Source organism: Rutidosis leptorrhynchoides, chromosome 1 (genome assembly GCF_046630445.1).
Source record: "Rutidosis leptorrhynchoides isolate AG116_Rl617_1_P2 chromosome 1, CSIRO_AGI_Rlap_v1, whole genome shotgun sequence".
Taxonomy (NCBI): domain Eukaryota; kingdom Viridiplantae; phylum Streptophyta; class Magnoliopsida; order Asterales; family Asteraceae; genus Rutidosis; species Rutidosis leptorrhynchoides.
The window spans coordinates 29,379,328-29,451,416 of NC_092333.1; the positions used below are offsets into that span (position 1 = coordinate 29,379,328).

General features: G+C 34.3%; 3 protein-coding genes across 3 annotated transcripts; 2 read left to right on the forward strand and 1 right to left on the reverse strand.

Annotated features, from left to right (window-relative positions):
* Positions 1-7,194: 7,194 nt before the first annotated feature.
* Positions 7,195-8,304, forward strand: LOC139853407 (uncharacterized). The gene has a single exon (XM_071842824.1). The coding sequence runs from the start codon at positions 7,195-7,197 to the stop codon at positions 8,302-8,304; it is 1,110 nt and encodes a 369-aa protein (XP_071698925.1).
* A 714-nt stretch (positions 8,305-9,018) lies between these two features.
* On the forward strand, positions 9,019-54,798 carry LOC139853540 (uncharacterized). The gene is made up of 4 exons (XM_071842946.1): positions 9,019-9,615; positions 11,708-12,349; positions 54,526-54,692; positions 54,771-54,798. The coding sequence occupies exons 1-4, from the start codon at positions 9,019-9,021 to the stop codon at positions 54,796-54,798; spliced, it is 1,434 nt and encodes a 477-aa protein (XP_071699047.1).
* A 539-nt stretch (positions 54,799-55,337) lies between these two features.
* LOC139858249 (laccase-1) lies at positions 55,338-60,361 on the reverse strand. Its single transcript, XM_071847118.1, has 5 exons — positions 60,246-60,361; positions 59,993-60,144; positions 59,641-59,882; positions 57,987-58,115; positions 55,338-56,591 (listed from the first exon to the last, which is right to left on the reverse strand). Exons 1-5 carry the CDS (start codon positions 60,351-60,353, stop codon positions 55,480-55,482), a joined length of 1,743 nt encoding a protein of 580 aa, XP_071703219.1. The 5' UTR covers positions 60,354-60,361; the 3' UTR covers positions 55,338-55,479.
* Positions 60,362-72,089: the final 11,728 nt, after the last annotated feature.

A 72,089-nucleotide genomic window follows, 5' to 3' on the forward strand; every position in this document is an offset into this window, starting at 1 on the left:
TAAGTATGTAATGTATATGTTTCTCAGCCCACGATTTAAAAGAATAAAAGTTGTTGAAAAGGTGGGACTATGATCTCACCTCGAGTGCACGAGTATAAAGGTACTTCAACAAGTAAACGTGTGCATGAAAGTTGCTTAGCCTTGACCTAAACAAGTAAGTTGTATCAATTAACCGGTTACGACACAAGGTCGGGTGAAATGTGTTCAATTAGTCCTATGGCTCGTTACGACTCGAAAAGTATAGCATGTGAATCACGTTGCCAAGTTTCATGCAAGAATCAAGTATAAAAGCATGTTAGAACGATTGTATAAAAGTTTGGTTAAGTTTGACTAAAAGTCAAACTTGGTCAAAGTCAACGAAAAAGTCAACGCGTTCGGGTCGGACCCCGAACTATTTTTCTGAGGTTTTTAATCATATATAAGCATGTTAGAACAAGTTACATGTGAATCGGAGGTCCATAGCATAGCAAACATTTTTCATAAAATGGAAAAGTTGGACAGAAGCTGGACGCGGCTTATGTCGCGCCGCGACCAGGGTTGCCGCGCCGCGGCCTTGGTCGTGGTCTGGTGTCAGTCAGTTACAAATGTTCAAGACTTGGTAAAACTTCAAACAAACGCAAAACGCAAACCGCAAACAATTAGAAGACGTATCTTATACCGTTGGAAAGCTCTTTTGACAAGGAGCACAACTAAACACAAATCATCACACAAAAACATCATTTACAACAATCGAATTCTCGTCATGTGATCAATAAACTTTCATAATCAAAGTTTCAAGTTCTAAAAACGCATTTCATGATTCGGGCAACCAATTTACATGTACAATATGCCGTTTCGAAGGTAATCAAACACACATTGCAACCAAACACTTATCAACAACAATTCATGGCATTTGATGCACCAAAAGTTCATATAAAGCTTGTCAAACCCTAATCCAAGTTCATAAAATCACTAATCATGTTCTTGAAGTTTTCTTAATCAACCTATACATCAAAATGAAGCTAATGATGCTAGTAACACATTTAATACATGAGCTATAACAATTAAACAGCTTTTAATCATCCAAAATCAAAGATTAAGCAAACCCACTTCAAAAACTCAAACTAGTTACTCAAAACAACAAATCGAGCAAACAAAACATATATTCATGTTACACACGAGCCATAGACACTAACTAACACAATTTCAAGTCAAAAACACGAATTTGAGAAATCTAGAGTTTTAGAAATGTTACCCAAAATCGATGAGGTTAGTATCAAATCGTAGAGGATGATGAGAGGATTAAGAATATGTAGTCGGATTTGTTGTGAGCTTCCTAGATCCAAATTAGATGATGAATTAGTGATTTGGTGTTTTGAGAGTAAAAATGGAAGAAAGGAAGAAATGGTTGGTGAAATGAATGGATAAGTGGTGGTGGTGGTGACTAGTTGCCAAATTTTGGCCAAGTGCCAAAATTAGTCCCTCAAGTTTCAAAGCGGGTGCGGGAATTTACCAAACGAATATTTTTAAAACGCTCGAGTAAACGGGTGACGTTGAAATTAAGTAGCAGGAATATTATGAACGTTTATCAACGGGACCACGGATTTAAATAACGAAGATATTATTTAAAAAAAAAAGACGGTGTTAAATTAAATTTAACGGAAAAACGCGGGATGTTACATTAACAAGGAAAAATTTCTCAAATCAACGTGAACCTCACAACAGAGACTTATAATAATATCACAATACTTATGGAATTGATAAATGCTAATAAAATATCCGTTAATTAATTCATTTGATATTATCTTTTAGTTCCGTCGATAGATATATTAAACATATATCGAAACAAATACGTTTAATGTAAAGTATTATATATTTAATAATCTGTTAACGTTTTCAATTAATGTAACTATATATTATATATACATATCTACATACACATAAATGTTCGTGAATCGTCGAGCACAGTAAAAAGGGTAATTGGTTACATGAATATAGTTCCAAAGTTTTTGAGACTCAACATTACAGACTTTGCTTATCATGTCAAAATCATACAAAGATTAAGTTTAAATTTGATTAGAAATTTCCGAGTCGTCACAAATGGAACTTTTCAAATTCGTAGAGTGTGAGGAAGATTGTAAAAATGCAGATGATAAAAATCTTTTTAAACCAACTAACCACCCTAAAGCTGAATAGCCCACATTTACATATAGATCTCTATACTTTGAGAATAAGGCAGAATTGCCCCTTTTTTAATGAGTAATTATACATCCCACATATGTATTTATCTAAATTGAACCCGATACTAGGCACCTTATTCAAAGGTAGACAAATACGTTATTCATATGTGACTCAATTCCGTTATATTAGGCTGCAACATAATGCACCTTATTCAATCTTTAATAGCAATACTTATATGATCCAAAGCCATCATAAATCACAGAATCAAAGTACATACCTACACAAATCACTACACAAACCAGATCATGTTAGAAATGTTACTTGAAAAGCTTGACCAATTTACCTTTGTCTTTTAATAAGTAGTCGTTATGTCGATTTGTTTATAGTGATTTTGAAGCATATATTTATCTGGTGATCATTAATTAATTGATGAAGATGACTCCACATTAAGGATGACAATGGTCACCCGATTTATGGGATATCCATCCGATTCACCCGATTCATGATGGATAAATGGATATGGATACGGATATGGATAAACGTAAATGGATATGTATAAAAAGTTTCATCCATGAATATATCAATTATCACCCAAAATACATATATAAATACATACATATAGTTATTTGCAAAGACATTTATTATTAGAAATGCATTGCACATACATTTTGCTTTCAACCATATAATGAATTAACTATCATATATTAAAATAAACACGTATATCTCGTAAAATAAACATACAAATTACAAATATTTTTTTTCGAAAGGCAAGAAAATTTATTAATTAAAAGAATACTAGCAAGAAGCTAGCAAATACACGACATTAAAAAAAATGCACCCTACGCTACCACCACAAACCAAGCCTACACGACATTACAAACCAAAATAGCACAAAAATCCAACCTAAGCTCAAAAAGAAAACCAACAAAACCAAACAACATGAGAGACACGAAAGAAAGACTAGACTCCAAATCCACAACTTGAATCCCAGTTATCCATCTCCAGAATAGCCAAAATTTAAATCCACCCTGCTACATGTCCGAATATGAGGATGAATAATCATCGTCATCGTTCAAGTTCGTCATTAGATTAACGAGTGTAACTCGTTCGCACCACTTAAGTAAATCTCGATTTTTATTACGTTTCAAATGTTTTTTTCCTCGAATATAATTAAAAAAGTGGTGCCTATTTAACGCTCTAGTATACTTCATCTTCTTCTTGGAACGAAAACGAGTCAATAAGGCCGAACTAGCTTCTAATTTGTCATAATATGTTTAATAGTATTAAAGTTAACAAATTATCTTATATTCTCGATAAAGTTTACACTTTCTTGTTTATATATTTTAATTAAGTCACACTATATATATTTTAGTTATATTACGTTTTGTTTTCACATAACAGAAATATTGTAACATTTTTTGAACATCCAATGGTATATATTAACCCGCTTAATTCACTGGATATGGATGAATGAACTGAAATTAAATGAATATTGATATGTATATGGATATGAATGAGCAATACTAAATGAATATAGATATGGATACGCCGTTACCCGATCCATATTCGATCAATTGTTATTTGGTCTCCACACAGAGGCGGAGACAAGGGGGGACTGAGGGGTGCTCAGCCTCCCCCAAGGTCCAGATAAAGCCCAAATTTCAATTGTAATTTATGCCCAGAAAAATATAAGCCTCCCTTAACAACCAAGTTTCATTTGTATTATTATGTTCAAATAATTGTAATTTAATTGGTCAAATTGCCCGAGACTCGTATAATTTTCAACTAGCCAATTATCACTTCAAAAATTAGTTTGTTTTACATTATTATTAATTAAAAATCATAAATATAATATTTGTTATCGAGTAAGCCACCCACATCTTCAAATCCTGGCTTCGCCTCTGTCTCCACATATTGTAAAGTACACATAATTTACAAGGGTAAAATTAGCTATAGTTAATATTAAATCTCTAATCTTATGATGTTATAAAAAAACAATTATCCTTTATAAAAATAAATCAAAAGAAAAAAGAAAAAATTAGAAGACATCTAGATGATGTCATAAACACCAATTAAAATAAATTAATAAAAAAGGAGTAATTATTTATCTTCTACTTTTTAGTAAATTATTTTTTTCTTTTCATAATAACAACTAAATAATTATTCCGTATTATTTTATAACGAACGTGATTATCTTCTGCATCATATCTTATTCCTTTCTTTTCATCAATCATAACAACTAAATAATTTGTGTGACTATAATGCCAAGTCAGAGTGTAGCTGATATTGTGTGATATATTTGTGTGAGAATAACAAATCTCTTATAACATACTTAAAATAAAATTTCTTAAACACAACAAATATCATTCATTAGTCAACTTTTTAAACACAAAATAACAATTGTAGATTTTTTACGGTAATAATTACGTTACATATGTATACAAAATAGACGTCTCAATAAATGTTGTAATGTAGACTTTTATGACAAGAAAAATAGCAATTGTGGTGAAAATTGAAAGAATGTCGTGGGAGAATAAATGTAGTTCATTTATTCTGATCAAGTTAAGTATATCAATATGTTTGTAAAAACAATGACAAGTTTCTTAGTCGGAATCTGTGGTTCCACGGGTCAATAAAGTAATTAACTTTAACATTTACGTTCACTTAATACCTAAAACATATCATTAAACTATTTCATTAAAACAAACGCGTAGTTTCACGGGTCATTTCACTAGTTATTTACTAATATTCTATTTATTTGTAAAAGTAAGCACCCATTTATATAGATAACTTAATTTAATGAAGATAAAAAGTAAGCATACACTCAGTTGTAGATATAAGATATTGACGATAGTTGTGAATGGATGGACTGAGTTCACGGTATGTAAGTAGGGATGTTCAAATTCAGTTTGGAATTGTTTAATTTATAGCTCGACCAATTAAATCAAAAAAGTTAGAATCAATTTAGATCCTTTTTCAATCGATTTTACAAACTTAAAATTGGTTTTTGGTTATACATTAGTTAGAAGAAACTGGACCGATTGTTGACTTTGAGTGTCGATTTCAGAAGAAACCAGCCACTTTCTGCTCCTCCATCTATTGCTTCGATATTGTGTTCGAAAGATTTGAATTTTTAGAAAAATGAGAGAATACATTTGGAATTCATTTTTACAGGTAGCTTAGATCAGGGTATGATTACTTGAAAAATACACTTAGATATCAGTTTCTTAATTTTCAAGCAAACGCAACAAGACTTCAACAAGAGAGAAGAGAACGAGAGTTGCGTACCAAAAAGATTTTGTTAAAAAAGTATGAACTGTTAAAGTCCAATTTTACTTCAATCAAGGATGGAGTAAAAAAACACTCGCCTATAAAAAAAACCTCTCCCCGTTCACACCAGATCTTAGATCTATAGTCATTACCACCGCCGGCGGGAACAAACGCCGGTTGGTCTTTTTCTATCTTGCAATAGATCTGCTGCAGTATGGTTAACGGCACCAAGAAGAGCAATTGGAGTTGGAACGATAGGGGTACCTACCGTCCTATAAGCCACCCATACAGGAACGATGTTGAAAGCATATCCACTTCGTTTTTTGTGTCAAATCTTCCGAACGATTTCGATCGCAATAGATTGTGGAAGGCTTGCGAGTCGTTCGGCAAGATTTCTGACGCGTTCGTGGCGAATAAGAGAACAAAACATGGTTTGAGGTTTGGTTTTGTTAGGTTTATGGGGATCAAAGATGAAGAATTGATGACCAAATCCCTAAGGACGATCTGGATCGGGAACTACCATTTATTCGCTTCAGTGGCTCGGTTTCAACGTCCTCCACGAGAAACGGGTAGACAATCATACTCTGATAAAGGAAATCGTAAAGACTCACCCGGTAATCAGGTACCGAGGAGTGTTAATGTTTCGGTGAATAAAGTTAACTTTGAGACTGTCAATTCAGATAAGACATTTGCATCGGCAGTTCACAGGGATGCAAATACTGGTATGTCGCCTACGAAGCAAATTGTTTTGCTTGACAAAGACCTGATTCAAGTTCCAGAGAAGAAGGAGGCAATGTTATTGAAGGTAAATTTAATTGACACCATGATTAACTTTAAAAGGATTTGTGAAGAAGAAAGATTTTTGGACGTGTGTATTAGACACGTTGGTGGATTTTGGATTTGGATACAATTTGATTCTGAAAATACTTGCAATACTTTCAAGTTAAATGTGTTCCTGCAATCGTTATATTTGGTGTGTAGACCGATATCAGCTACGTTTGTTCCAAACGAGAGATTCATATGGGTGGACCTTTACGGGTTACCTACAGCTGGGTGGGGATCTAAGGCATTTGTTAAAGTGGTGTCAATGGTGGGAAAGTTTCAATTTTTTGAAAAAGAAAAGAAGACCCCAATGGCTGTGGGTAGAATGTGCATTGCTACGAGACAAATGTCCAGGATTGAGGAAGATATAAAGGTTATTATACATGGAAGCGAGTATATAGTGCACGTTCATGAGGTGGGTATTTGGAATGTTGATTTGGATAACATGGATGAGGAGGAAAAGGAAGTCTCGAGCATCGATGAAGAATTGGATGATATGTCAGAGAAAGAGGCAAATGAGGAAGTTCCTAAGGAAAATGTGGAGGTGGTGGATGAAAAGGAAAATATTCAGGAGGAAGAAAAGGAAAATATTGAGGAAAATGTTAATGATGTGTGGGAACAGGAGGTCGAACAAGAAGATTCTAATGGTAATGATGCGAATAATATGCAAGAGAATAATAAGGAACACAGCCATTCTAAGCTGGAAGGATCGGTTGGTCAGAAGGAAAAGATTGGCAGTACAAGTAAGTCGGTCAAGTCTAATAAAAATGGCTCTTATGAATCGCATGTTAGTGACTCTCACAAACATATTAGAGGTATCTCTATTCTAAATGAATTGGATAATTTAATTGCTGTGGGAGAAAAATTGGGTTGTGATGTTACAGGGTATAGTAATTGTTTTGAGAAGCTCATTGATAGAATTGGTGTGAACATAGTGGATCAATGATTGTGCTATCTCTTAACATAAGAGGTTGTAAGAAAAGGCGTAAACAACTTTGGGTTAAGGAATTGTGTGTTAAAAATAAGGTGCAATTTGTCGGGATTCAAGAATCTAAGATGTCAAGGTTGGAGTTATTCCGATTAAATACAATGTGGGGCAATCCTAATTTTGACTATGCTGTTTCGTTAGCTAGAGGAAGATCCGGTGGGTTGATTTCGATATGGGACCCGTCAATTTTTCGTAAACTACAAATTTGGTGTGATGATTGGTTCATTATTGTAAAAGGAAAATGGACTAATATAGAGGATGATATGTACCTTGTTAATATTTACAGTCCGTTATCTTTGGGCGATAAGCAGGTGTTGTGGAATCGGTTATCTAATTTTATGAATGACAATGTGGGTGCTTACATTTTTATGGGTGACTTTAACGAGGTTCGATGCGAAGACGATCGTTTTGGATGTATTTTTAATGAAGGTGCTGCTGCTGCTTTTAATGAGTTCATTAGAGAAGCAAATGTACATGATATGGCTATGAGTGGTAGACGATATACATGGATGAACAAAAGTGGTTCTAAAATGAGTCGTATTGATCGGATGTTTGTGTCTCAAAATATGTTGGAATTTTTTCCGGATGTGAAGATGATTGCGTTAAACCGAGCCTGGTCTGATCATGTTCCTCTACTATTGTATGTGGATCAAAGTGACTTCGGTCCCATTCCTTTCAAAGTTTTTTCTTCGTGGATGAATCGGGAAGGTTTTAATTCTTTTGTTGATTCGACTTGGAAGTCTGAAGAAATTAGAGACGTTGATTTTGTGAATAAGTTAAGGTATCTTAAATCCAAACTTAAGGTATGGATTAAAGTAAGAAGGGCCGTTGAATCTTCAAGGCATGTGGGGTTAAAAGCTAGGTTGAATGTTATTGAGGTGTTGATGGACAACAATTGTGCCTCTCTTGAGGAGTTAGACGAGAGGACAAACATTATAAATGAAATTAATGAGATTGGGAGAATGGAGGAGTCGGATATTCGCCAAAAAGCAAGGATTAAATGGGACGTAGAAGGGGATGAAAATTCAAAATTCTTCCATGCTATTTTGAAAAATAAGAGATGATACCAGTCGGTGAATGGTATTTCGGTGAATGGTACATGGATCACATGTCCTATTCGAATTAAAAGGGAGTTTTAGAAGTTTTATAAGTTAAAATTCCAAGAACATGATACTGATCAGGAGATTCCAACTTTAGTTGCAAATAGAAGATTGAGTATGGAAGATAATTCTAAGATTGAAGATGTGGTTTCTAATGAAGAGATTAAAAGTGCGGTGTGGTCGTGCGGTAGTGATAAGGCTCCGGGTCCGGACGGGTACACTTTTCAGTTTCTCAAAATGCATTGGGTCTTGTTGCACGAGGATGTTTGTAGAGCTGTTCAAAAAGCTTTTTCTGATCGAGTTTTGCCTAACGGGGTAGGGTCGACGTTTATTACTTTAATTCCTAAGATTGATAACCCTATAGGAATTAAAGATTATAGGCCCATTTCTTTAGTTGGCTTGCAATATAAAATCATTGCTAAGATTTTGGCGACTCGTCTAGCTAGTGTGGTGGACAAGGTGATAAGTCCGGAGCAATCTGCGTTCATTGCGGGTAGACAGATTCTGGATGGCCCATTGATGCTTAATGAGATCATGACATGGTATAAGAAACGTAAGAAGAAGTTATTGATTTTTAAAGTTGATTTCGAGAAAGTGTATGACACCGTGAGTTGGAAATTCCTTGATTATATGCTCGAGGTTCTGGGTTTTGGTTGCGTTTGGCGTGAATGAATTATGATGTGTCTTAAGTCCTCGAGATCTTCGGTTCTTGTTAACGGAAGCCCGTCTTATGAGTTTCCTATAAAGCGGGGTCTAAGACAAGGAGACCCATTGAGCCCATTTTTGTTCATTATTGTTATGGAGGGGCTAAACATTCTTCTAAAGAACGCGATTGAAGCAAATTTGATTCGGGGAACGGTGCTGGGTAATGGGGAGGTGAATATATCCCATTTGTTTTATGCGGACGACGTTATCATTACTACCGATTGGAACATTTCAGACATGGAAAATATCCTACGTGTGTTTCATATTTTCTTTGCAGCTTCAGGTTTAAAGTTGAACGTTGCGAAATTTGAGGTTCATGGTGTAAGTACTTCGGTCGAAGAGGTGGATTTCATGGCTAGATGTGCAGGTTGTCGTCCGGGTAATTCTCTCTTTTCTTATCTAGGTTTACTTGTAGGTCGTAATATGAATTCGATTAAGAACTGGGACATTTTGATTGAGCGTTTTAAAAAAAGATTGTCGTCTTGGAAAGTTAATCTTCTTTCTATTGGAGGGAGATTAACTTTGGTGAAATCGGTTTTTGGAAGTCTTGGCATATTGATGCGAAGCGAGGTGTATATAAAATAGTTATTATTTTACTAGGAAAACACTATTAAATACGATACAATTTTACACAAGATATTTATTTATTTATAGAATGGATATACTTAAACCTTGCTACAACACTTATAGGCAGTGTACCTAATCGTACAGTAGTGTAGTTTTTAGTAAGTCCGGTTCGTTCCACAGGGAAATCTTTAAACAAAGCTCAACGCTATATTAGTTTACTTTTATAAAAATACAAATATATATATAAGTAATATTATTATTATAAAGGGGGTTTTTACCGTTTAATGACCGGTTTGTCGATTTTAAAACTTTAGTCGCAGTTAAAACCTAATGTAAAATATAAAATAAATACAAGACTTAAATTAAAGCGTAAAGTAAATAACGATAATGAAATTGCGAATAATAAAAGTACGATAAAATAAACTTGCGATAATTAAAAAGTACGATAATTAAAAGTGCGATTAAATAACAATAAATAAAAATGCGATAATTAGAAGTGCAATTAAATATAAAATAAAGGAAATTAAATATGAAATAAAAGAATTATGCTTATTTAAACTTCCGTAATCATGATGTTTGACGTGTTGATTTTAGTTTTATGCCCATGGGTTAATTGTCCTTTGTCCTGGATTATTCAATATGTCCGTCTGGTTTTTGTCCATAACAGTCCATCAGTCATAAATATAAATTGCAAGTGTCCTTGTCAAATTATTATTATACCCGAAGATAAATATTCCAACTAATTGGGGATTCGAATTGTAACAAGGTTTTAATACTTTGTTTAATGAATACACCAGGTTATCGACTGCGTGTAAACCAAGGTTTTACTACTTTGTTAACAATTACACCAATTACCCTTGAATGTAATTTCACCCCTGTTTTAATTATTCTAGTGGCTATTAATCCATTCCCGTGTCCGGTTAAATGAACGATTATTCGTACATATAAATACCCCGCCCATCGTGTCCGATCGAGTGTATATGATAATTTATAGGGACGCCCAATTGTAAATCTTTATATTAACATTAACAAACTTTCATTTAGTTAAACAAATATAAAGCCCATTAATAGCCCATAGTCTAGTTTCCACAAGTGTCGTTCTTTTATCCAAACCCCAATTATGGTACAAAGCCCAATTACCCAATTTTAGTAATTAGCCCAACATCATGATTACTTCGTTTTAAATAAGCATAATAATAACTTAGCTACGAGACATTAATGTAAAAAGGTTGAACATAACTTACAATGATTAAAAATAGCGTAGCGTTACACGGACAGAATTTCGACTTACACCCTTACAACATTCGCTAACATACCCTTATTATTAGAATTAAAATTAAAATTAAAATATAAATTATATATATATATATATATATCGTATATATTGAGAGAGATAGAGAAATAAGATATGAAATTTGATCAGAATTCGGTTTGCTTTATAGCCAGACTTGATTTTTGGGGCTCCGCGACTCGCGGCAAAATGCCCTTCAAACTCCGCGAGTCGCGGAGATATATTTACAGCTCACACCCTTGGAGTTTCTTGCTGCCGACGGTTTTTAATATATATATATAATATATATATAATTAATATAATTAATTATATATTATATTATATTTATATACATAGTTAACTTGTAATTTTTAGTCCGTTGCGTCGAGCGTTAAGAGTCGACTCTAGTCCCGGTTCCGGATTTTCGAACGTCCTCGCGTACAATTTAATATCTTGTACTTTGCGTTTTGAATCTTGTACTTCTGTAATTTCGAGACGTTTCTTATCAATAATTGGAACCTTTTTGATTGTCTTTTGTTCTTTTGAGCTTTTTGGTCGTTTGCGTCTTCAATTCGTCGAATCTGTCTTTTGTCTTCACCTTTTATTATTTAAACGAATATCACTTGTAAATAGAACAATTGCAACTAAAAGCTTGTCTTTCTTGAGGAATAATGCTATGAAATATATGTTCGTTTTTAGCATTATCACATATACTATTTATCAATATCTATATTTAAATGTCCGGAAAGTGTTTTAAGCAAGTTAGAAGCTATTCGGGCTTCTTCTTTTTTGGGAAGTGATGGTGTCACGAGGAAAATGGTGTAGATTAAATGGTCTAATGTGATGTCGTCTATGGTTAAAGGAGGTTTAAACGTGGGGAGTATAAAAGCTTTAAATATTGCCTTAATTCAAAAGTGGAGGTGGAGGCTTCATGTTTGTCCAAACTCTTTGTGGAGTTCGGTTGTTTCTGCCATTCATGGCACTGATGGAGGGGTTTTTGGTTCTAATGTTAATGGTTCTAGCACTTGGTCAAATGTTGTAAAGTTGATAAAAGAGATGGACAAGAAAGACATTATTCCTTTGAACTCCTTGAGAAGGAGAGTCGGGAATGGTATCTCGATTAAATTTTGGAAGGATCATTGGATTGGTGAAGGGCCTTTGTTCTCGAGATATAATAGACTCGCTCACTTAGATTCTAATATTGATTGTACGTTAGCGGATAAGCTGGTAAATGGTTCTTGGGTTTGGAGTTGGTTGCGTGAGTTGGGAAGTCGAAACGAGACTCTGTTTAGTTCCATGCTAGCAGAGTTAGCTTCGGTGCAGTTGTCAAATATTGAAGACTCGTGGTCTTGGTCGCTTGCATCGGATGGGTGTTTTTCTATTCATGATACGAGAGCTAAAGTTTATAACTTAATTTTACCTTCTTTGTCGCCTTCTACGAGGTGGTATAAAATTATTCCTCGTAAGGTTAACATCTTATTATGGCGTGTCGGGGTGGATCGATTGCCTACTAGATTAAACTTATCGAGTCGAGGTTTGGAGATTAATGATATTATGTGTCCAGTGTGTTCTCATCGCGTAAAATCTCAGGACCACGTCTTCTTCGATTGTCATAACCCGACCTTAACCATAAGGACGAATACAATAACATATGATTTCATCGCGAGGTATTGACCTCTATATGCGACATTTTTCAAAAACTGCATTCGTTTTTACAATACAAACCATAGCTTTTATTACAAATACAAGGTTTAAACAACTTAATAATGATTATCGTTTAGCGATAATCTTAGACTTACAAACTTTACATGTGATAATAACAATACGACCTCCAACATATTTTACATTACAAATCCTCCGATATGCAGTTTTATTTTTGACACAAATATGCATACTCAAGATCTTGCTTAAATTCAACATGTTGCAGCTGAAGCTTTTAGTTATCACCTGAGAATAAACATGCTTAAAACGTCAACATAAAGTTGGTGAGATATAGGTTTAATGCCGGCAGCGTTATAAATATAGACCACAAGATTTCATATATAAACGTTTTAATAAAAATATTCTAAGTTGTTGAGCACTTGATAACCATACTTAACATTTAATCAACGTCGCATATTCCCTTTATTATGAAATCTTACTACACCGTACCAAGTGTAGTTACCGAAATGAAGTACTGTGCAACCGTTGAATACTGGTCGTCCAGTCTGGTTGGGGTTGTCAGGCCCGATAGATCTATCAACAGGATTCGCGTTTACAATACCTCATGTAAATAATAGTTACCAAGTTACAGGGAAGTATGTCAGTGGTACAACTCAACGTAGAATATATATTTTTAATCACTTGTGTCCATAACGTAAATCATAAAATGCATGTATTCTCATCCCGAAATATTTAGAGTTTAAAAGTGGGACTATATACTCACGTTTTGCCTTGAAGGTAATAAACACGACTTGGTCTCCGATTGATATCACAAACCTAACCATATATATAATATATCAACATATTTTCTTTTCAAGTAATCGTTACATATATATATATATATACTTTTAATACTTTTAATATTTTCTTAGTCCGTAGTTAGCAGTCCGATGTTAGTGGTCCACAATTAGTTGCTTAAATAAAATAAATAAAGACCCCATCGTATTCGTATTGATTAGAATTAATCTCGACCCATGGTACCATGTTGTCAAGTGACGTGTTGCGTACATAAAGTACCGTGTTGTCAAATGACGTGTTGCGTACAATCATGAGGTCTTATGATTAATCTTCTCGTGTTGTTTACGGGTGGTCCTGAAATATATAAAATCAAATCATAACTAAATATATATGAAATATCATATTAATTAGAAATATATGATTAATTTAATTTTTCTCCAAATATTTTCGTAGCTAAACTAGCTTCGGATACCCGATCTTGTTTTAGTCGTAGTTTCTTCATTACAACTCCGTTTTTGTTGGTTCAACTTGCCACTTCCTTGGATCGAGTCAAATTTTAAGAATATGAACTGAAAATACCTTAGGTTGTATTCGAAATCACAGGTTATAGGTCAAACTTTGGTGAAACTTATGAAGGTGATCATTTTCCATCATAAAAACAACATTTAATGATCATTTTTCTAAAAATACTTACACTTTAAGTTAAACCATGAAATTTTTATGTGTTAACATATTCATAAGAAATATCATTTTTCTAGAACATGAACTTCCAATTCAAAGCTTAAGATGGTTTTTAATTATCCAACCCAAAACAGCCCCCGGTCGCACTCCGACGACGTAGATTCAGTTTTTAAGGTGTTCTTTGTAAAACCAAGTTATATCTTGTTAAGTTAGCATATCATTATGATATATTACAGGTCTTGAAGTGTTTTAAAAGTCAAGTTAGAAGGATCGATTTAGTTTGCGAACAAGTTTGAAATCATTCAAACTATGTTCTTGTTGTTAAAATTTTATACCACAAAATAAGATAGCTATATGAATATGAATTGAATAAGATTATGAATAAGGTTATGATATTGCTCTAAACATACATATTATTCGACGCAATATCAGTTATATTTCATCAGCTTTTATCATTTACAAAGACATTCAATGTATAATATTCAAGAAAAACGACAAAAGCGGACAAGAGCTTGCTGTTTGAAGAAACGACGATAAAACGAGGGGTTTTAACCAAATTTATATCAAGAAACGTTTATTCGAATAAAAGTACAAGATGATCGAAGAAAAAGAGTTCAAATAGAAAGTCCCAAGTCAATATATATCGATACGAGGTCAACAAAGAACAAACGAGAAAATAAAAATATGAAAACTGCCATTTACTCTTACGCGAATCGTGTGAGTCTACACGAAACACGTAATGTTAGGCCGAATTAATCATGAAACTGAAATGGGGCGGCTGCTTTTGGTGTTAAAAATCAATTCTTTTTCTCAAGTGCTGCAGAAAGTAAAGGGCATTAACAAAATAAAGGTCACCTACTACTTCAAGATCAATGATAAATACGGAGTACAATCAGACACATTTTTAGTACAAGACAGAATATATTACATACAACAATTACTATACACAAGTTAATATCATTCTGTAAAATTAGTTTCAAGTTCAAATATTTAGGGTAGTTTCAAATATTAAGGGTGTATTGTTCGTGATTAAGGGTATTATTGTACGCGTGAAAAGGGTGTTATTATTGTAATTTTCTACCGTTTGAAGTTAATGAAAGTGAAGAATTTTTAGTAAGTTTACTCTATTAAAATTATCATTGTTATTATGTTTGCATATTTATATTTTTATGTTTACCTTAGTGTAATGAATAGCTAAATTTCCATAGTGTTTGCTTAGATGTAGAGCCCCTAGTGAAATGGATTGTTATCATTTGTAAAAGTTAAAATGTAACTTTAGTATTTTTAATATTGAGCCTAGTTAAAAGAACCATTATTATGTAATTAGGTATTTAACCCTTGCCACTTAATTTATTAAATTTAAATAACGAAAGTTGTTTTTATTTACATAAATTAAGCTTCAACATTAAAAATGATCTAGACGAATTTATGGATAAGTTATTAACACCAATTTAGAAATAAACTTCGGTGGTTTGGGTAATATCAATAATTATATGATAGTGAAATTGTAAAAAGGGAAACCGTTACGATTTGGGTATTGGCGAAAGTCAAAACTAGGCTAGGTCTCAATTTAAATACTTAGGGAATAGTAGCTATCTAAATAGAATCCGATGAAAATTAGATTTATTTTAGTTAGTCGTAACCTTGTATTTATTCGAAAGAAAAATATAAAGTTTATTACTAAAACATTTTAAATAGGGCGTAAACTTAAAACAATCCATGGACCTAGGGGTGACACATTTAAGTAAACACTCCCATTTATCCCATTTATATTTATTATAAAAGTATTATTATTATTATTTACGAATTATTATTATAAAATATAAAAGATTACATAAAAATACTTAAAATTCGTACCAGACTGTTTGTCACATCGTATAAGTCATACGCGAAACGTGTATGATTACACGAAACGCGTACGCCTGTTTATCAAACTGTACGATCAGATCTACACAATTCGTGTAAGGTTTAAGATATACGCGATACGCGTATAAATACGCGAAACGCGTAGACAGTAATCCGGCTACAGTACCAGCTAGGTTAAAAATTAGGGTTTTAGTTATTTAATTATTTATATTTAGGTTATTACTATATAATTAGTATTAGTTATTTTAAAATAACTTAAATACATGTTTTAATCCTAATAATTAGTATTAATTATTATAAGTTTATAATTTATAATTAGTTTATAATTACATAATTAATTTAATTCCTTTTAACTTGTAGTAATTTTATTAAACATGTCATTTAGTTAATTTAAATAAGTTTATATTATAATTGCTCAAAACAAAATTCTAAACATATAGTTTTATTAAAAGTTACTATTTTACTAATTACCCTTTAGTAATAAAATATTCGCATCCTAATTAGTATAATCTCATTTAGTTCCTTTTTAAGTTAATTATTGTAATCTTGTAATTTTATTTATGAAATTAGTTAGGTTATTTTCTATTACTGTTATATTATAAATTCCTAATCCCAAACCCCCTTTAATTAAGTTTGACATCAAAGACTATTAAAAACCATTAAACACTCCATCTCCCTGTGGAACGAATCGGATTTACCGACAAACTAAACTACACGGATAGGACTAGTTGCCTATATATGTGTGAAATCAACCTAAATTCAATAAAATACCACATATACAATAAATCAGTTCGTGTAACAAAACAACTCAGATCCGTTCAAAATAAAGGTTACGTTTCACCCTCATCAACTTTTTGGCGCCGCTGCCGGGGAGTTGGCAGTTAAATAAATAGATAATTTTTCTGGTTCGTAGTAATAGTTGGATTTGTACGTGGACCGGGTTGTTGGATCACCAATTTTATTGGTCTTAGAAGGATCCTGCCCCTCTGCTGCATCTTTTGGCTATTCGAAACGTGGGCAAAATCAGAAGGATAATCTGTTTGTTTAAAGGTTTTTATCATTGTTTTTATGTTATTCGATCCTTTCAAGGAAATTCATTTCCAAGAAAGTTCAAAGTTTTTGAATAAATCCTTTAGTTCTTTGTACAATTTCCCAAATTGTATGATCCGTTCAATCCTAAACTCGTTAAACTTAATCCGGAACCTCAAAGAATTAATAAAGGACAAAAACAACAAAAAGAAATAGGAAGTACTAGTAATTTTAAAACACCGAAAAAACACTAAAAAAAAGAGAGAGAAACAAATAGGTAACCCTAGATAAACCTTCAGTGTTGTGATTTCATAATAGAAATTAATGTATGAACTTACGTTCCTCCAACGCTGGATTAACTCCTTCACATCCTGAACCCGAAAGAAAATTCCACGAACGCTTAAGAGCCCAAGAAGTAGAATCTCTTGCTAAGAATTTAGAGTCACTTTCCTTAGAATCCGACTCTGAACCAATTATTCAACCAATCATAGAGCCGATTATTAAAGAAGAAGAAGAAATGGCTGATACAAATTTAACGATGGAAGCATTAATGAAGGCAACAAGGAAAGGTCAAGGCCACGCAATCATCCAACCCACGATGACTGATGGCTTTGAAATAAAAGGTCAATTTTTACACATGGTAACTAATACATGCCAATTCGGTGGAGCTCCAAATGAGGATGCTAACGAGCATCTTCGTAAGTTTGTAAGCATTTGCAAACTATTCAAAATTAAGGATGTCACCGATGATGTCGCATGTTTAAAAATCTTTCCATGGTCATTAAAGGATGAAGCTAGAGATTTGCTAGACTCATTACCAGAAGGTTATATTGAAGACTAGAATGATATGATGGACAAATTTTTGTCAGAATTCTTTCCTGCTTCAAAAGCAGCAAAATTGCAAAGTGATATAAATCACTTTAAACAAAAGCCTAATGAAACTCTTTATGAAGCTTGGACCCGATTCAATAAAATGCTTCGAATATGTCCTCAACACGGGTTGAGTACATTTCAAAAAGTTTGTGTATTTTATAAAGGAGTAAATATAGCTACTAGAAAAGATATAGATGTTGCAGCCGGAGGTTCGGTCATGAAGAAAACACCTGAAGACGCCCACACAATCATTGCTGATTTAGCTTCCCATTCCCATAATTGGCATCAAGAAATAGAATTCTCTAGATCATCAAATGTTTCTAGTATTGAAAGCAATGATGAAATTGCTTCTTTAAAAGTTCAAATAGCAAATCAAGCAAGGCAAATCGAGAAAGTAACCAAGGAAATGCATGCTATCAGAGTAGGATGTGAACTATGCCAAGGTCCCCATCTTACTAGAGATTGTGATCAAAGTACAATGGAAGAGCAAGCAAATTTCTTAGGTTACTTACGAAAAGGTGAAATGAACTTCAGTGATTTTCCAGCTATAGAAGCAAACAACCGAAAATATCCTCCTATAAACAGCTATCAAGTAGGAGGACCTTCAGGATCAAATAATAATAACTATCAAAATAATAATAACTATCAAGGAGGAAATCCAGGTTACCAAAATAACCGGAATTTCCCAAATCAAAATCAAAGAAATCCGCCACCAGGTTATAATAACCGAAATCAACCTCAACGAAATTATCAAAATAATTTCCAACACAATCAACCACAACCACTAGCACTTATGCAACCACAACCATTAGCAATTAGGCAACCTCAACCTGAGAGGAAATCTGGTTTAGAAGATCTCTTAAGAGATTTTATGGTTAAGCACGAGCAAAATGCAGAGCTCCAAACTCAGCAAATCCGAAATCAACAAGCCACAATACAAAACTTAGAAAGGGATGTTGGAAGGATATCACAGTTACTATCAGAGAGACCACCAGGTATTCTCCCCTCAAATACTCAAGTGAATCCCAACAACCCCCAAACAAGGAACGAGCATGTAAATGCTATAACTACTAGAAGTGGTTTAACTACTAAACCGGAGACTCTTAAGTCCCCAGAAGTTCCTTTATGTCCTTCTGTTTTACAAATACCGGTTGATGAAAATGAGCAAGTTGACAAAGAACAAGAGAAAGATGATCCACCTGAGGTCATACCAAAGAAAAGTGAAGAACCAACAGTAAAGGTGCATAAGGAACCTATTCCATACCCAAAAGCATTAAAGAAAGACAGACTCGCGAGGCGATATGAGAAATTTGCGGACATGATTAAGAAAATTAGCATTAACATGCCACTCGCGGAGGTTCTTAGGGATATGCCCAATTATGGGAAGTTTTTAAAGGATCTCATATCCTCGAAGGGTAAATACCACGATGTTTCTGCCACATTCCTTCATGAGGAATGTTCGGCCATCTTTAAGAAACAAAATGTACCTCCAAAATTAGGAGACCCTGGTAGTTTTATCATACCATGTATAATGGGTGATTCGGTGGTGTACGATGCACTAGCCGACCTAGGTGCAAGTGTTAACCTAATGCCTTACTCATTATATTTAAAACTTGACTTAGGAGACTTAAAACCAACCCGGATGGGTATTCGATTAGCAAACCAATCATTTGATACTCCCATAGGTATAGCCGAGGATATACTTGTAAAAGTTGGCTCACTTATCTTTCCCGTCGACTTTGTTATTCTAGAAATGCAAGAGGACACAAAAGTTCCTATCATTTTAGGACGTCCTTTCCTAAACACTGCAGATGCTATCATTAATGTCCAAAAAGAACAATTGAGTCTAGGTGTGGGAAACGAGAGAATAATTTGTCACATTGACAAAGCCATGAAAAGACCCACTTCTACCGATGACTCTTGTTTTCAAATTGATGTTATAGATCTTTATGTCGAGAATGAATTGAAGGAGCTACTTGAAATTGATATCCCGGGGTTAGCCCCGGTAAGTGAGAATGAATACTTCAATATTGATAAAGATTTTGATGAGTTGATGAAGGTGGTCACGGATGACGAGACCATAATAGAAGAAATTCCCAAGGAAGAGGAATCGTTTGAGGAAATCAAAAATGAAGATAGATTTCGTATAAAAAATTCTTTAGAAGAACCACCCGTACTAGAGCTTAAAGAGCTACCCAAACACTTGGAGTATGCTTATCTCGAAGGTACATCTCAATTACCAGTAATTATTGCTTCACATCTTTCAGATAATGAGAAGGATAAGCTAATTTCTGTATTAAAAACCCATAAAAAGGCTATAGCCTGGAAAACAACCGACATTCCGGGAATAAACCCGTCTTATTGTACACATAAAATTCTCCTTGAGAATGACTACAAACCCGTAGTACAAAGACAACGCAGGCTAAATCCCAACATGAAAGAGGTTGTTAAAAAGGAGGTCGTCAAGCTTCTTGACGCCGGGTTAATCTACCCCATCTCCGATAGTCCATGGGTTAGTCCAGTACAAGTAGTACCTAAAAAGGGGGGTACAACCGTTATATTAAATGAAAAGGACGAACTCGTCCCAACTAGAACAGTTATCGGCTGGAGAGTCTGTATTGATTACAGGCGTCTAAATGATGCCACTAGAAAGGATCATTTCCCGTTACCTTTTATTGATCAAATGCTTAAACGATTAGCGGGAAAAGAATATTATTGCTTTCTAGACGGTTTCTCCGGTTACTTCCAAATTCCAATTGATCCCAATGACCAAGAAAAGACCACATTCACTTGTCCTTTCGGTACCTTTGCCTATCGCCGCATGCCGTTTGGTTTATGCAATGCACCCGGAACCTTTCAAAGGTGCATGATGGCAATCTTTGATGATATGGTAGAGGATTTGATGGAAGTCTTCATGGATGACTTTTTCGTATTTGGAGACTCCTTTGAATCGTGTCTTTTCAACCTTGAACGTATGCTTATCCGATGTGAGAAAGCAAACTTGGTCCTAAATTGGGAAAAATGCTACTTCATGGTGAAAGAGGGCATTGTACTTGGTCACAAAATATCTCGTGCGGGAATAGAGGTAGATAAAGCTAAAATTGAAGTTATCTCTAAGCTACCTAAACCATCAAATGTTAAAGCCATTAGAAGCTTTCTTGGTCACGCAGGATTCTATAGGCGATTTATCAAAGATTTTTCTAAAATCGCCCGCCCATTGACCAAGCTTCTTGAAAAGGATGCTCCATTTGACTTTGACACTAATTGAGAGAATGCATTCTCGATTCTTAAGTCAAAACTCACACAAGCTCCCATTATGGTATCTCAAGATTGGAGTATGCCATTTGAGCTAATGTGTGACGCAAGCGATTATGCCTTAGGTGCTGTTTTAGGACAACGTCAAGATAATCATTTTCTACCGATTTATTATGCAAGCAAAACTCTAACAGGAGCCCAAATTAATTATACCACCACGGAAAAAGAACTCCTAGCGGTTGTTTATGCATTCGATAAATTTCGGTCATATTTGGTGTTGTCCAAGACCATTGTTTACACGGACCATTCGGCACTTAGATACCTATTCTCGAAACTAGATGTAAAACATCGTCTCATACGTTGGGTTCTTTTACTTCAAGAATTTGACATTGAGATACGTGACAAGAAAGGAGCTGAGAATCTAGCTGCCGATCATTTATCCCGACTTGAAAACTCCGAATTAGATAAACTTGATGATACAATCATCAAAGATACATTTCCTGACGAATCTCTAATGAGGGTTGAAAAAGAATCTGAAATCCCATGGTTTGCCCATTTTGCAAACTATCTTGCTTCAGACATTCTACAAAAAGGACTTACTTATCAGCAAAAGAAGAAATTCTTTGCAGATTTGAAGTCATATTTCTGGGAATACCCAGACCTATTTCGTGTTGGTGCGGATCAAATAATTCGCCGTTGTGTGTACGGACAAGAAGCTCAACAAATTCTTGAGCATTGCCATCAAGGGCCAACCGGCGGTCATTTCGGACCAAACCACACTGCAAGAAAAATCCTTGATTCGGGCTTTTATTGGCCCACGATCTTTAAAGATGCCCATAATTTCGTTCGGACTTGTAATGCATGCCAACGAACGGGCAACATCACGAAAAAGGATGAGATGACTCAAACCGGCATCCAAGTTTGTGAAATCTTTGATATTTGGGGAATAGATTTCATGGGACCATTTCCAAGTTCACGTAAGTGCAAGTACATACTAGTAGCCGTTGATTATGTATCCAAGTGGGCTGAACCAAAAGCTTTGCCTACAAATGATGCTAGGGTGGTGGTAAACTTCTTGAAAAATCTCTTCTCACGCTTTGGAATCCCAAAAGCACTCATATCCGACCGAGGAACACATTTTACCAACAACCTTCTTGAAAAGGTGTTGAAGAAGTATGGCGTAACTCATCGTTTCTCTACTCTGTACCACCCGCAAACAAGTGGTCAAGTGGAGAACACGAATCGTGCCTTAAAACGCATACTTGAGAAGACGGTTAATAACAACCCTAAAATCTGGCAACGCAAGTTAGATGACGCGTTGTGGGCTTTTAGGACTGCGTATAAAACACCAATAGGTACCACACCATTTAGACTTGTATACAGTAAAGCGTGTCATCTACCTGTTGAAGTTGAACACAAGGCATACTGGGCTATGAGAGAATGTAATACTGACCTTGTACAAGCCGGAGAAAATAGGTTATTACAACTTAACGAACTAGATGAATTAAGATTACAAGCCTACAAAAATTCTAAAACATATAAAGAAAAAACTAAAGTATGGCACGATGCACGATTAAAAAAGAAAGAATTTGAACAAGGGGATAAAGTATTGGTATTCCAATCACGTTTCAAGTTTTCACCTGGTAAACTTAGATCCCGATGGACTGGGCCATATATAATAAAACAGGTTTTTCCATCTGGATATGCAGAGTTGTATGGTAATGTGATGACCCGAAAATTTTTGACTTATTTAAACCAATTCTCTATACGATTTATTATTTTAACACGCTAAACAAAGTCTGTTAGATTGAGTCTCAAAATTTTAGAACTGTTTCATATATACAATTACCTTTGATTACTCTCGATGATTCATGAACAATTATATGTATGTATATATATATGTACAAGTAAAAAACGACTTTCCTACAGTAAAACCCTATTTGCTACAGTAAAACACTATTTGCTACAGTAAAACACTATTTGCTACAGTAAACACTATTTACTACAGTGAAACCGTATTTTGCTACAGTGCTACAGTGAAAACGACTTTGCTACAGTAAACACTATTTGCTACAGTAAACACTATTGCTACAGTACACTATGAGCCTAGGTCTGCTGGTTCTGAGAGATCACAAGCTGGTACTGATTCTACTGATATTGATCAGCAACCTTCTGTTGCTGCTCACTCATCTGAACCAGCTGATGATCAAGATGCTGTGTGTTCTACAACCAGCTCACCTGTTCATAACACCAAATGGACAATGGAGCATCCGATTGAGCAGATTATTTGCTACAGTAAAAACACTATTTGCTACAGTAATACTATTTGATGTCGACGGACTAGCAAACAAAAACAGAAAAGGCGGCCATGCGATCGCATGGCAAAAACACTGAAAAATCATGCGATCGCATGAGCTACAGTAAACGGAAAAGTAATATAAATACGCCTGTTTTGCTCGACGAATTATCACATATTTTTTCTTCAGTAATAAAAATTTATATTTAAATTATAATTATAATTTTAAATTTAAGTTTAATAATAATAAAGTATATTCGAGGGTGTTTTAATTCGGGTTTTAAACCACTTTAAGCTAAGGAAATATTGGGTATTGTTCGGGGTATTGTTCTTGAATCCAAGGCCAACCATACAGTCGTCTACCATCATTACGTCTACGCAATTTGCCTACAATATTGAGTCTCAATATTGAACTGTGAGTTTATAGTCTCCCTTTTTAAATACTTTAAATATTTTTGGGCTAAGAATATATGCAATTTATTTTAAACGCGATAAGACACAAGTACATACTAAATTCTACACTGAGTTAAAACGAAAATCCCTTAGCTTTGGTAACTAGTAGCTGCCAGTACATAGGATATGGACTGGTGGGCGCGAATAATTGTATATGGATCCATAGGGCTTGACATCCCCGTCCGAGCTAGAGCACTAGCCTTTTAACGGACGTATGTTATTTGAGTTTAAGACACGTTGGTTTGCGTGTATTAAAACGAATGGGGTAATTATCACTATAGCATTAAGTTTAATTACCAGGGTGCTCTGTTACGTAGAATCTATTGATAAACTTTTGATGAAATCTTGTGGTCTATCTTTATATATGTTTATGACTCGAGCAATTAAACCTATAACTCACCAATATTCGTGTTGACTTTTTAGGATGTTTTATTCTCAGGTCCTTAGAATGCTTCCGCTGTGATGTGCTTGTTGCCTGCATGGAGTCTCTCATGCTTTGTACAAAGTTTATTGCATTCAAAATAAAACTGCGTTGTGTAATAAATAATTGGACTGTGATGTCAACCTGTAAATTAAAGACTTATGTATTTCGGGGTTTTGCTTATACCTAAGCACTCGCCCACATGTTTATAACTTTCTATGTTTAGAAAGTCACTTATTTTAATGAATGCAATATTTTATCAAAACGTATCATATAGAGGTCAAAACCTCACTGTGGAATCAATGATTAACGTGCCGCGTCAATAGCGATTTTGACGGGTCGTTACAGTTGGTATCCGAGCTTGAGGTCATAGGGAACCAGAAATTACATTATTGTGTTTAACTGGTAATTGTTAGGATGCATTAGTGAGTCTGGACTATGACCATATCTGTTTTTCCTGATTTTTGCTTATTATTTGGTCAAAAACATTATATGTGATATATTTATATGCTAACGTAATTGTTGTTTCAATTATGTGATAGATGACTTCTTCTAATCCTATCATTTTGTACGACTCGGAATTGGACACTGAATCTATTCTATCCACAACTGAAAAGGGCGTTCCAATACCTATTAAAGAAGAAATTGTGTTAGCCGGGGAATCTCAACTCCCGGTAAACCCAGAGGAGGTTCCATCTCCACCCAGCTTTAGTTTTCCGGAGCCACAGTATCGTTGGCATGGACCCATGATCCCTGGAGTAAAAGAGGATCGTCCATTTCTAAACAAATATGGACATTGGTCCAGATATACCGCCGACGGGCGGGTTGTGCCGATTACGCCTGGCAGATTTCAGTTCATGACCACCGGTACATATTCTTGCAGTTCGTCATCATATTCTCCTACACATGACTCAGACAGTTCGTCATCAGACGAGATCAGTAAGGAGGAGGATTTCGTTAATGAAATAAAAGAGATCACTAAGGAGAAATTCCAACTTGCTATAGATAATAAAAACAACCACAATAATAAAATATCCTTAATTATTAAAAAAGAACAGGACCATTCGATCCGTAACCACCCTTATTGTATTAAACCCACTGAGGCAACGGGTACCTCAAAACCCCAACTAAAAATAAAATACACTGCCAGAATGTCTGTCGGACCATGTGCACACAAACAATTGGCAGAAAGAACCAAATGGGAAGAAGTTTCTGATAGTTCTGAATGAACGACCTCGCAACCATAAATCTTCCATGCGCTATTTTATTGCTTATGTGTGCTACTCTATCTTGTTATGTAAAATAAGCATATGTAAAATATCAGTATTGTATGGTATTGTATTATTTTGGTTTATTAATAATAAATGCATGGAATGATTATTTGTATTATTACTACTTCTTATTATTATTATTATTACATAATAATGTAGTAACTCGCTATAATTTTTTATAGTGGAATATTATTAGGATTTTAGTAGTTAATTCCTTGTACTAGCTATTATGTATGAACTTAACGGGTAGGTAATACCCTAGAAATAATTATAAAATGCTAATAAGAAGAAAAGGCTTTTATAATAATTGGTTCATATTATTAATATGCTACGATTAACTATTGACAACTCATTTTACCTATAATATTCTATATGATTAAATTATATCTGTTGTGTTTATTGAAGAAACATGTCTCAAATGTCGGATGCTGAGTTTGAGCAACTAGTCGAGAAACGTGTGAATGAAAGAATTGCTGCAACCGAAGCAGCAAAAGCAACAGCCGAAGCAGCAGCCAAAGCAGCAGCCAAAGCAGCAGCCGTAAACACAAACTCACGAAACGGATGCTCATACAAAACTTTTCAAGGATGCAAACCACAGACGTTTAGTGGAACCGAGGGACCAGTCGGTCTAACCCGATGGTTTGAAAAGATGGAGTCCGTTTTCAAAATCAGTAATTGTGCGAACGGAGACAAGTCAAAGTATGCTTCGTGCACGTTGCAAGATGGTGCACTTACTTGGTGGAACAATTATGCTAAAGCAGAAGGAATAGATACGGCATATGATATCTCTTGGGAAGAACTGAAAAAGATGCTAATCGAGGAGTACTGTCCTCGAAACGAGATCAGAAAAATGGAATCTGAGTTACGTAATCTGAAGGTTATCGGTGCGAATCTCAATAACTATGAAAAGCGTTTCATGGAACTAGCCTTGTTGTGTCCAGAATTGGTGCCAAACGAGAAACGAAAGATAGAAATGTATATTGACGGTTTATCGATCAATATCAAAGGAAATGTTACATCGTCCAAACCAAATACGATGCAGGAAGCCATGACAATGGCACACCAACTCATGGACCAGATCACAGAGAGTTCGATTAAGGCACCAATTACCGAAGTCAAGACAACTGAAGGAAAGAGGAAATGGGAAGACTATAAGGGCAAAAGTACTCACCTGAAGAAACAAGAAACTTTTAAAGGTAAACAAGATGGGGCAACTGCAAGTCCAAACTATAAGGGACCCCATCCGTTCTGCAAAAGATGTTACACACATCATGCAGGTTATTGTCAAGTGGTCTGTGATAAGTGCAACAAGAAAGGACATGTGGCGAAAGATTGTTATGCCACCGTTTCTGAAGTAAAGACAAAACTGACCGATGTCAAGAAATTTTTTGGATGCGGGAAGTCTGGTCACTTTATAAATCAATGCCCTGATAAGGAGAAGAACAAAGAACCCGCACGTGGGAGGGCATTTAATGTTAGTGCCAGTAAAGCACGTGAGGATCCTAATCTTGTCACGGGTACGTTTACCATTAATAATCAACTAGCTTCTATTATGTTTGATACGGGTGCTAATAGAAGTTATATGTGTAAAGACTTTAGTTTTAAACTAAAATGTGCATCATTACCTCTAGACGATAAATATACTATTGAATTAGCTAATGGTAAACTGATAAAAGCCGATAAAATTTGCCATGGTTGCGAAATGAATCTCGCTGGTGAAACCTTCAAAATCGATTTGATACCCGTAGAATTAGGAAGTTTTGACGTAATCGTTGGCATGGACTGGATGTCCAAAACAAGAGCGAAAGTTGTTTGCGCTGAGAAAGCAATTCGCATCCCTCGTAAGGATGAAACGTCATTAATGATTTATGGGGAGAAGAGCAACTCAAAGCTGAACTTTATCAGCTGTATGAAGGCCCAGAAACTTATAAGAAAAGGTTGTTATGCTATTTTGGCACATGTAAAGAAGATCGATACTGAAGAAAGAAGCATTAATGACATGCCGATTATAAGAGAATATCCCGGAGTATTTCCAGAAGAATTACCTGGGCTACCTCCACACAGATGTGTAGAATTCCAGATTGATCTCATACCAGGAGCTGCACCTGTAGCCCAATCTCCATATAGACTTGCACCTTCAGAAATGCAAGAATTACAAGACCAGTTGCAAGAATTATCGGACCGTGGATTTATTCGTCCTAGTTTTTCACCTTGGGGTGCTCCTATTCTGTTCGTCAAGAAGAAGGATGGATCTATGAGAATGTGCATAGATTACCGAGAATTAAACAAATTAACGATCAAGAATCGGTACCCATTACCGAGGATTGATGATTTGTTTGATCAATTGCAAGGATCAAGTGTTTATTCCAAGATTGATCTACGCTCCGGATATCATCAGCTGAGAGTGAAGGAAGAAGATGTTCCTAAAACCGCGTTCAGAACCCGTTACGGTCACTATGAATTTCTAGTCATGCCTTTTGGATTGACTAATGCTCCAGCAGTATTCATGGATCTAATGAATCGCATCTGTAGACCGTATTTAGACAAATTTGTCATTGTTTTTATCGACGACATATTGATTTACTCGAAGAACAAGGAAGAACATGAGCAACACTTAAGACTGGTACTAGAGATACTCAAGAAAGAAGAATTGTACGCAAAATTTTCGAAGTGTGATTTCTGGTTACAAGAAGTACAATTTTGGGACATGTTGTCAGTAAACATGGAATTAAAGTTGACCCTGCCAAGATCGAAGCCATTAGTAAATGGGAAACACCGAAGACTCCAACACAAATCCGCCAATTCTTAGGTCTTGCTGGTTACTACCGAAGATTCATTCAAGATTTCTCTAGAATCGCCAAACCCTTAACTTCATTGACTCAAAAGGGAAAGAAGTATGATTGGTCCACGGAACAGGAATCCTCATTCCAGTTGTTAAAGAAGAAGTTAACGTCTGCACCCATTTTGTCATTACCAGAAGAAAATGATGATTTCGTGATCTATTGTGACGCTTTGCGCCAAGGTTTAGGATGTGTATTAATGCAACACACAAAAGTTATCGCATATGCCTCACGACAACTAAAAATTCATGAAAAGAACTATACAACACACGATTTGGAACTTAGAGCTGTAGTTTTTGCACTCAAAATATGGAGACACTATCTATATGGCACCAAGTGTACAGTGTACACTGACCATAAGAGTCTTCAGCATATTTTTGATCAAAAACAACTCAATATGAGACAACGTCGCTGGGTAGAGTTGTTAAACGATTACGATTGTGAAATCCGTTACCACCCCGGAAAGGCTAATGTTGTAGCTGATGCCCTAAGTCGAAAAGAAAGAGTAAAACCTCTTAGGGTCCGAGCTTTGAATATTACAATTCGTACCGATCTCACAAAGCAAATTCAAGCAGCACAGTTAGAAGCTTTAAAAGAAGAAAATGAAAAAGGCGAAATGAGCAGAGGGTTAGAAAAACAGCTTGAGGTAAAAGCCGATGGAACCCTGTATTTTGCTGATAGGATATGGGTACCAAAATATGGTAATCTAAGGCAACTAGTACTAGATGAAGCACACAAAACGAGGTACTCAATTCACCCAGGAAACGGGAAAATGTACCACGATCTCAAGAAGTTTTATTGGTGGCCTAATATGAAGACAGAAATTGCTACTTATGTAAGCAAATGTTTGACGTGTGCAAAGGTCAAAGCTGAGCACCAAAAGCCGTCAGGATTACTGCAACAACCAGAAATTCCGCAGTGGAAATGGGAAAGAATAACTATGGATTTCATTACGAAATTGCCAAGGACTGCAAGTAGTCATGATACTATTTGGGTGATAGTTGATCGTCTAACTAAATCAGCTCACTTTCTACCAATAAAGGAGACAGACAGTATGGAGAAATTAGCAAGCCTATATTTGAAGAAAGTAGTTTCCAGGCATGGTGTACCCATCTCTATCATATCTGATCGCGACACCCGATTCACATCACGTTTCTGGCAGTCATTACAAAAAGCATTGGGAACTCGATTAGATATGAGCACCGCTTATCACCCACAGACAGATGGTCAAAGTGAAAGAACAATACAAACATTGGAAGACATATTACGGGCATGCGTGATTGACTTTGGAACCAGTTGGGATCGACACTTACCGTTAGCAGAATTTTCATACAATAACAGCTATCATACGAGCATCAACGCATCGCCATTTGAAGCACTTTACGGTAGAAAGTGCAGATCTCCTATATGTTGGAGTGAAGTAGGAGAAAGACAACTTACTGGACCAGAAATTATTCACGAAACCACCGAAAAGATCATTCAAATACAACAGCGATTGAAAACGGCCATGAGTCGCCAAAAGAGTTATGCTGATGTAAGAAGAAAACCGCTAGAATTTCAAGTGGGCGACAAAGTCATGTTGAAAGTGTCACCCTGGAAAGGCGTTGTACGATTCGGTAAACGAGGAAAGCTAAGTCCTAGGTACGTAGGACCCTTTGAAATCACCGAAAGAATTGGAACAGTTGCTTATCGATTAAAGCTACCGCAAGAACTTAGTAGTGTTCACAACACATTTCACGTGTCAAATTTGAAGAAATGTTTAGCTGAAGAGGATGTCGTAATTCCTCTTGACGAAATACGAATCAATGATAAACTCCATTTTATCGAAGAACCTGTTGAAATCATGGACCGTGAGGTCAAACAATTAAAACAAAGCAAAATACCGATAGTTAGGGTTCGTTGGAACGCAAGACGAGGACCCGAGTTTACTTGGGAACGTGAAGATCAGATGAAGCAAAAGTATCCACATTTGTTCACTGATATCGCTCATGAAACAGGTACTACTCAAAATTTCGGGACGAAATTTTCTTTAAGGGGGAGGTACTGTGATGACCCGAAAATTTTTGACTTATTTAAACCAATTCTCTATACGATTTATTATTTTAACACGCTAAACCAAGTCTGTTAGATTGAGTCTCAAAATTTTAGAACTGTTTCATATATACAATTACCTTTGATTACTCTCGACGATTCATGAACAATTATATGTATGTATATATATATATGTACAAGTAAAAAACGACTTTCCTACAGTAAAACCCTATTTGCTACAGTAAAACACTATTTGCTACAGTAAAACACTATTTGCTACAGTGAAACCGTATTTTGCTACAGTGCTACAGTGAAAACCGTATTTATGCAATGCACCCGGAACCTTTCAAAGGTGCATGATGGCAATCTTTGATGATATGGTAGAGGATTGTATGGAAGTCTTCATGGATGACTTTTTCGTATTTGGAGACTCCTTTGAATCGTGTCTTTTCAACCTTGAACGTATGCTTATCCGATGTGAGAAAGCAAACTTGGTCCTAAATTGGGAAAAATGCCACTTCATGGTGAAAGAGGGCATTGTACTTGGTCACAAAATATCTCGTGCGGGAATAGAGGTAGATAAAGCTAAAATTGAAGTTATCTCTAAGCTACCTAAACCATCAAATGTTAAAGCCATTAGAAGCTTTCTTGGTCACGCAGGATTCTATAGGCGATTTATCAAAGATTTTTCTAAAATCGCCCGCCCATTGACCAAGCTTCTTGAAAAGGATGCTCCATTTGACTTTGACACTAATTGCGAGAATGCATTCTCGATTCTTAAGTCAAAACTCACACAAGCTCCCATTATGGTATCTCCAGATTGGAGTATGCCATTTGAGCTAATGTGTGACGCAAGCGATTATGCCTTAGGTGCTGTTTTAGGACAACGTCAAGATAATCATTTTCTACCGATTTATTATGCAAGTAAAACTCTAACAGGAGCCCAAATTAATTATACCACCACGGAAAAAGAACTCCTAGCGGTTGTTTATGCATTCGATAAATTTCGGTCATATTTGGTGTTGTCCAAGACCATTGTTTACACGGACCATTCGGCACTTAGATACCTATTCTCGAAACTAGATGCAAAACATCGTCTCATACGTTGGGTTCTTTTACTTCAAGAATTTGACATTAAGATACGTGACAAGAAAGGAGCTGAGAATCTAGCTGCCGATCATTTATCCCGACTTGAAAACCCCGAATTAGATAAACTTGATGATACAATCATCAAAGATACATTTCCTGACGAATCTCTAATGAGGGTTGAAAAAGAATCTGAAATCCCATGGTTTGCCCATTTTGCAAACTATCTTGCTTCAGACATTCTACAAAAAGGACTTACTTATCAGCAAAAGAAGAAATTCTTTACAGATTTGAAGTCATATTTCTGGGAATACCCAGACCTATTTCGTGTTGGTGCAGATCAAATAATTCGCCGTTGTGTGTACGGACAAGAAGCTCAACAAATTCTTGAGCATTGCCATCAAGGGCCAACCGGCGGTCATTTCGGACCAAAACACACTGCAAGAAAAATCCTTGATTCGGGCTTTTATTGGCCCACGATCTTTAAAGATGCCCATAATTTGGTTCGGACTTGTAATGCATGCCAACGAACGGGCAACATCACGAAAAAGGATGAGATGACTCAAACCGGCATCCAAGTTTGTGAAATCTTTGACATTTGAGGAATAGATTTCATGGGACCATTTCCAAGTTCACATAAGTGCAAGTACATACTAGTAGCCGTTGATTATGTATCCAAGTGGGCTGAAGCAAAAGCTTTGCCTACAAATGATGCTAGGGTGGTGGTAAACTTCTTGAAAAATCTCTTCTCACGCTTTGGAATCCCAAAAGCACTCATATCCGACCGAGGAACACATTTTACCAACAACCTTCTTGAAAAGGTGTTGAAGAAGTATGGCGTAACTCATCGTTTCTCTACTCCGTACCACCCGCAAACAAGTGGTCAAGTGGAGAACACGAATCGTGCCTTAAAACGCATACTTGAGAAGACGGTTAATAACAACCCTAAAATCTGGCAACGCAAGTTAGATGACGCGTTGTGGGCTTTTAGGACTGCGTATAAAACACCAATAGGTACCACACCATTTAGACTTGTATACGGTAAAGCGTGTCATCTACCTGTTGAAGTTGAACACAAGGCATACTGGGCTATGAGAGAATGTAATACTGACCTTGTACAAGCCGGAGAAAATAGGTTATTACAACTTAACGAACTAGATGAATTAAGATTACAAGCCTACGAAAATTCTAAAACATATAAAGAAAAAACTAAAGTATGGCACGATGCACGATTAAAAAAGAAAGAATTTGAACAAGGGGATAAAGTATTGGTATTCCAATCACGTTTCAAGTTTTCACCTGGTAAACTTAGATCCCGATGGACTGGGCCATATATAATAAAACAGGTTTTTCCATCTGGATATGCAGAGTTGTATGGTAATGTGATGACCCGAAAATTTTTGACTTATTTAAACCAATTCTCTATACGATTTATTATTTTAACACGCTAAACAAAGTCTGTTAGATTGAGTCTCAAAATTTTAGAACTGTTTCATATATACAATTACCTTTGATTGCTCTCGACGATTCATGAACAATTATATGTATGTATATATATATGTACAAGTAAAAAACGACTTTCCTATAGTAAAACCCTATTTGCTACAGTAAAACACTATTTGCTACAGTAAAACACTATTTACTACAGTGAAACCGTATTTTGCTACAGTGCTACAGTGAAAACGACTTTGCTACAGTAAACACTATTTGCTACAGTAAACACTATTTGCTACAGTAAACACTATTGCTACAGTAAACACTATGAGCCTAGGTCTGCTGGTTCTGAGAGATCACAAGCTGGTACTGATTCTACTGATATTGATCAGCAACCTTCTGTTGCTGCTCACTCATCTGAACCAGCTGATGATCAAGATGCTGTGTGTTCTACAACCAGCTCACCTGTTCATAACACCAAATGGACAAGGGAGCATCCGATTGAGCAGATTATTTGCTACAGTAAAAACACTATTTGCTACAGTAACACTATTTGATGTCGACGAACTAGCAAACAAAAACAGAAAAGGAGGCCATGCGATCGCATGGCAAAAACACTGAAAACTCATGCGATCGCATGAGCTACAGTAAACGGAAAAGTAATATAAATACGCCTGTTTTGCTCGACGAATTATCACATATTTTTTCTTCAGTAATAAAAATTTATATTTAAATTATAATTATAATTTTAAATTTAAGTTTAATAATAATAAAGTATATTCGAGGGTGTTTTAATTCGGATTTTAAACCACTTTAAGCTAAGGAAATATTGGGTATTGTTCGGGGTATTGTTCTTGGATCCAAGGCCAACCATACAGTCGTCTACCATCATTACGTCTACGCAATTTGCCTACAATATTGAGTCTCAATATTGAACTGTGAGTTTATAGTCTCCCTTTTTAAATACTTTAAATATTTTTGGGCTGAGAATATATGCAATTTATTTTAAACGCGATAAGACACAAGTACATACTAAATTCTACACTGAGTTAAAACGAAAATCCCTTAGCTTTGGTAACTAGTAGCTGCCAGTACATAGGATATGGACTGGTGGGCGCGAATAATTGTATATGGATCCATAGGGCTTGACATCCCCGTCCGAGCTAGAGCACTAGCCTTTTAACGGACGTATGTTATTTGAGTTTAAGACACGTTGGTTTGCGTGTATTAAAACGAATGGGGTAATTATCACTATAGCGTTAAGTTTAGTTACCAGGGTGCTCTGTTACTTAGAATCTATTGATAAACTTTTGATGAAATCTTGTGGTCTATCTTTATATATGTTTATGACTCGAGCAATTAAACCTATAACTCACCAATATTCGTGTTGACTTTTTAGCATGTTTTATTCTCAGGTCGTTAGAATGCTTCCGCTGTGATGTGCTTGTTGCCTGCATGGAGTCTCTCATGCTTTGTACAAAGTTTATTGCATTCAAAATAAAACTGCGTTGTGTAATAAATAATTGGACTGTGATGTCAACCTGTAAATTAAAGACTTATGTATTTTGGGGTTTTGCTTATACCTAAGCACTCGACCACATGTTTATAACTTTCTATGTTTAGAAAGTCACTTATTTTAATGAATGCAATATTTTATCAAAACGTATCATATAGAGGTCAAAACCTCACTGTGGAATCAATGATTAACGTGCCGCGTCAATAGCGATTTTGACGGGTCGTTACAGGTAAAGACGGTGGAACTTTCAAAGTGAACGGACACAGACTCAAGTTATACTTTGAAGAAATCAATACTACGGAAAGAGACGAAATCACCTTCTACCCTAAGGACAAATAAATTCAGGGTAACTCTAAGGTTTTAAACTCCATTCTCGATTTTTATTCTTATCTTTAAGAGTGGGGTTAGATTGGTCTTTCCCTAGCAGACCCTAAAGAACTAGTCTTCTCCCTCCATTCTACCTTTTTAATTTCTTTTTGTTTTTATTGTGTAATTTCAAGATGCGCAGTCAGTATATCTACAACCATTTCATTTTAAAGTGCGATAAGATTTTACCGAGGGATGTGGTGTTAGATATTAAGAAAAGATGCGATAAGGCGAGGAAAGAAGAAAGACAAAAACTAAATGAGACAAACTATGCAAGAGGAAAATCTAAATCAGCTAAAAGGCGTCGAGCACGTCATTTGGGTAAATGTGTGAAATGTGGAAAACTGACTCACTCCGGAGATTGGCCAAAGAACCAAACGGACTCTAATTACGAGTACGTAACCTTATGCCGAGAAGGGCCTTTAAAATGTGCAGAAGAAAACCTCTGAAACCAGCGAGGTTACGCCTACGAAGCAATGGGGAGCGAAATAATGCGACTCCACTACGAGGCGAGCCAACGAGGCTTCACTCTTTAAATCTTTTTCTCGCCAATTGTGTGTTTGTGCATTTTTGTGTGTAATATTTTGGTGTGTTTGGTTTGTTTTTGTTTGTTGTATGTTCTATTAAAACGGTCTACCATTTAAAAGTGATGAACCTTGAGTTCAATATGTTTTCATTGAAAACGATAAATGTTAAGTGTTACAACTGAATTATCGTTTTTCAAATTGCACGAAATTTCTTGTTGGATTCATAAGATATCTGTTAAATAGTAAACCACGAAAACAAAATAAAAATTTTAAAAAAAATCCTTTCTACTAAATTGAAGGTGAAACGCCTTGAGTTTAACTTGTTTCTTTGAAAATGAAAATGTTTAGGTGTCACAACTGAATTTTCATTCTTCAAATTGCACAAATTTTTTAGTTAAATTCTAAAAGTCTACAGTAGATTGCAAAATATACCTTTTTATCAATAACCGTAAAAATATATAACTTGTAAATCTTTGTCGTGGATAATGATAGGTTTGACGACCGAATTTATCTCTACCTAATCGATAGGAAACAAAGTTTTAAGTTTGAAAATTAGTTGATTTAGGGGTACACAAAAAATAGAGTGTATTTTAATTTGTGTAATTTTTATTTTTCATGTACTTGTTCTAAAAATTAAAAATGTTAATATTTTTAACACAAAAAAATAGAGTGTTTTTATTTTATTTTAAATTTTTTTTCGAAAAAGATTAAAAACTTTAACTTTTAATGGATTGAATTTTATAAATTGAAATTACAAATTTATAAACGGATTAAGATCAGGTGTAACAACCGAATTTCCGTTACAAATATAAATTTATAAAAGATATTTTAAAAATTCAATTGATTTTAAGTTATACAAAAAAAAAAAAAAAAAAGAGCCAAAGCTTACGCGTAGGGTGTAGCAGTACACGAATCGTGTGGAATTTAAAGCATACGCGAAACGTGTAGACCTACGCGAAACGCGTAGGGTCAAAAATCTGGACATATCAGATCGGGCAGAGGGCTGTTCTTCACACACTCTCTTTCAATTTTTTTCTGCTGTAGACGAGAAGAAAACACAAAAACCCAAAAATCACACCCAAAAACTTAAATTAACACTTCCAATCTTCCCCAATTCTTCAATTTTTCAACATGCCTAGATTGGTAAGGGTCCTAAACCCATTTTACCTCATGTTCTTCAAGTTTTTCATTATTTATTTTTATGGCTTTAATCCGAATTATATGCATGATATTGTTGATTTTTGCTTGATTATTGCTATATCTATGTTGTTAGTAAGATAATAAACCCGATTAGCATGAAAAACTGATGTTTAATTGATTATTGAAAAATTAGGGTTTATACAAATTGGGGATAATTGAGAAATTGATACTGAGGTGTGTTATTTTAGTTGTAATTAGGTGTTTTTAAGTGTTTTGTTGGTAGTTAGAACTCTTGAACATGATTTTGATTGTTTGATTTTGTGATTTTTAATTTTAGCCTAAATTTGATAATTTTTGTAAATATCATGAATCAAGTATGAATTGTAATGTTGTTAAGGATTATTTAGAAGCTGAAATTCACGCAATGTGATTGAATTAAATTCGATATACTTAGATAAATTGCATGTTTTCACTTATGAATTAGACTTTGTATATGAAACTTGATTTTTGATTTATGATTTTTGGTCTGTTTCTGCTTTGTTTTGAATCATAGAACTAAAAATTCCAATGTTTCTGAAACAAGTTGATTCTTGTGTTGATTGAAAACAAGCTTGTATGTTGAATTTAGACTCTTTGCTAACATTAACACATCCTATTGGGATGATTTTCTTGATTTAAAATGTTATGCAGGGACCAATTAGAATGAGGGCATTTAACCAACAACAAGCAGAAAATCAGGTTACACCCGAAATGGAACAACAACTCTTGAACCTACACCCGATCCTGCAATTTCCTAACGAATTACATCAAAGGGTACAAAAGGTTAAGGATTTGCTCATTCTGGTAAATAGAACCATCTCTCCAGTTTACGTTGTTGATTGGGCTCCCCTAGGAGACCCAGTCAACCTAGATACACCGATAAGGGAAATTTTAACCCAAAGTTTCACGGATGAATTTGGGGTAATTACGTATTATAATGACTTTGAGAGATTGTTTAGATTGAATTCTCCTGTATATAGAGAATTGTGTTTGGAATTCTATTCTACCGTCAGGATGAATATACACCCTGAAAATATCGAAGATACTAGATTTCTACAATTTCGACTGGGTGGAGTAGATAGAGTAATGTCCCTAGGCGACATGACTTTGGCTTTAGGGATTTACGACGGTAATGAGATAAATGCTCCAGGTTTTTGGGAATATATTTTTACAGGAGCTAGGTATACAGGAGATTATGATTCTTTGAGCGTCTGGCGTTCTTTTTCCCAAAAGAATACATATGTAGCAGGCCAAGAATCATACCTTAAGATCACTGATGTTCGCTATCGAATAATTCATAAATTTATAGCGAACACAATTAACCAAAGGGCATTCCTTAATACAGATAAGATTAATTATGTTGACCTTTGGTATTTAGATGCAATCAGAGATAGGGATACATTTATTAGTATACCCTATGGAGTGGCCTACTTTTTGGCCCATATAGGTAAGGGTGCTCGAGGATCCAGTGACATGTCGGGGGGTCACTATGTCACGTGTTTGGCAGCCTGGTTCGGTCTCAACCCGAACGAATTAGATCCTCCAATCCAGCAGATAGATCAATGGGTTCGTACTTTAGGATTGGAGGTGTATAAGACAGCTAAGGCTATACGTGTGAGGGGTGGGGTACGTAGTTTAAGGCAACAGGAAGTTGCTGCTCACGCACCTATGGAGGAGGATGATGAACCCGCGAGGGAAGCTAGGAGGAGACGCAGAGAGACAGATCAGGCTAGCTCGTCTCATACAGGTACTTCTGATTTCGATATGCTCCAAAATTCTTTTAACGCATTGAGTTTAGATGTACGTAACTCATATCAAAACTGGGGAGTGAGATCAGAAGACCAGTATACTGCTTTGTCTCGACAATTGGGGGATATTAGGCATACCCAACTAGATCAGTATAATATTCTGTCTAACATCCGATACGATCAGAGGGGTCAGGGAGCACAATTAGAGTGGGCGCATCATCAGGCATATTTATACGCGTCTAACCCGCAGAATTACGCACCCTCAGCCTATCCTTCATACCCCCAATGGCAGACACCCAATGACCCTCTACCTCCACCATATGACCATAACGCCGCCATAGCCGCGAGTCAGGATGCATATAGGCGTTTCTACAAGGAACAACGCCTAAACGAACAACGGCAGCGACAGCAACAAGAAGAAGGCGAACAGGGAGGCCCGTTTTGGAATCCATTTAACTAGTTCTATTCTTTAAAACATTTTTATTTTTATGGTTTGTAATAACATAATTGTATGGTGTGTATTGATACTTTTTATGTTTCTTATGTTTTATTATATATTAGCAAGAAAGTAGTGTGGGGTAAAAATTGTTTTGTACGATTGAAGTACAACCCCATGTTTTGTATGTTTTTAACATGGTTTTGACAGGTACAGAAGAAAATGCAATTAGACGAAATGAAACATCGAATTACATTGTGATACAAACGTTGGATATAATCATAGGTAAAACAATTTGAAAATCCAAATCGGTTAACAAAGGAAGTTCCAAATACTTCACACTTTTTGTCCTCTCAAATTTATACATTATTATCTGATTTTATGTAATGAGGGCATTACATAATCTCAAGTGTGGGGTGGGAATATATAAATTCTCGAGAACTTATAATTTGGTGATTTTTATCAAGATTTATAAAATTTTTAAACAAATATATCAAATGAATTTTTAAGGTAACTACGAGCGATTAAAGCATAGGTGTCAAAAACCGAAATTATCGTCTCAATACATTAAAAACGCATAAGTTTATTTGTTTAAAACCTATAAAAGAAAACCAATTATAACAAGAATTTATAAAACCTTATGTTGAGAACCATATATCACATGTTTCTATGAAGTTATTGCAGATATCATTGCTTTGGAACGTATAAACCTGAATATTCCACTATTACGAGTAATAGAGGATGAATCAAGTCCATCCCGTAAGGAAGTAAAGTCTTCCAAATTGACACACTTGCTAACTTATGTTAGAAGATGTAGTCCAGAACAGCTATAGGTTGACGAAAAATCTTGAAAAGTCATCCCTAAGATCGGCTGGAAATCCACCTAACCTCAGCATCAAACAGGGTTTTTGGTGGTCAGACTTATCCTAACCATGAGAAGGATATGTTTCGTACAATGGGGGGGGCACAATGCAAATTAGCTTTTAAGACTAATGAATCTAATCCCCAGATGGATGATCTCCGTAAAGATCAACTGCATCTATGTTTGACCGCGGTCAACATACATATGCCATAACAAATTGAGGTGTGCAAACTCATGGTTCACCGATGATATTTGGACACGATATAATTTTGTTCTAAAACTTATGCTATTTTATGAATTATATTGTGTAAAACTATTTTTTGGACATTCGGCTTCAAGTTCCATGATACTACAATCATGGGGGCGAATAGCTTGCTAATCGCCGACTGAGACTTCGGTTTTCAGTTACCCTCAACCGGAATTTGAGGTTAAAACCGGAAAACGTGTCTAGTGTAAAAACTAGCATGACATTTTATAAAATCATAAAACGTTTTCACAAGGTCCAATTTTCCCTAAGGATCCAAATTTTTAAACCCTAATCACGAGTTTCATGTTTGTTTCTGTTGTCAGAATTTCGTTTCGTGTGGTGTGCGTGTGATTCAATAAAAATTGTGTAGTGTTTCAAACTATTCCAAATAGCGTGTGTTTCATTTCGTGTAGTGTGTGTTGTGTGATCTAAAAATATGTAATGTTCCGATTCTGTTAAAAGATGTAATTGCTTGAGGACAAGCAACATTCCAGTGTGGGGTATTTTGATATTGCTCTAAACATACATATTATTCGACGCAATATCAGTTATATTTCATCAGCTTTTATCATTTACAAAGACATTCAATGTATAATATTCAAGAAAAACGACAAAAGCGGACAAGAGCTTGCTGTTTGAAGAAACGACGATAAAACGAGGGGTTTTAACCAAATTTATATCAAGAAACGTTTATCCGAATAAAAGTACAAGATGATCGAAGAAAAAGAGTTCAAATAGAAAGTCCCAAGTCAATATATATCGATACGAGGTCAACAAAGAACAAACGAGAAAATAAAAATATGAAAACTGCCATTTACTCTTACGCGAATCGTGTGAGTCTACACGAAACGCGTAATGTTAGGCCGAATTAATCATGAAACTGAAATGGGGCTGCTGCTTTTGGTGTTAAAAATCAATTCTTTTTCTCAAGTGCTGCAGAAAGTAAAGGGCATTAACAAAATAAAGGTCACCTACTACTTCAAGATCAATGATAAATACGGAGTACAATTAGACACATTTTTAGTACAAGACAGAATATATTACATACAACAATTACTATACACAAGTTAATATCATTCTGTAAAATTAGTTTCAAGTTCAAATATTTAGGGTAGTTTCAAATATTAAGGGTGTATTGTTCGTGATTAAGGGTATTATTGTACGCGTGAAAAGGGTGTTATTATTGTAATTTTCTACCGTTTGAAGTTAATGAAAGTGAAGAATTTTTAGTAAGTTTACTCTGTTAAAATTATCATTGTTATTATGTTTGCATATTTATATTTTTATGTTTACCTTAGTGTAATGAATAGCTAAATTTCCATAGTGTTTGCTTAGATGTAGAGCCCCTAGTAAAATGGATTGTTATCATTTGTAAAAGTTAAAATGTAACTTTAGTATTTTTAATATTGAGCCTAGTTAAAAGAACCATTATTATGTAATTAGGTATTTAACCCTTGCCACTTAATTTATTAAATTTAAATAACGAAAGTTGTTTTTATTTACATAAATTAAGCTTCAACATTAAAAATGATCTAGACGAATTTATGGATAAGTTATTAACACCAATTTAGAAATAAACTTCGGTGGTTTGGGTAATATCAATAATTATATGATAGTGAAATTGTAAAAAGGGAAACCGTTACGATTTGGGTATTGGCGAAAGTCAAAACTAGGCTAGGTCTCAATTTAAATACTTAGGGAATAGTAGCTATCTAAATAGAATCCGATGAAAATTAGATTTATTTTAGTTAGTCGTAACCTTGTATTTATTCGAAAGAAAAATATAAAGTTTATTACTAAAACATTTTAAATAGGGCGTAAACTTAAAACAATCCATGGACCTAGGGGTGACACATTTAAGTAAACACTCCCATTTATCCCATTTATATTTATTATAAAAGTATTATTATTATTATTTATGAATTATTATTATAAAATATAAAAGATTACATAAAAATACTTAAAATTCGTACCAGACTGTTTGTCACATCGTATAAGTCATACGCGAAACGTGTATGATTACACGAAACGCGTACGCCTGTTTATCAAACTGTACGATCAGATCTACACAATTCGTGTAAGGTTTAAGATATACGCGATACGCGTATAAATACGCGAAACGCGTAGACAGTAATCCGGCTACAGTACCAGCTAGGTTAAAAATTAGGGTTTTAGTTATTTAATTATTTATATTTAGGTTATTACTATATAATTAGTATTAGTTATTTTAAAATAACTTAAATACATGTTTTAATCCTAATAATTAGTATTAATTATTATAAGTTTATAATTTATAATTAGTTTATAATTAGATAATTAATTTAATTCCTTTTAACTTGTAGTAATTTTATTAAACATGTCATTTAGTTAATTTAAATAAGTTTATATTATAATTGCTCAAAACAAAATTCTAAACATATAGTTTTATTAAAAGTTACTATTTTACTAATTACCCTTTAGTAATAAAATATTCGCATCCTAATTAGTATAATCTCATTTAGTTCCTTTTTAAGTTAATTATTGTAATCTTGTAATTTTATTTATGAAATTAGTTAGGTTATTTTCTATTACTGTTATATTATAAATTCCTAATCCCAAACCCCTTTTAATTAAGTTTGACATCAAAGACTATTAAAAACCATTAAACACTCCATCTCCCTGTGGAACGAATCGGATTTACCGACAAACTAAACTACACGGATAGGACTAGTTGCCTATATATGTGTGAAATCAACCTAAATTCAATAAAATACCACATATACAATAAATCAGTTCGTGTAACAAAACAACTCAGATCCGTTCAAAATAAAGGTTACGTTTCACCCTCATCAGGTTACTACCTCAAGTTACTTGGACAAAGTTACTGTAAGAGATGAGAAAAATCCTAGAATCAAAAGAGTGGTGGAGTTGGATTGAAAGGTTGGAAGTAAACTTGTTTACTTGGAAGGATTTTTGAAGTGTTCTTGAATGGATTTTCTTATGATGATTAAGGGTTGTTTTTGAAGCTAGATCTTCATGGTTATTTGCTGAGATTGTGAAGAACACTTAAGGTTCCTAAGAGTGTGTTTTTGATTAGAGAAAATGTGTAGTAAAAATGAAAATGGAATGGAGTATAAATGGTGGTGAAAAGATGTATAAATTTGTAATATTGTGCAAAAGTCTTGTAATATGCCAAATTGATTAATCATGCATGCTAAGATCCAAAATTAGCTGACTCATGGCTGCTAATAAAGTGATTGTGATGTGTATATACCAATAGTAAATACGTATAGAAGCTGGGTATGATACGAGTACATATACCCTAGATATACGTATAAAAAATCTTGAGAAAACGGAACGAGGATTCAAATATAGCTATCTTTTGTAAATATACTTATATTGTTTTATGTATATAAATCCTTTAAAAGTGATAAAATACATATCTATACGATACATGTATAAGCATTATAAGTTTTAAGTATTTAAGTCGAAGAACGTCACATATAGTTATCGTTTTGAAAACTTAAGTTAGTAGTCTCAAAATATACTTATAACTCATTATTATTAGTACACAATGAGATGTTAAAACATTCTTAGATCATGTTAAATATATAAAAATACATATATATACACAAACGTATAATTATCGTATGTTATATAGTTCGTGATATCATCGGTCAAATTGGACGGTCAAACGTTGTGTAAAACTCTTTTCAAAAACATGTCTCAATAATTTAGATTGCTTATCATGTTGGTAAGGTTTAATTTATGTAAATATTAATCTTATAAGTGTAAAACGATCGGAAAAATTCGGGTCGTTACAGTACCTACCCGTTAAATAAAGTTCGTCCCGAAATTTTAAAGTTGTACCTATTTTGCGTTCTCGGGAAACAAATGTGGGTACTTTTGTTTCATCTGATCCTCTCATTCCCAAGTAAACTCGGGACCTCTTCGAGCATTCCAACGAACCTTAACGATTGGTATGTTGCTCTGCTTGAGCCGTTTAACTTCACGGTCCATGATTTCGACTGGTTCTTCTATGAATTGTAGTTTCTCATAGACTTGGATTTCTTTAAGAGGAATGGTGAGATCTTCCTTTGCAAGACATTTCTTGAGGTTTGAGACGTGAAATGAATTATGTACTCCGGCGAGTTGTTGTGGTAACTCGAGTCGATAAGCTATCGGTCCGATGCGTTCGATGATCTTGAACGGGCCTACATACCTTGGGTTCAGTTTACCCCTTTTTCCAAAACGTATTACACCTTTCCAAGGTGACACCTTTAGCATAATCATGTCACCGATCTGAAACTCTAATGGTTTCCTTCGGACATCCGCGTAGCTCTTTTGGCGACTACGGGCTGTTTTCAATCTCTCCTTGATTTGTACTATCTTCTCAGTCGTTTCGTGTATGATCTCGGGACCAGTTAATTGTCGATCTCCTACTTCATTCCAATAGATAGGGGATCTACACTTCCTTCCATACAGTGCTTCAAATGGTGCAGCTTTAATGCTCGCATGATAACTGTTATTATACGAGAATTCTGCTAATGGTAGATACTTATCCCATCCGTTTCCAAAATCGATCACACATGCCCTGAGCATGTCTTCAAGAGTCTGAATTGTTCTTTCACTCTGCCCGTCAGTTTGTGGATGATATACGGTGCTCATATCCAAACGAGTTCCCAGGGCCTCCTGTAGTGATTGTCAAAACTTTGATGTAAATCTACTATCACGATCGGATATAATGGAAATAGGTATTCCATGCCTTGAAACAATTTCCTTTATGTATAATCGTAATAGTTTCTCCATTCTATCTGTTTCCTTTATAGGCAAGAAATGTGTAGATTTGGTGAGACGTTCAACTATTACCCAAATGGTGTCATAACCCCAAGCAGTCTTAGGTAACTTTGTGATGAAATCCATCGTAATACCATCCCATTTCCATTATGAGATTTCTGGTTGTTGAAGTAACCCTGACGGCTTCTGGTGTTCTGCTTTGACTTTGGAACAAGTTAAACATTCCCCAACATATGTTGCAACATCTGTCTTTAAATTAGGCCACCAATAATGCGTCTTAAGATCTTGATACATCTTTCCAACTCCAGGATGTATCGAGTATCTTGTCTTATGTGCCTCGTTCAATATCAACTTCCTTAATCCACCCAACTTTGGTACCCAAATACGATTTGCAAAATATCGAATTCCGTCTTCCCGTATAACGAGTTGTTTCCCATACTTCTTCATTATTTCATTTCCAATGTTTTCTTTAGTAAGAGCTTCTCGTTGAGCCTCTTTGATTTGTGAGTTGAGATTCATGCGAATTTTTATGTTCATCGCTCGTACTCGAATTGGTTCCCGTTCCTTTCTGCTTAGAGCGTCGGCCACTACATTCGCTTTCCCGGGATGATAGCGAATCTCACAATCATAGTCGTTTATCAGCTCGACCCACCTACGTTGCCTCATGTTCAGCTGTTTCTGATCGAAAATATGTTGAAGGCTTTTATGATCAGTAAACACAGTGCATTTAACTCCATATAAATAGTGTCTCCATATCTTCAATGCAAACACTACTGCCCCCAATTCTAGATCATGCGTCGTATAATTCCGCTCGTGAATCTTCAATTGTCGAGATGCGTATGCAATAACTTTCTTTCGTTGCATAAGGACGCAACCAAAACCTTGTCGCGAAGCGTCACAATATATCTCAAAATCATCGTTCCCTTCAGGTAACGATAAAATAGGTGCCGTGGTCAACTTCTTCTTGAGTAATTGAAATGCACTCTCCTGCTCAACGGTCCATTCGTACTTCTTCCCTTTTTGTGTTAACGCTGTCAATGGTTTAGCTATTCGGGAAAAATCTTGAATAAACCTTCTATAATAACCGGCTAAACCCAAAAATTGGCGTATCTGCGTTGGTGTCTTAGGAGTCTCCCATTTTTCAATGGCCTCAATTTTAGCTGGATCAACCTGAATTCCTTTGCTACTAACAACGTGGCCAATAAATTGCACTTCTTTCAACCAAAATGCACACTTAGAAAATTTGGCGTATAACTGTTCTTTTCTTAACAATTCTAATACCAACCTTAAATGTTGCTCATGCTCTTGCTCACTCTTGGAATAGATAAGAATATCGTCAATGAAAACGATAACAAACTTATCTAAATACGGACTACAAACTCGATTCATGAGGTCCATGAATACAGCTGGCGCATTAGTCAACCCAAACGGCATGACCAAAAATTCATAATGACCGTAGCGTGTCCGAAAAGCAGTTTTCGGAATATCTTCTTCTTTGACACGTAATTGATGATAGCCCGATCTTAAGTCGATTTTCGAGTACACACATGATCCTTGTAATTGATCAAATAAGTCATCAATTCTCGGTAGTGGATACCGATTCTTGATAGTTAACTTATTTAATTCACGGTAATCTATACACATTCGGAAAGATCCATCTTTCTTCTTGACGAATAAAATCGGAGCTCCCCACGGTGAAGTGCTCGGTCGAATGAAACCGCGGTCCAGTAATTCTTGTAACTGGCTTTGTAACTCTTTCATCTCAGATGGTGCAAGTCTATATGGAGCACGAGCCACTGGTGCAGCTCCTGGTACTAGATCTATTTGAAATTCTACAGATATAAATGGAGGTAATCCCGGCAACTCTTCCGGAAATACTTCAGGAAAATCTCTTGCCACAGGAACGTCGTTGATGCTCTTCACTTTTTCCTTCGTTTCGACTTTATTAACATGTCCTAGGATAGCATAGCACCCTTTCTTCAAGCACTTTTGAGCTTTCAAACAACTAATGAGTTTTAGCTTTGAGTTACCCTTCTCTCCATAAATCATTAATGGCGTTCTATCCTTAAGAGGAATGCGAATTGCCTTCTTGGCGCACACAACTTCAGCTCCTATTTTGGACATCCAGTCCATGCCGACTATTACATCAAAACTTCCTAATTCTACGGGTATCAAATCAATCTTAAATGTTTCTCCGGCTAAATTTATTTTACAATCACGGCAAATTTTATCAGCTTTAATTAGTTTACCATTAGCTAACTCAATCATGTACTTAGCATCTAGAGGTAATGATGAACAATTCAATTTAGCGTGAAAGTCTCTACACACGTAACTTCTATCGGCACCAGTATCAAATATAATAGATGCGGATAAGTTATTAATGGTAAACGTACCCGTAACAAGCTCCGGGTCTTCATACGCCTCTCTAGCATTAATAACAAATGCTCTTCCACGTGCAGATCCGTTATTCTTCTCTGGATTCGGGCACTGACTCTTATAATGACCCTGTTTCCCACACCCATAACAAGTAACAGTGGCCAAGGCAGTTCTATTTGCATTGGTGGCAGGAGTCTTGGTACCGTTTGTATTTGTAGCGGGAACCCTACAATCTTCAGCAAGATGACCTTTTCGATTACAATTGTTGCACACCACATTACAATAACCAGAGTGATGTTTGTGGCATCTGTTACATAAAGGATTTCGTCCCTTGTAACCTGAGTTCGAACCGCTACCCGCACCTTGCGTGGTTTCTTGTTTCTTGTTGGATTGTTGATGATTACCTTCCCACTTTCTTTTGTTTCCCGATGTCTTGACATCGGTGTTCTTATCCAGAATAATCTGGTCCATCAACTCGTTCGCCATGGTGATAGCTTCATGAATAGTCTTGGGTTTGGATGCTGTAACATTTGCCTTGACCTTTTTAGGCAAACCGTCTTTGTACAGTTCAATCTTCCGTTCTTCGGTTGGTACCAATTCGGGACATAGCAAAGCTAATTCCATGAATCGCTGATTGTAGGTGGTGAGTTCAGTACCAACAGCTTTCAGGCTTCGTAATTCAGCTTCCAACTTCCTAACCTCGTTCCTTGGACAATATTCGTTGATTAGCATTGTTTTGAATTCTTCCCAAGGAGTATCATAAGCTACATCTCCTCCTACGGCCTTCACATAGTTTTTCCACCACGTGAGTGCACTATCTTGTAGGGTGCACGATGCATACTTGGTCATGTCCTTCTCAATACAACCACTGATTTTAAACACAGACTCAATCTTTTTGATCCACCGGGTTAAACCAACCGGTCCTTCTGTTCCACTGAATGATGAGGGCTTGCAACCTTGAAAAGTTTTGTAAGTGCACCCCACACGAGGATTTGGGTTAACTGCAGCACCTCTTGCAGCCTCGACCCATAACATTCTGTCGTTCACTCCCTGATTGATGAGTTCCTGGATTTCTTGTTCCGTCATTCGGTTCAATCGCGCCATAATCTTCAACAAGAATGAAAAAAATAATTATTCACATGGAATATTATAGATGTAGTATGTATTTACAGTACATCGTAGCTTATTAATAATATGAACCAGTTATTATTATAAAAGCCTTTTCTTCTTATTAGCGTTTTATAATTATATCTAGGGTAGTACCTACCCGTTAAAGTTCATACTTAATAGCTTAGTACGAAAATCAATTACTACCACCCAAATAATATTTAACCATGGAAAATTATTGCATTTCACACTTCACTATTTTACATATGCTTATCTTACATCAAACATTAAGCAAACCACACTAGTAATATTATACAAAACATTATATGATCCCATGGTTTAAAACAACAGCGCATCATTTAACCCAAAGCGTTTGTGTTCAAAGAAATCGCTTAAAGGTTATCCTGGTTGTCTCCCTGCGTTTTGGCTGAGGAACCGAAGAGCTGGATGTCGGGATAGAACTAATAGGAATAGCGGGAATAGGTCTGGAAGTATCTGGTGGAGTTGGTGCCACAACATCCTCTCTAGACTCGGGATTTAGATTTTCCATTTCAGTAGCCTTTCGTTTCTTTCCTCGTTCGAACTTGTCTTTCGTAATTTCCTATATTTCTTCCTCCTCAGGATCACTTTCCGGTTCCTCTTCAATTGATTCATCCGGAACTTGTGAGTCTTCCCCAAAGGTATCGTTTTCATCATCAGATAGATTAATGACTGGAACACCATCTGAAGAGTCTGGTTCGGAGTCGCTGAATGTGATAATAAGTTCTAAGCCAGACATCTATCACATAACAACTAGCACGTTAATACCACATAATATTTACATATTAATTTTTAACCAACAAGGATAAGCAATAGTTTTCGAAATCAAACACGGTCAAAGTCCAGACTCACTAATGCATCCTAACAAACTCGATAAGACACACTAATGCAAATTCTCTGGTTCTCTAAGACCAACGCTCTGATACCACATGTCATAACCTGACCTTAACCATAAGGACGAATACAATAACATATGATTTCATCGCGAGGTATTGACCTCTATATGCGACATTTTTCAAAAACTGCATTCGTTTTTACAATACAAACCATAACTTTTATTACAAATACAAGGTTTAAACAACTTAATAATGATTATCGTTTAGCGATAATCTTAGACTTACAAACTTTACATGTGATAATAACAATACGACCTCCAACATATTTTACATTACAAATCATCCGATATGCAGTTTTATTTTTGACACAAATATGCATACTCAAGATCTTGCTTAAATTCAACATGTTGCAGCGGAAGCTTTTAGTTATCACCTGAGAATAAACATGCTTAAAACGTCAACATAAAGTTGGTGAGATATAGGTTTAATGCCGGCAGCGTTATAAATATAGACCACAAGATTTCATATATAAACGTTTTAATAAAAATATTCTAAGTTGTTGAGCACTTGATAACCATACTTAACATTTAATCAACGTCGCATATTCCCTTTATTATGAAATCTTACTACACCGTACCAAGTGTAGTTACCGAAACGAAGTACTGTGCAACCGTTGAATACTGGTCGTCCAGTCCGGTTGGGGTTGTCAGGCCCGATAGATCTATCAACAGGATTCGCGTTTACAATACCTCATGTAAATAATAGTTACCAAGTTACAGGGAAGTATGCCAGTGGTACAACTCAACGTAGAATATATATTTTTAATCACTTGTGTCCATAACGTAAATCATAAAATGCATGTATTCTCATCCCGAAATATTTAGAGTTTAAAAGTGGGACTATATACTCACGTTTTGCCTTGAGGGTAATAAACACGACTTGGTCTCCGATTGATATCACAAACCTAACCATATATATAATATATCAACATATTTTCTTTTCAAGTAATCGTTACATATATATATATATATACTTTTAATACTTTTAATATTTTCTTAGTCCGTAGTTAGCAGTCCGATGTTAGTGGTCCACAATTAGTTGCTTAAATAAAATAAATAAAGACCCCATCGTATTCGTATTGATTAGAATTAATCTCGACCCATGGTACCATGTTGTCAAGTGACGTGTTGCGTACATAAAGTACCGTGTTGTCAAATGACGTGTTGCGTACAATCATGAGGTCTTATGATTAATCTTCTCGTGTTGTTTACGGGTGGTCCTGAAATATATAAAATCAAATCATAAGTAAATATATATGAAATATCATATTAATTAGAAATATATGATTAATTTAATTTTTCTCCAAATATTTTCGTAGCTAAACTAGCTTCGGATACCCGATCTTGTTTTAGTCGTAGTTTCTTCATTACAACTCCGTTTTTGTTGGTTCAACTTGCCACTTCCTTGGATCGAGTCAAATTTTAAGAATATGAACTAAAAATACCTTAGGTTGTATTCGAAATCACAGGTTATAGGTCAAACTTTGGTGAAACTTATGAAGGTGATCATTTTCCATCATAAAAACAACATTTAATGATCATTTTTCTAAAAATACTTACACTTTAAGTTAAACCATGAAATTTTTATCTGTTAACATATTCATAAGAAATATCATTTTTCTAGAACATGAACTTCCAATTCAAAGCTTAAGATGGTTTTTAATTATCCAACCCAAAACAGCCCCCGGTCGCACTCCGACGACGTAGATTCAGTTTTTAAGGTGTTCTTTGTAAAACCAAGTTATATCTTGTTAAGTTAGCATATCATTATGATATATTACAGGTCTTGAAGTGTTTTAAAATTCAAGTTAGAAGGATCGATTTAGTTTGCGAACAAGTTTGAAATCATTCAAACTATGTTCTTGTTGTTAAAATTTTATACCACAAAATAAGATAGCTATATGAATATGAATTGAATAAGATTATGAATAAGGTTACTACCTCAAGTTACTTGGACAAAGTTACTGTAAGAGATGAGAAAAATCCTAGAATCAAAAGAGTGGTGGAGTTGGATTGAAAGGTTGGAAGTAAACTTGTTTACTTGGAAGGATTTTTGAAGTGTTCTTGAATGGATATTCTTATGATGATTAAGGGTTATTTTTGAAGCTAGATCTTCATGGTTATTTGCTGAGATTGTGAAGAACACTTAAGGTTCCTAAGAGTGTGTTTTTGATTAGAGAAAATGTGTAGTAAAAATGAAAATGGAATGGAGTATAAATGGTGGTGAAAAGATGTATAAATTTGTAATATTGTGCAAAAGTCTTGTAATATGCCAAATTGATTAATCATGCATGCTAAGATCCAAAATTAGCTGACTCATGGCTGCTAATAAAGTGATTGTGATGTGTATATACCAATAGTAAATACGTATAGAAGCTGGGTATGATACGAGTACATATACCCTAGATATACGTATAAAAAATCTTGAGAAAACGGAACGAGGATTCAAATATAGCTATCTTTTGTAAATATACTTATATTGTTTTATGTATATAAATCCTTTAAAAGTGATAAAATACATATCTATACGATACATGTATAAGCATTATAAGTTTTAAGTATTTAAGTCGAAGAACGTCACATATAGTTATCGTTTTGAAAACTTAAGTTAGTATTCTCAAAATATACTTATAACTCATTATTATTAGTACACAATGAGATGTTAAAACATTCTTAGATCATGTTAAATATATAAAAATACATATATATACACAAACGTATAATTATCGTATGTTATATAGTTCGTGATATCATCGGTCAAATTGGACGGTCAAACGTTGTGTAAAACTCTTTTCAAAAACATAAGTCTCAATAATTTAGATTGCTTATCATGTTGGTAAGGTTTAATTTATGTAAATATTAATCTTATAAGTGTAAAACGATCGGAAAAATCCGGGTCGTTACATCGATTGTCATTTAGCTTCGCAGGTTTGGAGCAAGATTAGGAGATGGACTAATTACAACTTACCGATTTTTAATTCTTGGTCGGATTGGATGCTTTGGTTCGAACATTGGAGTAGCTCGGAGGAAGTCAAGTCTAAGTTGCTCGTTATTGTTGCTGCTTGCATTTGGATTTTATGGCACCACAGGAATGGGATTGTGTTCAACAATCCTACAGTGAAGATTCCCGAAATTTTTGACTCTATTTATATCTTTTTTTTTTTGGATTAGATATAGGGGTAAATGTAATATGTCTTGGATTATTTGGAACGTTAATCCTTTGTAATTCGTTTGGCGGCTTCTCTAGAGTCTTTCTAGAGGGTCGGTTGTGGTATATATTTTTGCCGTTCAAAAAAAAAAAAGGATGGAGTAAACTCAGTAGTTGATGAAATTAATGAGTTTTTAGATATTATTTTAAGTTCTAAGGAAGAAAATGTAGCGTTGGATCCTGTTGACGATGAAGATTTTGAGGAGTTTCTTTGCGTTGAATTGCGTCAGATTCTGACCCAAAATGGAAACAAATAGTGGAAAGGACAAAATTACTCTCACATGCGTTGCACATGTGAGGGGTTAACAGACCCCATGTGACGGACGTTAGCCAGGGATGCCAATGGTGATAGTTAACCAAAACTCAAATTCCAACCATGCAAAAATAAAAGTTTAGGTATTATGATGCAAAAGTAAACAAACCACAGGTAACAATGCCGTAATTTTTCTAAGTTTAAAATTAATTAATATTTATGTTAATTAACTAGTAAAATGACCCGTGAAATCACGGGTTTGTTTAAACGAAACAGTTTAATGATATGTTTTAGGTATTAAGTGAACGTAAATGCTAAAGTTATTTAGTTTAATGACCCGTAAAACCACAGAGTCCGACTAAGAAACTCGTCAATTGAACATTTCTTCAAACACCTAAAATGCATATTAAACAATCCACATCCAATCATAAAAGATAATACTGATTGTCATTTTATTTTAAAATTGTAAATTAAAATATAAATTTAGAATTGGTTTCTTTCTCTCAGCTTTTATACCTTCTCGTACTCAATTCAAAATAATTAATTAAAATAATTCAAAATTATTTAATTTTAATAATTAAAATAATTATTAATAAGATTTAATAATAATAATTAATTAATAAGATTTAATTTTAATTCAAAATTATTAGATTAATGACATCACCTACCTTACTTAGATTTTTTTCTTTATATTTTTAATTTTTTCTTAACAAAGAAATTAATATAATAATGACATCATCGTTATAGCATTTTAATAGAAACTATAGATAAATAGATAGATTGGTTTAGTTTTAGTTGTTAATATTATTTGATATTAAATGATATTTATGTCCACGTTTTCTCTATATGTAAGTGTAGATACTTCTAGCCTAATAATTGGAATGAAGTGTGAAGTTTTTTTATTCTTTTTTCTTCATTAATATATTATTGTTTTTTATCATGTTTATTCTTTTGTCAATTTTTTTTTTGTTATTGAGGGTTATTATTAAGGGCCCGTTCCAACAATGATTATCAATCATTTCATATTTTTTCTATTAAAAAAGTGTATTTTCACAACTTTACATATTAATAATAGTTTTTTATTATTTTTGTTGTTATTTTTTTTATTTGTGCGAACATAACGAGAACTTTTATAAATAACAAAATATGTTTTCGAAAAAAAAAAAATTCAACGAAAGCTACAAATGAGTAACGTTGATGATGCTCGTACCTAAAAAACAGTCAAACAAACAATCTTTATCGAGCCTCACCTAATTTAAAGCGAAACATTAGATCGAACCCAATAACATACTAAACAAAAGTACCTAGCAAGGAAAGCATAATCAAACTACACCCCTATAAGCCGAAATAAACGAACTCAAAGATCAAATATCCTAAGCTAACACACCGAATTCTTTCATTTCGGCGCCTTGAACCAATTTCTTGCTTCATTTTTGAGGATTCTTATTATAAAACGGTGTGCACGGGATCTCGTTAGAATATTAAATTAGTCGTAATCGGTTCTCTCTCGGCCATGCTCGTCATCGTAGCGTCAAAAGCCTTGAAGGCCTCATCGGACATTATATAACATTCACCCGACCTCGCGAAACCGCTCTTCGTATCTACCTTGCCACCCATAAACAAGTTTTGAATGACATCCCCATAATCCAAGTCTCGTCATGATCCCTGAGTTTATAAGACCCCGAAGTGGAAGCGACATTCTTTCTCGAGCGCAAGTTCACGCCTTCAAATTAATCTCTTGAACCTTTTCTATTCAACACGTACCACGCTTTGCAATAACCATCACACGATGGGTCCTCGCGGTCACAATACATTGTCCACCCCGGCCAATCAAATTTGGTAAAGGCCTATCTTCCTTCGAACCATCTTCTCGACTTGCCTTCAATATTTCTTTTTTTCCTTCTTTGGACGAGCCAACCTATTCGCAAACGTAACGTCGTTTTCATTTACCTCACTACAATCATTCCTCGAAAGGTTAACATTTGTTTATGCCGCGTGGGGATTGATAGATTAACCACGAGACTGAATTTATCGTCTCGCGGTTTGGAGATTAGTAGCATTTTATGTCCGGTGTGTTCGCATCAAGTCGAATCACGCGACCATATTTTTTTTGAATGTCATATTGCCTCGCAGGTTTGGTCTAAAGTTAGGAGGTGGATTGATTGCAATATGCCGGTGTTCAATTCTTGGTCAGACTGGATGCTTTGGTTCGAACATTGGAGTGGGTCGGAGGAAGTCAAGACGAAGATTTATACGATTGTAGCAGCTTGCATTTGGTTGCTTTGGAGATATAGAAACGGGTTTGTTTTTAATAATCAATCCATGAAGGAATCCGAGCTTTTTGATTCTATTTGTAATTTTTCTTATTATTGGATTAGATATAGGGAAAAATGTAATGTGTCTTGAATTTCGTGGAACGTTAATCCGTTGTATTTGGTGGCGGCTCCTCTATAGTCTTTCTAGAGCGTCGAGTTTTTTATATAATTTTTGCCGTTCAAGAAAAACAATCATTCATAACTCCACTATTGACAGACACGGGGCCCGACCCAATTCCACTAGCATGCAGAATACTCCCCATGATAACAACAGGATTACGAGTAGTACAATTTTCCGAGTTGGACTTTTCAACACTTTCCACATCAATATCTATAGGTCCAAGATCCTTCTTAACACTTTCAATACTACTAACCATCTCATCCAATTTTGCAATATCATCATAGAAAGGTTCACCAACCAAACCAACTTTATATATTATTAATTATTAATTAATTAATATATAATGGAGTTACTTATATTAAACTATTCACTGGATTTTGTAGTCAGTGACAAGGGTTTACAATGTGTTAAGATGTGTTTAAAGGTTAAATATAAGTGAATGAGAAATCAAATTTTAAATTTGAGTGTTTTCTGCAAAATATGAAGTGTTCCAACTTGTTCCACATGAGTGAGTGAACTTATTATTCGTTTAAAATCTAAATGAAGTATTACATAATAAAGACACCTACATCTCAAAAAATTCAATATATAAAAACTAGAAAATATATATGAATATATATAACTTGATTAAACATTCAAGTAATTAAAATCTCAACAAGCTGGAAGATCATCAGGTGGGGGAGGCAATCTTTGAGAAGGTAATGAACCACTCTTCACAATGAAACCTGAAGCAAGACCCCATGAAGTATGCTCTTCAAGATGACAATGCATAAACCATACTCCCGGATTATCCGCATTGATCCGAATAGCAGCCCATCCGCCCATTGGTACTCCAACCGTGTTCCTTTCGGGCGGGTCAACAAGATTATATCTTGCAGGATCCTTCTTGACATCAAAATTCCCCAATCCCATACCCACAACGAAAAAGTTATGACCATGTATATGAATCGGGTGATTTTCAGCATTTAAAAAGTTCGTATCTTGAAGTACTATTTCCAACTTAGTCCCGTACTCAACCGCAAAAAGCTTCGTACCAAACTCCGGATTTAAATTTTGTGTCAATGGATCACCTCCTGTATAATCAAAAACGGTCGGGGGCTTTTGTGGAAAATCTTGTGAGTACTGCTTTGAAGAATCGTTTTTGTAATGCCATTCAAGTATAGAGTTCAAGGGCCGAACGAACGATTGGTTGTTCATGGAAGCTGAAAATCGTTTCCCATTATACCCTTTACAAATTTGGTTAGGAGGACAATCTTGAAGGTTAAGACTTATGGTGATAACGACACGTTTATCAATCCCTTTTGGTACTGCGCAAGGGTAAAGCGCGTTTCCAAGGCTTTTAAGTTGACTTACAAATTTGGTAGCAAATGCATGATCTTCCATAAGAGGAAGATCATGAGGCAAAATAAGATCAGATGGTTTCGGAAGAGCCATATTTTGTGCTAATGTTCCTTTATATTTTAAGAAACCGATTGTAGTAGACTCGTCGAAAGGGAAAACAGATGTAAGGTAAGGCCTAGCTGCCATTACAAACAATCCGTTTGAATTGCGGTTGTTTTGATCTGCAGTGAGGAGTACAGTAGATGTTTGTCCTGGAGTGATCAAGATCGATTTAGTATCGAACGGTTTAGTGTATGACGCATCGATTTCAACTACTCTAAGTGTATGGTTGGCTATTGTGAAAAATAGTTCATCATTGAGTGCTGCGTTGATAATTCGAAGCATGTAAGTTTTCCCCTGTTCCACCGTTTGAATAAATGTATCTGCACACAAAAACCACATAGTTTTGAGCATGTTGCACGTAAGTTTCACGAGTTCGTAATTCAACAGGTTCAATAAAATCTTTGCCGTTCAAAGGAAAAATAAAAAATTCAACAGGTTTTATAGGAATATATAACTTCATATTCATATAGCATCAGCGCGTTTGGTCTTTAGATATGTTCGCCTTGTCACAGGTTTAATTTGGGTAAGTCAAGTTTTAAGTTAATGGTGTAAATTTGACAGATTATCTTTTACAACTTGCAAATTGTGAAGCAATTACGCTTGTATAAAAAAATCTCTACTAAAATTAAGAGTGTTTGTCATGTTATTTTCTGTAAGGACTGCAACTATTAATTAAGTTAAATTTGCTTGAGTGAGCCTTTATTACATTTGATGGGTCAAGATCAATGGGGAAGTAACCAATCGGGAGAAGCGGGGGAAGCAAATTTTTTTTTTTTTTCGTTTTTTGAAAAAACTTTGTTCACGAACATTATAGATTAGATGAAAATAAGAACATTTAGAAAAGACACTTCGTGATGAATGTTATTATTTTGACGGAAAAACAGTCGACAAAAATAACATTCAAGATAATATTGTTCCTGAAGAATGTTAACTTTTTTTCTCTCCATGTTTTGTGAAGTAAAATTTAGCCCGATTTAGGGTTTAGGGTTTGGTGTTTTGGGTTTATTCCATAAACCCAAAACACCAAACCCTAAACTCTAAACCCTAAACTCTAAACCGTTCGTGTTAAAAACTCAATCTAAATCCTAAATCTAAACCCTAAATTTCTAAACCCTAAACCCTAAATTTCTAAACCTTAATATCTAAACCCTATAAACCCTAATATCTAAACCCTAATATCCAAACTCTAATGTCTAAAACCTCAACATACGCTCGAAAAACACGATAAATGTTATATATTACTTCTTCGAGCGTTTTCCCGCCAAAATAATAACATTCATCACGAAGTGTCTTTTCTAAATGTTCTTATTTTCATCCAATCTATAATGTTAGTGAACAAAGTTTTTTTAAAAAACGAAAAAAAAAATTTGCTTCCCCCGCTCCCCCGATTGATTACTTCCCTCTTGATCCTACCACTACATTTGATAGCCAGCCAAAGATATGTATAAAATTTTATCATTTATAATTTTAGCATTTCTAAATTAATTAACTAATAAATAAAACTCCATCAGTCACGAATCAATAGTGTTGTTTTGACGTGGTGGGTGAGTAATTGCCTATTTAAATAAATAAATAATAAAATGATAATTAGGAAAACATGGGAGTAATTTCCTTTTTTAATAAATACTGTAATAAAATAATAATTAGGAAAACATGTAGTCAAATGAATCCTTGTCTATGCTAAGTTTGGAAGCTATGTTAGTAAGTCTTTGTACCTTTGACAGAGCAAGGATAGAGTAGCCCAGGAAGACCATTAATGGTATAAGCATCTGATGAGTTTGGGCCATTACCATATTTGGACATTTCTTCTTCTATTCCTTCCACCGGCAAGTTCCACCATTCTCCTAAGAATCATAATCATAAATTTAAGTCAATAATGCAAACTTTATAAAGTTAAAGGTCAGAAGTGTAATTTCGTTTTTTTAAAAACCCAAAATAGGATATAATATGTACATACAAGTCGAGAGTCGAGCTCTACTAACTCACAAGTAATTCGACTCTTTTACAATCCTACTACCTAAATATGTGACAATTAATATTAATATTACCATTACTATTACTATTACTATTACTATTACTATAACTATACATTCTAAAGGTGGTATTTGGTGTTGCAAAGATATTGCTTCATTCCTCCAAACTTCACTGTAGAAACCAACATGCTTAACGACAACATACTCACACACCTTTCCCCCACCAACCCCCGCTTTTTTTTTTTTTTTCATTTTTTTATTTCACTCCTTACACCTAACAACTTTTTCCTTTTTGCATAAAAAAGGTAGCCAACAAATAATGTAGTGAGATATAAGACTAAAAAGTTAATCAACAAAAAATGCATATACAAACAAAAATTAATGTGTTTACTATATGTGCCCGGTAAACACTTGTAGTTAGTTGAATGATTAAGAGTAACAAATGTACGTAAAATAGGGAGTTTAATTCTATTTAGTTGTTTCCTTTTACAAGTTGTCAATTATTTTGATACTAATATACATTGTAAGGTGGAGATTTATTATGTGACTAAGGAAAAATTATTATTATTATTAATACTATTATTGTAACATTGTTAATGTGTTTTTCTATTTTATTTGTCTTACAAAAGGGCGTTATATTTTTCCCCTTTGCGTTTTCCTTCCCCGTGCCCGGCAACGCGGGTCCACCAACTCTCGTTTTATTTGATTTGTTGCTCTTATTTTGCAGTCTTTTTTCGTTTTCTACTTTTCTCTTTGGTCTGCACCAATTATTTTGACATAAAATAATAAATTCTTATATTATATTTCAACACATGCTTCTCACGTATGATATGTTTATATTGCAACAATAGTGAACCAGTTGCGAAATCAAATCAACCAAATTTTATATTGAACTTTTTTTTAAGTGGGTTTAGAATCATTGATGAGATAGAAATCACTCAACCGATCATTTTCCACGCACACACGTGTTTTTGGACAGAAACCCAAACCGCATAACACGGACCCTGATCCGTCAATTCATACATGCATGTGGATCGGGTCGAATTCCTGCTCGGTGGCGGAACTTGAACCCGACCACAGGTGGGGCGGGTGAAAAAAATTATTAAATTTTCATTACAACAGGGTCAAACACACACACAAAAAAACTTATTTTTTAGTAATTTTTTTAATGTAATTTTTTTTTTAAATCCAGCTGGACGGATGAGCAGTCCTGTCTACACAAAGGTCCGCCCCTGATTCCTGCGTGTAGGTGGGTAAAACCTCTTATGCTCCTTGCTTTTTACATAGCCATAGATTGACCCTTGACCTCAATCGTGCCCAATATGCTCAACGTATTGAGGTTGAAGCATTGGGCCACGAAGACAGTTCGTATATTTAACATGTTGAATATGATTACCAAATATAATTGGGATTTCAGCTTCGATTGGCACTGAAAATGGATACGGCATACGAGGATATATAACGAAGGAACCATAAATCGTGGCTCGTTGCCAAGCAATATGAGCATGCCACCAAAGCGTTCCCCTTTGGCCCGTAACCGTGAATTTATATGTATAGCTCTGACCCGGTCTTATGGGACATTGTGTTACATATGCTGGACCATCTGCCCATCCAGTTCTGTATTGTTTGATTCCATGCCTGCTCGGAATAGAACAGAACATAACACGACACAACACACCATCTATGAGTATTACTACATTTTGTGATTAAAGATTTCATTTTATAATTAATGCAAAATAAGAACTTACCAATGGATAGTTGTGTTTATGGCAACGTAATTAGTAACCTTAATCTCCACATTATCGCCTTCATTTACAGCTATTGTTGGTCCTGGATACTCTCCATTCACTGTCAATATGGCTTTACTACTGCATAAACGAGTTATGTTCTTCCACTCAACCTGAAAATTAATGATACATTTGTTACACTTTTAAACATTCGATTTCTAGCTTATTGTTATAAATAGAATGTACAGATATAAGAAATAGAGAGAGATGGTACATTGAACTTAAATCGTTTCGAGGTAGAAGATGAAGATGAATAAGAAGGTACAATTGTTGCAAGCAATGATACAATGAAAATTGCTGAGACAACATATTTTTGATACATTTTGTATTTCGAAGTATCTAAGTTTAATATAAACTGCATGCCCCAAAAGATTCTATATATATAAGCACACCACTAGAATTGGCTACTTTCCCATTTATTAGTATACGTTTTACTGTATAATTTGGATTCTTGAGAACTTATACATAATTAAAAAAGAATGCTAGCAAATCATTATGACTCGAAAAGGTAAATCGGTCGCTAGGTAGTTTGTTTGGGTGTTTTTCGTTTATTTTCTAAAATTTCATTTCGTATTGGTGTTGTATTCGTCTGTGTAGTGGTGCTTATTCATGTTTATGTTCCGGTATTGTTGCTTTGTTCAGGTTGCTCAAGGTTCGAGTTTAGTTAGCTTTTGCTCATTATTTAGTATTTTGAGATCGTTTGTTACTTCCGAGCCTTGTAGTGGTTTAAGTTTCGATTATAACTTTGTTCGTTCGTTTCATCATGAAAAGATTCGTTTTATTATTATCGTTATTTTTGTAAAAAAAAAAAAAAGTCCATTACAATATAATTGAAATAAAGATTGTTCAATGGTCAGAAATTCATTTCTTAAAAGGTACGGTACTGTGTATTCAGATGCTTCCTTCAATATGTTACAAAAACAATAATAAAATGACAAAATTGTCAAAATCATTCATGTGTTTGTTCATTTTTGCCTTTTTCATCCATGTATTTTAAAAACTGCAATTTTCATCTTTAATAGTGTAAATGTGTCCCAATTTAGTTCATAATGACATTTTTCAGTCTCAATTTCGTCTCCGTGTTAAGTGAGGGATCCACGTAGTATTCCATATTTCTATGGGGAGTCCAAATCATTAACGGATGTTAAAAATTTCGTTAAAATTCGTCGCCCGAGGTCCCAAAGTCTTAGAGGAACGAATCTAATCACCAAACATTATAATCTTATTTCTACTTCACAATTTCAAAATCTTTTAAATCTCCAAAAGCAAAACGTGTACAAACCCGATTACGAATTTTGGAAGAGGACATGGATAGATATTTTTTATTAAAGGTATTTGTCGTGCTTACGTGGGTGGCAAATCACCAAAATTACCATCGCCACTAGTTTAACAAATAACTCGGATAAGATCTAAATTAAACTACAATAGAACCCATTTCATTTAATCGAACAACTTCGATCAACTCATTAGCCGACAACCTGCAATTTTTTCGGTAAACCTGAAAATAATTTGACCTAAAGTTGGGTTTTATGTGCAACAGGAGCAACCAAAATCGCTTCCGTGAACAACTCAAGTCGCCACCGAAGTCGCAGTGTACATGTATCGACTTATTTTATGTTTACGATTCCTTTTCTTTAAAGTTTCTTTCCCAAAATGGGTTGTTAAATGGGTTTTAATTTTTAAAAATGGTGGTGATAAGTTTTTTTTGTTATAGTGCTCATGATTTTAATGTTTATAAGAACATAGATCTAATGAATGTGTTGAAATGTGGTTACGAAGATAAATAAAGTATGAGTCATAGTTTATTTTTGGTTCTTACGAACATATTGTAACAACCCTCACTTTTCGACTTCTAAATTACTGAATTAACCCTAGGGTTATATGTCTGACTATATGTATTAAGGGTTGTAATATACAATTAAATATTGACCGAATAGTAATTTTTAGTCAACAATGTACGCTTAAATAAATAATATATTATTAATTTATATAATTTGACATAATTTAACTAAGTATATAAACTTTGTATCACTTTTATTATTTAGTTAATGTATTATATATTTAACTATATAATAAATCCAATTATATATAAATGTAATAATATTTACAAACTTACTAAAACTATAGTTTAATAATTAAAATCATAATTATTATTAAAAATACAAAATACCGAATTATTTATTATTTTTATGCAAAATTTGTATTTATTAATTAAATAAAACAAAAATTAAAAAAATAAAAAAAAAATATTATTGACAAATATTCTTGGAAAAACATTAAATAAATTTGTTTATTTACATAAAAAAAATCCTTAAAATAAATAAAAAATAAATAAATAAATAAATAAATAAATTACTTTTTAATTAAAAATTTTAATGAAAAAACTACTTTTATTATTTTATTTTGTGCATTATTCCATGACCTAACATTTAATACTTTTTAATTTTAAAATCTCATTAAGAATTAAATATTTCTTTTTCTTTTAATTATTTTATTCTTTTTACCTAATTTTTTCAAGTATAAATACCCCTCATTTCTCATTCAAACTCACACCAAAATTTCTCTCATTCTCTCTTTGAAGAATTACTACTAATAAGTATTCTTTTCTTACTTTTTATTTTTTTTACTTTTTACTTTTTACTTTTTACTTTTTACTTTTTACTTCGGTTATTATTTTTACCGAAATATGTAAATAATGTTATAAATTATATGCAATTAAAAATAAAATAAATAACATGTATACACTATTACTATTACTAGCACCTATAACCTACTACTTATATTGTAACATAAAAACATTTTGGGATATGTATTAGAGATGTATAGATCTTCGAACTTTCTTGACGAATGGTTTCTATGAGATTCTAGGCAGAGGGTTTGGATTTCCGATTTAAAGGGTCCTATGGCTCAAGCCCCTAGATCTAAATTAGCCATTCGAAGGGAAAGGGGTGATTGGAAGCTTATCTAATACGGCAAGTATCCTAAAATGGAAAACACTGATAAAAGTAGAAACTCTCTAGTCATAGAAACTTAGTAAAATAAGAAACTTTCTAAAAATGGAAACTTTATAAAAATAGTAACTTACTAGGAATAGAAACTTAGTAAAACAAACTATACTTAAACACATACTTAAACTTAAACATGGGCAAAATACTTAACTACTCTTAAATGTCAATAGGTTGACTTTCCTGCTCACTCGTTCAACTCTTTATTCCGAGGAATAACACTCTCTCTACTTACTAAGGTGAATTCATAGCCCCTCTTTATTGCTAGCAAACTTACTTACTTTTACTTGGGGTGAGACACATGCTGTTTTTACTTTTTACACTTTAGACACAAGTACCAAACTATTAAACTATGCTATACCCGGCTATGTCCGACTAAGTCCCTACAGTGATATTTTTAATTGCTGCGGCATGCTTAATTATTGGGGGTAGGCCTATCGGGAGTAACGTCCCCGATACATTTGACCAAGTCATTGTATTACTTAATAATGAAATTAAACCGACAAGGACAGACACAACTTGTCATAGGGCAAACTTGAACGTTTAGTCTAAATATCACGCATTGGCATAACTTTTTGATCATGCAGGAGATCAACTTTACAAACTAAATCTTGTGGTCTAAAACAACGACAAACTTTTTGTTAAACCTATGAACTTTACTCAACCTTTTTGGTTGACACTTTAGCATGTTTTGTCTCAGGTGCTGTTTGATACAAGCTCTTATACTTACTGCTTATGTGATGCTACTTGGACATAGGATCAAGAGATATCGCATTTATTACTTCTGCATGTGAACATTTACGATATTGTTATTCCTGTCATTGTAACGACATTTCATTTTTCGCTGCGTACTCATTAAAGTTAAATTCATCATTTAGTATTGTTCTCGTTTATTATAATATGTTGGTATGTTTTGATAATAGTGACGTTCCTTCCAGACCCTATTGGGAGGACGTTACAGATTGGTATCAGAGCATAACCAGACTGTTATAGAGAACCAGGATTGCATTTTTATGTGTGCCTTACTTGTTAGCTAGGGTGCCTTAGCAATCTAGAAAACTATAACATTTCCTGCCTTAGAATTAAAGCACTTAGGATTGCTCCATAATCTTAACGATTATGCTTTAATATACTTGACTTAAAGATTCTAATCAAAATCTCTTTCCTAATATTAGGATGTCTAATTCTCATCAAGCGAACAAAATGAATCTTTTCGAGCCAACCGAAAAAGATACTGAAAGATCTTCCACTGAAAGACCAGTCCAAAGCCCACCTTATGGCTTTGGTGGTCCTCCATCACCAAATTATAGCCCAAATACTAATCTTGATTCACATGGGTCTCCTCAATACTATCCAACCCCAAGAAATAAAGACAAGAGGAAACGTCTTGAAGAAACTGGCCCGTCAAAGAAAAGATCCTGATCTCCTTCCTACGATGAAGTTGATGTCATGTACGAGATCATGAATCTGCGAAGAACTACCGAAGGCCTAATTCGCCGTATTGCAAGGATCGATGCTCAAATGAAGGAAAAAGACCTAGCGATCAAGAAGCTCATGAAGGAAAATGCTGAGCTAAAGAAAGAGATTATATACATACATTTGTTTTATCCCATGACCGATGTGGGTAGTTTGCACCCTTACAAGAAATGCCCGATGGGGGAAGCAATATCTCTCCTACCTAAGAGAAGATGTTGACTTTAGATTGAAGATGGAGGAAAATCGCGTGAATAATCAACTTTCTATGAGGGACCAAAAGTACCATGTAATCAACAATGATGTTTCCAATCTTTATGATAACATCGAGTATCTTTATGAGGAACAAAAGGAGAAGAACGACAAGTTTGAGAAGTTTATGAAGGAGGTTGAGGACGAGAAGAAGAAATATGAAGACTACTTCAATCTTAATATTTCCTAGTTATTTTCTATCTATGCAAAGGCTAGGCCTTAAACTATTTCTATCCCCGAATCGTGTAATAAGAAGGCTTGTTTAAAGCCTTGTTCTTAATAAAATAAAGTGTTTCGTTTATATCATATTCATCTTTATTCCACTTAATTTTTTTTTCAAACTTATGACCTATCAAGTTTATCAAACTTCTATATGTTATTGAAGATAATGGTTCATCCACAAGCTCCTGCTACTACTTCAAACACTCACGTATCTTATGCCTTTATGCATCGGTTTGCGAACCGGAAAATATTATTGGGTTATCACAGTATACGAATTGAAATTCTTTAATCAATATCTGGTTACAAATCTCAACACGTCATACCACCATTATTACATAAATGGTTGACACATCATATCTTATCATATATTATCATGTCTATAAACTTTGTCTACCACTTATCCTAAATTTCCTCCGTAAATTACGGAAATCTTTTTGCTATAAATACGTATTCAAGGAGACGAATACATCATTCGGTATTCAATACCCATTTCATATCAAACCCTATTCCAAACATATAATATGAATTTCTCAAACTCTTCAAGCTCCCACGGCAGTGTAACCGGAACAAACGAACCAATCAGCCATCATCTATTCTGGATGAATTGGGGATGGGTTCGTAGCTGACTCAATCAATGGAGACAAGAAGAAGGTGATCCCTTCCACCAACCGAATTCACCTCTTGGCGAAGAACCTGAAGCGCTTACCGGCGAACCAGTCTGAAACACCATTTTCTCTCTTCTTTCCAGGGTATCCCGTCACGAATATATAATATCGAAGATTCTAGATCTTATTCACCCCCTTGTTCCAACCACCAATCATCCCGGAATAATAGAAGAAGTCAACGAGCTTCGCGCTCGAGTAGTGGCTCTGGAAAATCTGGTGCGAAACCTACGAACACCAGCAGCAGCACCAGCAGCATAACCAGCATCACCACCAGTACCATCAACATCACCACTAACAGCATCAGCTTCATCAACAACAACATTCGCATCCCCCGCCTCAACAACACACTCAGTACCTCAAACATCAACATGATACGCCCCATAGATACCAAGGAATATTAGCAATAAAGAGTTAAGATGTATTGACTCATTCTTCGTGAAGAATTATATATGTATACCTTATATATATATGATTTGGAACAATAATAAATCTTGTCGTACTAAGCAATTACGTGAGAATCTCAACTAGTATGTACTACTTGGTTAATTCATATCACTAATATGCTATGATGTACACCCTTCGCTAATGACTTAACAATTGTTAATCACTGCTTCAGCACAATAAACTCCATTTCATAATAAATCAAGTATAACGATGAATGTATTGATTCATAACTTCATTAGCGAAATATTTCGCAACAATTACGAAATCTCTAAGATTTTGGAGATTATTTACTCTCGTTCCAAACCGCAAATAAAATGAGTTTAATATATATTAACTCATTAAATCCATGATTATATCTGAAGAATACATATATGAACGTATATCTTCATAAAGATTGTAAAAACTGTTAATTGTGAAAATATTTTAACGGGTAGGTAATACCCGAGAAATATTTACATCTCACATAAATACACTGTACATTCTTCAATTTCGATTCATAAATCATTAATTATACTCACTGCCTTCACTGTGATACACAATCATTTTCATACAAATTTAATTACACATTCTGAAATTAACATACCAGAATTCAAGTAAAGCTTTAGCAGGTGTTATCTTCCTAAAGATCACTACATTCATGAATTATATTCATTCGTATTCTATGATGAATTATCACATCAAACCACTGAAATTATCATCAACAACGCCTATTCGTTAACCATTAGATCCGTTGACGATTACAATCAGCGTTTAATCATCTAAAAAAAATAAAATTTCTTGAAACCATCTCGGATTGATAACCAATGATTCAGATATGGTAGCATTAAATGCAGAGGAAACAAAAGAATTTTCCTCATCATTGGAACTTAGAAATTCTGAGATATCACTGTATCTTTCGTTATAAATATCCTCTATATTTCTGAAGATATCTTTATAACGATTCTTGTCAGCAATTAATTATCTCTTTGCGATATCTTTATCACATCATAAAGGAAACTCTTTTAGTTTCTATATTCTGTAAAGTTCAAGTTTAAATTATGAATGATTTAAAGTAGTGTTGGGAATTGAAGCATGAGTTAGTATAATATAATGATGTCAGGCCAACGTGATTATATTACAGTAAGTCATGCCAAATTTTTAATGGAAGATGATGATTCATAGACTTTATAATCATCATTTGCCATGTTACACGACTCTTATCTATTTAAACTCTAAACATATCAAGAAAATATTTTTCTTGATAATTCGGTCTTTTCCGGATATTCTGGTAATATGACAAATCAAATCGTGCTATTACCTTTCCATCTGCTTTGAATATCATGATCATTCGAAACTTCATACCTACGAATTCTGGACCGTTACTTGCTTTACAAAAGCATGAAGCTTCGACATATAAGGGAAAATATAAATCCCGATAACAACACTGAAATTACAAACCGTGTATATCAATACGTATAGCAATATAAAGACACGGAAGAACTAAAAACATAATAAATTCTAGAGCATAGTAGAAGTAAACAGACTCCTCTAGTGGGAGTTGGAAAAGAAGGATGATTGTGGCGATAACCAATATAATGTCAAAGACAAGAACTGGATTGAGCATATTAACAAAACTTTTGGAAGTATGAATTGAGAAAGAAAGTATATAAGTGGTGAAGATAATGAAACGGAAGAAGCTAATTTATAGCAAAAATTTCAGACACAGCAATCGAGGCAATTCACCGCCTTTAATTAAAGAAAATCCTAATTTCTGTAATTACCGGAAAATCAAATCTTATAAAGATTTCAAAGATTTTTTTAATTCCTTGAAATTCGGAAATCAATCGTAACTACGTCAAAAGTTAAGGCAAACATTTAATTTTCTCATTTACTCTTTTACGATAGCTTCGTTTATACTCTTTCTATAATCGAATTACTTTATCCATATTATTTAATGTCGATAAAACTCTAATTCATCATTCTTGTTATAAAGAATGACGATCTCTATCAAATTTCATGACTATGATTTTCATGAACTCCTCTCTGTTTTGTCTGCCTAATATTGCAGCATAAACGCTCAAGGTTTTAAATGAGCTCAATATTATTCATAACACATTTCATGTATCCAATTTACTGAAATGACTTGCATAACATTATCATTTTGAATGATCTCTGCATTAATGATAAAATGCACTTCGTAGAAGAACCTATAGAGATTATGGTTTGTATGACTTAAACGCTTGAAACAAAATAATATTCTATCATTTGGAAAACACGCAAGGCCCCGAACATACCTGGGAACGTGAAGACCAAATGAAACAGAAATATCCCCATCTCTTCTCAACCGCTGATGCATCCGAGAAGTCTACCTAAAACTTCGGGACGAAGTTTTTATTAACGGAGAGGTACTGTAACAACCCTCACTTTTTGACTTCTAAATTACTGAATTAACCCTAGGGTTATATGTCTGACTATATGTATTAAGGGTTGTTATATACAATTAAATATTGACCGAATAGTAATTTTTAGTCAACAATGTACGCTTAAATAAATAATATATTATTAATTTATATAATTTGACATAATTTAACTAAGTATATAAACTTTGTATCACTTTTATTATTTAGTTAATGTATTATATATTTAACTATATAATAAATCCAATTATATATAAATGTAATAATATTTACAAACTTACTAAAACTATAGTTTAATAATTAAAATCATAATTATTATTAAAAATACAAAATACCGAATTATTTATTATTTTTATGCAAAATTTGTATTTATTAATTAAATAAAACAAAAATAAAAAAAATAAAAATAAAATATTATTGACAAATATTCTTGGAAAAATATTAAATAAATTTGTTTATTTACATAAAAAAAATCCTTAAAATAAAAAATAAATAAATAAATAAATAAATTACTTTTTAATTAAAAATTTTAATGGAAAAACTACTTTTATTATTTTATTTTGTGCATTATCCCATGACCTAACATTTAATACTTTTTAATTTTAAAATCCCATTAAGAATTAAATATTTCTTTTTCTTTTAATTATTTTATTCTTTTTACCTAATTTTTTCAAGTATAAATACCCCTCATTTCTCATTCAAACTCACACCAAAATTTCTCTCATTCTCTCTTTGAAGAATTACTACTAGTAAGTATTCTTTTCTTACTTTTTATTTTTTTTACTTTTTACTTTTTACTTTTTACTTCAGTTATTATTTTTACCGAAATATGTAAATAATGTTATAAATTATATGCAATTAAAAATAAAATAAATAATATGTATACACTATTACTATTACTAGCACCTATAACCTACTACTTATATTGTAACATAAAAACATTTTGGGATATGTATTAGAGATGTATAGATCTTCGAACTTTCTTGACGAATGGTTTCTATGAGATTCTAGGCAGAGGGTTTGGATTTCCGATTTAAAGGGTCCTATGGCTCAAGCCCCTAGATCTAAATTAGCCATTCGAAGGGAAATGGGTGATTGGAAGCTTATCTAATACAGCAAGTATCCTAAAATGAAAAACACTGATAAAAGTAGAAACTCTCTAGTCATAGAAACTTAGTAAAATAAGAAACTTTCTAAAAATAGAAACTTTATAAAAATAGTAACTTACTAGGAATAGAAACTTAGTAAAACAAACTATACTTAAACACATACTTAAACTTAAACTTGGGCAAAACACTTAACTACTCTTAAATGTCAATAGGTTGACTTTCCTGCTCACTCGTTCAACTCTTTATTCCGAGGAATAACACTCTCTCTACTTACTAAGGTGAATTCATAGCCCCTCTTTATTGCTAGCAAACTTACTTACTTTTACTTGGGGTGAGACACATGCTGTTTTTACTTTTTACACTTTAGACACAAGTACCAAACTGTTAAACTATGCTATACCCGGCTATGTCCGACTAAGTCCCTACAGTGATATTTTTAATTGCTGCGGCATGCTTAATTATTGGGGGTAGGCCTATCGGGAGTAACGTCCCCGATACATTTGACCAAGTCATTGTATTACTTAATAATGAAATTAAACCGACAAGGGCAGACACAACATGTCATGGGGCAAACTTGAACGTTTAGTCTAAATATCACGCATTGGCATAACTTTTTGATCCTGTGGGAGATCAACTTTACAAACTAAATCTTGTGATCTAAAACAACGACAAACTTTTTGTTAAACCTATGAACTTCACTCAACCTTTTTGGTTGACACTTTAGCATGTTTTGTCTCAGGTGCTGTTTGATTCAAGCTCTTATACTTACTGCTTATGTGATGCTACTTGGACACAGGATCAAGAGATATCGCATTTATTACTTCTGCATGTGAACATTTACGATATTGTTATTCCTGTCATTGTAACGACATTTCATTTTCCGCTGCGTACTCATTAAAGTTAAATTCATCATTTAGTATTGTTCTCGTTTATTATAATATGTTAGTATGTTTTGATAATGGTGACGTTCCTTCCAGACCCTATTGGGAGGACGTTACACATATGATGAATTCATGAAACGGTTTGTATACAGAGAATGAATTCATGAAAGATTAAAATGAAGAACCTTTTCAATCGAAGTCTTTTAATGTTCGTTAGCGATTTGGACTCCCCCGTGTACTTTGGGGACATGGGCAGGGGCAAAGCTTTATTAAGGAAGGAGGGGCCCCTCGCCCCTCCAAAAGTTTCAGTAAGTAATATTATTTTGTAGCCCTTTGAGTTACGGACGTTTGGACTTTTGAATCAACTAAATCGGACTCTCTATGAAGAAGATATGACGAAAATGGTGAAGGCGCACATATTTTGTTGTCATCAACAATCTACTTCATTCTTTCATATCTCTTGGGCATTTTTACCTTGAAATCAAGTTTAAAACTAAATTTAAGAAGTTACCTTAGATGGTGTACAATTAGGATCGAGATTGTCACCTAAAATGTATATAAAATATGCAATTTTTTTCACCAAAGTTAGCGTTTTTCCTTGCTAAAAAACATATTACACATTAGACAAAATTTGGCCCCCCAACCGCAACGTTCAAGCTCCGCCACTGGACATGGGGTGGCGAATTTTAAAAAAATTTATAACGTTCGTTAATGATTTGGACTCCCTGTAAAAATTTGGCATACTACGGGGATCCCTCACTTAACACGGGGACGAAATTGGAAATGAAAAATGTCATTAAAGACTAAATTGGGACACATTTACACTATTAAGGATGAAATTTGTAGTTTTTAAAATAAATGGATGAAAAGGGCAAAAACGAACAAACACCTGGATGATTTTGGCAATTTTGTCAAATAAAATACTTCAGACAAAAATTTAAATCACTCATAGAAGTGGACTGCGTCGAAGTGACATTAAAACATTTTTCTATAAGACTTTATTTATTCGAAGAATAATATATTTACTAAAATGGACGTAAATACTTCTCCGTTCCATTACAAGTATTCACTATTGACTTTTCAAATTCTTTCTTTGTCAACTTAATTGTAAATATTTATAATTATGTTTATGATATTTAATTAAATTTTTATGTTTGAAACCAATGTTGCAAAAGACGTGAGACGGGGTCGAGACGGACATTGACCAAAGTTGACTATTAAATATATAAGTATATAAATGTATATATGTGTACATATTTTGTGATAACCCGTCCAAATCCATTTGGACGAATACATCATTCATCGATTTCACAGTGAGGTACTGACCTCTACATGATACGTTTTGTAAACATTGCATTCTTTTAAAAAGGCACACCATAATTGAATATCAAATTCCAAGGTTTTTGACGTTTGATGATTTCTACATATAGACAATCACCGTAAATAATAGTTTACAATACTACATCCGTTGATAATGCAGTCAAAATAAGATACATGGTGATGATTTTGTGAATGCAACGTTTTCTCGAATAAAGCATGTATGACTCCATGCACATAGCATGTATCACATATAAGCAAACAGCGGAAGACTTCTAGGAACCTGAGAATAAA

What these genes read in the sequence shown, in the direction of transcription:
- LOC139853407 (XM_071842824.1), top strand. Translation starts at nt 7,195, where the DNA reads ATGATTGTGCTATCTCTTAACATAAGAGGTTGTAAGAAAAGGCGTAAA.
- LOC139853540 (XM_071842946.1), top strand. Translation starts at nt 9,019, where the DNA reads ATGTGTCTTAAGTCCTCGAGATCTTCGGTTCTTGTTAACGGAAGCCCG. An exon ending in ATAAAATTATTCCTCGTAAG is followed by an intron (nt 12,350 to 54,525) that starts GTTAACATCTTA and finishes ATTGCCTCGCAG; the next exon opens with GTTTGGTCTAAAGTTAGGAG. An exon ending in CTTTGGAGATATAGAAACGG is followed by an intron (nt 54,693 to 54,770) that starts GTTTGTTTTTAA and finishes TTATTGGATTAG; the next exon opens with ATATAGGGAAAAATGTAATG.
- LOC139858249 (XM_071847118.1), bottom strand. Translation starts at nt 60,353, where the DNA reads ATGTATCAAAAATATGTTGTCTCAGCAATTTTCATTGTATCATTGCTT. An exon ending in CGAAACGATTTAAGTTCAAT is followed by an intron (nt 60,145 to 60,245) that starts GTACCATCTCTC and finishes ATTAATTTTCAG; the next exon opens with GTTGAGTGGAAGAACATAAC. An exon ending in ATAAACACAACTATCCATTG is followed by an intron (nt 59,883 to 59,992) that starts GTAAGTTCTTAT and finishes TATTCCGAGCAG; the next exon opens with GCATGGAATCAAACAATACA.